Genomic DNA, 71,432 nt, shown 5'->3' on the forward strand with positions numbered 1-71,432 from the left:
AATGGTATTATCAGTATTTAAGGCGGTATCATCAGTAAATGGTATTATCAGTATTTAAGGCGGTATCATCAGTAAATGTTATTATCAGTATTTAAGGCGGTATCATCAGTAAATGGTATTATCAGTATTTAAGGCAGTATCATCTGTAAATGTTATTATAAGTATTTAAGGCGGTATCATCAGTAAATGGTATTATCAGTATTTAAGGCGGTATCATATGTAAATGGTATTATCAGTATTTAAGGTGGTATCATCAGTAAATAGTATTATCAGTACTTAAGGCGGTATCATCAGGAAATGGTATTATCAGTACTTAAGGTGGTATCATCTGTACCTAAGGCGGTATAATCAGGAAATGGTATTATCAGTATTTAAGGCAGTATTATCAGTAAATGGTAAACTGCTAAATTAGTGAATGTTCTTCAAAACTAACTCAAGTCACAAATGAGTTTCTGTGGTAGTTCAAACAGTGAATAAAAACTTACAGACGAGTTACGTTTCAGCCGCAATATTTTCCCACAATCGCAGACATTCCCAATAAGGTAGGTATTTATCAGTGAGCAGCATGACTCTGTTTCTTCAGGCTGACTGATTCAGTGCAGCTGCTAAACTCTCTGTAACAGGTTATTTGAAATTACAAACTAAATCTCTCTCTCTCTCTCTCTCTCTCTCTCTCGCTCTCCTTCATTCATATAGTATGTTTTAGGACTAGTCTTATATCTGAAAAAACACAGGAGACATGGAAATTTTACTGACATGGTGGTGGTGTGTTAGTGTGTGTTGTGCTGGTGTAGAGTGGATCAGACACAGCAGTGCTGCTGGAGTTTTTAAACCCCTCAGTGTCTGGACCGAGAACAGTCCACCGACCAAAAACATCCAGCCGACAGCGTCCTGTGTCACTGATGAAGGACTAGAGGACGAGCAACACACACTGTGCAGCGACAGATGAGCTACTGTCTCTGACTCTACATCTACAAGGTGGACCAACGAGGGAGGAGTGTCTCACAGAGTGGACAGAGAGTGGACACAGGGTTTAAAAACTCCAGCAGCACTGCTGTGTCTGATCCACTCAAACCAGTGTCCAGTGGTGTAAGGAATTTAGTGAGTGTGTGAAACTGTGTGTGTGTGTGAGACTGAGTGAGTGTATGACACCCTGTGATGGACTGCTGCTTTGCTGCTTTATAATTCTGGGTGGGCTCTGAATCCACTTTACCCTGATCATGATGAAGTGCTTAAAAAACATGAATGAATGAATAATAGACCTTAGAAACTTTAAGCTGTTGGTCACAGCAGCTACTGCTTACAGTACATTTCTAAGTAACTATGGTAATTTACCCAGTAACTACGGTAAACTCATGGGTAACTGTGTGTGTGATGATGCTTTGTCTTGTGGAGGAGCCAGAGGTGAGAGTCTCAGTTCTTGGCGCTGAAATATCAATCAGCAGCGAAGGTTCGAGGGTGAATCATTTTATGTTTATATTATAATCAAAGCCAGGAGCACTGCTTTGTTCTAGACCCTTTATTTTGAACATTTCTTAGTTACAACACACACACACACACACACACACACCTAAACTGCCTCCGAAAACCTTTGTTCTCCACAGCAAGAAACCCACATCTTTCATCAGTAAATCATCACAGAGGTTCTGTAAGATCCAAACGGGTTTCCAATTCGCCACAGTGACTCATAACTCCCGCAGCCCTCGCCGTGATTCTAATGCTTTACAGCCTCTTGTTTTCCTCCAGTGGCCTGTAGCTGTTTGGATACAACACAGGCCTCAGCAGTTCACCACTAAATAACAAACCCACTGTTAAAGGCAACATTTCAATAAAAAAGATTCTGTATAAAATTCAGAAGATGTTTCCTCTCCGTGTGCTGCTCTGCAGTCGGTTTGAGCTGGAAACCGCTCTAATGTGTTTACGAAGCCCCAGTGTAAATGGGTAAAAAAACAAAGTGTCTCAGTCTGGTATGCTAGTCTCTCTCTCTCTCTCTCTCTCTCTCTCTCTCTCTATCTCTCTCTCTCCCTCTCTCTCTCTCTCTCTCTCTCTCTCTCTGCTCATGGCAGAGAAACGCCATCTGGAGGTTTTTAGACATTTAAGTGAACTCCAAATGTTGAAAAGCACAAACTGAGATAAGGATATTGCTCTATTCCTGCTCCATAGGTGGGCAGTATTAACTTATTTTTCCTGTTTCCAAATACTTAAGGTGGAACTGACTCTAAATTCAGGAAAGCGCTAGTTGCATGAAAGTAAACACAGAGGGAAAGTGCTACAAAGCTAAACAACTTGGGGAAAAACGTACTGACGTTTTTTTCCCCAAACACATCGTTCCACCTTAAAAGTTGCAGAACTTCTGAACGTAAACAATCCAGAGAACAGAGCTTCCCACAATCATAGACACTCTCTTTATATCAGCTTTATTTAAAGGTAAATGATCAAATATGTAATGGTTAATGACTGTGTTTACATAATAACTGTGGAGAATCAGATTTGGTGACTATCCAAATCAACGTGTTTACATGTACTTGGGAAATCCGAATTAAAACTTACAGACATCATTCAGGCACTGAATCAAACCTCGGAAAGCTCCACACTGAGGTCCGGCATCTCAGCCCCACCCTCTTTTACTTTTAAAGTTACTTTTAAAGGAGCATTAGGTAAGATTTGGTATTTTTAATCTTGACCTCCCCCTGCAATTGCAGATTGTAATTCACCTTTACAGCATCACCCTGAAGTCAAGGGGGAGAGGGATGGAGAGGGTGGTTTCCTACCCTCCTCCAAAAGTTACACAGTGCAGTTTCTGCAATGCTGAGCTCGGAGTAGAAACGACAGAGGCTCTATTCTCCCTGTTAGAGCTCAGTGGACCATCACAATGATTTGGAAGCTGAAATTCAAAGGTAAATATATTACTTAGTGTTGCTTTAATCCTAGCTAAACCTGCTAACTGTAATTCGAAAGTGATCTCCCTGCTGTATAAGGCTGTAATCAGCCCCAGTGGCACAGTTAATGCATGCTGAATACCACCAGCTCCATATGGGCTTTACACACCATACCTTTTTAAAGCACAATACATATATAGAAAATTAATATAGACATAATTATAATAAACACATATTAATACTTTAAATCTTGGCTCAGATAAGCTCCGTGACAGGGCAGTCAGGGATTGTGTTCACTGTCTGAAGGGTCAGTACTCACAAAACCCAAACACAGGCGTGTGTTTGGATTTATTCAGGGTAAACGGAGAACATGAAAGACTACACACAGCAACAGCACACCAACACACTGGGCTTGTCCCTTTAAGGGCTCAAACACATTACTGCTGTTTGCTTCTGTTCTTCCAGCTTCCATTTCTCACACTAATGTTTCTGCTCTGTGTTTAAAGCAGCTCTTTAATCATTTCCCTCCACACAGCTGTGTATAACAACCAGAGACCCTCAGCTCTACCAGAATCCGAGATTAATAAGCTGAGTGTGTCCTGCAGACAGAGCTCTGAGCCAGAGGGGGGGAAGGTGTCTAGACGCTTTCTAAACACATATACACACACACTTTCAAACTGGTTTTGCTGTACTTGTGAGGACCTCTTTTGAAATAACGCTTTATTAACACCTTAACGTCAGTAAACAAAAGTAAAGCATTTCACTCTTAGTTTTTCACATTAAAGTATCAGTTTTTATGTCTTAACATTAAACATTAACATTAAAGTACCAGTCATGTTAGTCATTAGATGTTGTGAAGACCATCAAAATGTCGTCAAAATTCAATGCAATGTCTCAACATTCGACTTAGTGTCATATTTTTTGTGGAGACGTATCCTAACTTTAACCATAACTGCTACTAACCTATCCCCTAAACCAATCATTATCTGTAAGTGCTTATCCAATTCAAGGGGTGGGTCCAGAGCCTACCTGGAATCACTGGGCACAAGGCGGGAATACACCCTGGAGGGGGCGCCAGTCCTTCACAGTGCAACACATACACACACACACACACACTCACTCACACCTACAGACACTTTTAAGTCGCCAATCCACCTACCAACGTGTGTCTTTGGACTGTGGGAGGAAACTGTAGCACCCAGAGGAAACCCATGCAAACACAGGGAGAACACACCACACTCCTCACAGACAGTCACCCGAAGGAAACCCACACAGACACAGGGAGAACACACCACACTCCTCACAGACAGTCACCCGGAGCGGGAATCGAACCCACAACCCCTGGAGCTGTGTGACTGCGACACTACCTGCTGTGCCACCGTGCCGCCCTCCCCTAAACCAGAGGCGCTTAAACTGTGGCACAGGCACGACTGGTGGTACATGAAGGTTCCTCAGGTGGTTTGCCAAATAACATCTGAAAACTTACTACATTTACTGAAAAAAGGAATTACTGAATAACTGAAAGTACGTCTGATTAATGCCCTTCAGTTCAGGAGCAATGCAGGTCACATGGTGTATGTGTGTAGTGCTGTGAACCCTCCTGCCCTGCAGGTGTCGCTGCAGTGTTTCTAAATGACTCACAGGAGGACGGAGGGAGAGAGGGGGAGACGGTTTCTTTGACTTTACATCTGTTTATAATCAAGCCCCGCCCTCAGTGTGCTGTGATAGATAGATAGATAGATAGATAGATAGATAGATAGACAGACAGACAGACAGACAGACAGACAGACAGACAGATAGACATAGATAGACAGACAGACAGACAGACAGATAGATAGATAGATAGATAGATAGACAGACAGACAGACAGACAGATAGACATAGATAGACAGACAGACAGACAGACAGATAGATAGATAGATAGATAGATAGATAGATAGATAGATAGATAGATAGACAGACAGACAGACAAACAGATAGACATAGATAGACAGACAGACAGACAGACAGACAGATAGATAGATAGATAGATAGATAGATAGATAGATAGATAGACAGACAGACAGAGATAGACAGACAGACAGACAGACAGATAGATAGATAGATAGATAGATAGACAGACAGACAGACAGACAGACAGACAGACAGATAGATAGATAGATAGATAGATAGATAGATAGACAGACAGAGATAGACAGACAGATAGATAGACAGACAGACAGATAGATAGACAGACAAACAGACAGACAGATAGACAGACAGAGAGATAGACATAGATAGACAGACAGACAGATAGACATAGATAGACAGACAGACAGACAGATAGACATAGATAGACAGACAGACAGACAGACAGACAGATAGATAGATAGATAGACAGACAGACAGACAGACAGACAGACAGATAGATAGATAGACAGACAGACAGACAGACAGACAGACAGACAGACAGACAGACAGGCTTTCTGGTGACCATTCCATTTGTGTGATTGTGTTACTAAGGAGTCTTCAGAGGACAGTCCTACCTCGGCTGCAGCCTAGGCTTTGGACCGCAGCTTATGTGTCCTGCATTTCTCCCGAACTGAAGGGCATTAATCAGGAGTGTGTTCCTCTTCAGTAATGTCTGAAGACTTTGCACTAGATGTAGTGGATCGCTGCTGAGTGTCCAAAGGTTTGTAGACACCCGTTACAATGAGTGAATTCAGTTATTTAAGCTGCACCCGTCGTGCGCACGATGAGTATAATCGCTAGAGAAAAGCATGGAATGAAATGCTTCGGAGCAGCCGCACATGAGCCTGCGTTCATCATGCTCAATGCTAAGTGCAGGCTAGAGGGGTATAAAAACTCCTGCATTGGGCTGTGAAGCCGTTGAACTGTGTTCTCTGGAGTGATGGAGCTCCATCCAGTTCCATTGGGATGAGTTGGAGTTTGGGCTTTTTTCCACATTTCCCAGCACTTCCCACTGATGTCGAATTGAGATCTGAGAATTCTGAGGTCAGGTCTACACCTTGCTTCTTAGTCAATCTATTCCTGAGCAGTGTTTGTTCAGCGCTGAACCACAGCACACAGGGAAAACCCCACAGGACCTGAGATTTGGAGACGCATTATGACCATCACAGTGTGGCCCTTGTCAAACACTGTTCACACACTGCCTGATATATCCCACCCCACCACAGGGGACACTGCATCCGTTTATTCTTTTCAGCTGTCAGTGGTTTTAATCTTGTGGCTGACCCTTGTATCAGCTCAACACATTCGGAGGGTTAGCACGCAAAGCTAATCCTGCTACTTCAGCTCAGTGAACATCATAATTCTGTTCTCCTCTAAGCGTGTGGACCTCTAATGACGTCGTGTCAGCGACAGCTCAAAAAGAAGCGGCGTCTGGCTTCAAGCTCCAGTTAACCTTCATCCTCTCAACTCGCAAATTAAGCCAAGAGTGGGGATTATATTCATCTCTGACTCTTGTTCTGATCAGCACAGAAATAACAGCACACCACACAGGCTTTACACAAATGTATTTCAGCACACGAGCTACCTACAAAAATCATTCATTAGACAAGTTAACACAAGACACACTTTTGACTTGTGTGTGTGTGTGTTTCAGGTTCTGCAGGCTGTATGGGGGCTGCAGGTATGTATTGATGACTGTGTGTGTGTGTGTGTGTGTCAGTCGTGTTTTACGGGGCTGTAGGAGGCTGCATGAAGTATTGATAACTTGTGTGTGTGTGTGTGTGTGTGTATCATTCCTGTTCTGCGAGATGTGTGAGGGCCGCAAGTGAGTATCGACGGCGTATCTGCGGCAGCTGGTGTGTGTGTTGCTGTGTGTGTGCGTGTGTGTGTTCAGCTTCGCAGCTCTGCTCGATGAGGGACGAAGGAGGGAGGAGGACAGCCAATCGGGATCCGGCTCGAGGGGCGTCCAGGTGTGGGAAAAAATACCTGCACAAACAAATACAACAAGAGACACCGGTCATAAACATCACACAGAGCCCCCTACCTTCACAGAATCAGGTGAAACACAGAAACAGAACGGATCATTACCCCGGGATATGGAGGGTATTTAGGCCCAGTCCTGTTTCACCACTTAGCCCTACCCCTCCGTTTGGCCGGTGGGGGGTGGGGGTCCAGTTGTTGTTGGGATAGAAGGGTGGAGTGAAGTGTGAGGGTGACATGGCTCTTCAGACTGATTTTTCACAGTCACACTCCACACTGACGGTTATGAGTTTCTTGTGAATCGCCGGCGAGGCGCTGCACAGCGACTAAAGGAACCCACAGGTGTCAGTGTTTTCTCCTTTAAACTATGATCACCAGTGTATTATCTGAGTTTAATGGAGTTTCAGTGTATCATGATCATTAATAAACAGGAAACATCACTAGTAGTACATTGACGTCTCAGGAGTCGGCTGTAAATTTCCAGTTCCACCTTAAATGGTGAAGCAATTACATTCTAGCGCCTGAGGCTACTACAGCATTTAAGGTGGAACTGTGAGGTTGGAACTGAAAGCTGTGGAATGAGAATCTGAGCTGAGCTCCATGTCCCAGAAGAGTGAGGAGAGGGGGGTAATCTCTGATTGTGGAACTCTTCTGAAGGAGAATGAGGCCCTAAATGTAACTAAAGTCCAACAGCTCCTCTGATATCACTGCAGACTGGTGTAGAGCAGCTACAGAGCAGCGCTAGTCACTGGGGAATGAAGCGCTGCTCTGTTTTATTTGTGTTCTGATGAAGTACCAGGGTCTTGGATGGTCGTTCTGTCTCATAGAGGGAGATTTAACCACTGCGTTCTGTAACTCAGCTCCAAGGGGCAAGAGCACACTCAAAAAAACAAGGGGTGGAGGTAAAAATAAAAAGAGTCCTATTTTCTCTGTAGCTTTTAATCTACCGTTCCAGTCAAATGTTTGGACATTTTCCACATGTTGTGAATGCACAGCACCAGTCAAAAGTTTGGACACATCTTCTCATTCAATGTTTTTCTTTGTTTTTTAATATTTTCTACGTTGTAAATGAACGTGGACGACATTTAAACTGTGAAGGGACACATATGGAGTTATGTAGTAAACAGAGAAGTGTTAAACCAGAATGTTTTATATTTTTGATTCTCCACAGTAGCCCCCTGTTTGATGACAGCTTTGCTCTCACTGTTCTCTCAGTCAAACTTTTGACTGCCACCGTATATATTCAACTCACACATTTTTAAGGTATTTCCTCTGACTTCCACCTGTTATTCTTTCTCAGAAACACGAGGGCGGCTCCGCTTCCTTGGGATTCACAAATGTTTCACAGAATATTTGAGCAGCATTTGTAGAACTGAATGTTTCCACTTTGAGAATCCTGTATTTTGTCACTAAATGATCTTCTCATGATGGTGCTCCAAGTGGTGTCTCTGCCACTCAGCTGCAGGGTCTCAGGGTCCTGGGTGGGATCCTCTCGTCGGGTCACTGTCTGTGAGGAGTGTGTGGGGTTCCTCCCCTAGCCCAAGCCCGTTTGTGATTGACTGTTCACGTTTCTCCAGGTGAGTGTGAGAAACTCCACAGGTGTGTGAGAGTGTGTGAAACTGTCTCCACTGTGACTGACATGAATGGAGTGCTAACAGAAATTGAACGGATGAATGATCTTCACCTTTAGCTCCGTATGAAGCCATTCGTTTTAGACTGTCGTACAAGAGCGCCCTCTAGTGTCTGACAAACCCATCATCCATAGAGCGTCACTTCCATTCATGAGCAATGCTGCGGTCTTGTTGCGTTTGTAATGTTTTGGCTCATCAGTTACAGTAGCGGCTAACGGTCGAGGGAAACGGTTAGGGTTTAAATCATCCGCCCAACGGTCACTTTCACCTGAACACACGAAAAACAGCAGCGCGTGCTACAGGACTGAGGCAAACACACACACACACCATGCTGTGAAATAAGCTTTATTTTACACATACAAACACACAGAAATGCTGTAACCCAAATTACAAAACGTGTTGTTGTTGTTGTTAAACGGACAAATCCTGAGGCCTATTTCACGAAGCAGGACTTCTGTTACTCAGCCCAGTGTCGAGGACTGTCCTGTGGCTTCCAGAATATTCTCCAGATTCCACTGTCTTTATGTCTACACTAAGGTTAATAACAAACAAACTGTTCCCAAAACTACAGGAACTTCCTGGGTTTACACCCTCTGAAGTCATAAATATGGGATTCAGAGAATAGCTTGAGGGCAGCATGAGTCAGGCTCGACTTTGAGCTATCTGGCTAAACTAGGAACGTTACACTGGTAAACACCCTCCAGGTTAGGAGCTGTAAAGGGTGGTGATCAAAGTTAAGCCCACGGTGTAAGTGAGTTGAGAGCCATTCCAGTTGGACGCCTCACGATTTGGCCCCAAGTTATCCGGCTAACTCTGAACTCCTGCTTCGTGGAACAGCCATCAAACCGGCAGCCTTCAGCTGTGTGAGAGACCAAATAAAACGCTCAGCTCAGTGTGTCCCTCTGCTGGCAGTGCTCTAGAATAACAGCACACAGTCAGAGGACTCCAGTATAAACACCAGCACAATCCCCTCATTGATAAAATACACTATTTCTGTTTTTAAAGGTGCACTAGGTAGTGTGGGCCTGTTTTGTTGTAGTACACAAACCTAGCCATCAGAGGCCGCACGTCCTCTGTCCTGACCAATGCATTACTCAATGTGCCCTCCAGTGGCCAAGCATGTGAACCACAACAACAGAGACACCATCCAGTGCAGGAGGCAGTTCTCAAAGACAAATTAATATTTTTTTAATTATTCATTCATTTGTTCTTAAAGCAACACTAGGTAAGGTCCGGTACAAGTGTAAATCACTTTTACAGCACTGTCCTGAAATCAGTGAGGAGGGGTTGGATTCTTACCCCCCCGCACAAGTTACACAGTGCAGTTTCTGCAGGGGTTGAGCCTGGAGTAGTAACGGCAGACTCCATTGTCCCTGTTACGGCTCAGTGGAGCATCACAATGATTTTGAAGCTGTAAGGGCAAGCTACAAATACTACCTCGTGTTGCTTTAATACTTTACCAGGTAATTAAATCTTTTAATAGTTCTCTCTTGAACGTATAAATATGTGCCGTGTCTAACACACCGCTGCATCACTTCATTTTCCATGGCTTTTTACTACAAACGTCTTCAGACCCAATCTGAGAGTGTTTTATGAACGAGGCCCAAGGAGTGAGTTGAGTTCACGGCTTTAGTGGATGAATATCTAACGGTGTCATTAAAAGAACAGCTGGGTCAAACACGCGAGCGTGGCCAACCCCCAAAGAAACAGACTGGAGTCATTGGAATAACGGAAAGTGCTTCCAGCTGTTGGTTGACGTCTCTTTTAACTCGAGGAGCACCAGCCTTTTGACAGAGTCATGTCATTAACACGGAGACTAACTTATTAATATCTTCATGTACTGGAGAAGGATACACTCTCCTTCGTGCACAGATGAGGACCCGGGTGCTCTGAGCTCTGCGCACATGTGGAACGTCTCTTCTCGGGGTCAGAACCTGGTCAATAGTGTACCACCGTAGTTCAGAGAAACCCAGTGCAAAAAGTTCACTCACTCCCGAGCTTTGAAACAGACTGTAAACTCTGGAGAGACAAAGACAAACTGATCTATGAGCTATATTCAAGGTTAAAGGGGACATCCACTCCTTTGTCAAAACTTTCCAACAGTTCAATTGAACCCCGACATGAACACAGTGATGGAGAGTGGGGTTAGACTCAGAGGAGTGGACAGTGGTGGTGAACAGAACCAGACGTCCTTCTCCACAAGCTCCTGATCATACATCCGTTCTCCACCGCTGTCCACGACGTTCTCAGTCACCCACTTCACCTCTGCTTTTAGAAGTTTTAGAAAAATGAGTGTAATTCTCCTGTCGGTGTTGTTTGCATGTGTTTAATGTTTACCACATTCGACTCACCTCGGAGTACTGTCTGAAACTGTGTGCTTTCCAATACAACAAAAAAGAGCCAGCATAACACTAACAACACTCTTCCGTTCAGATTAAACAAGCGAAACCAGAGTAAGTGCCACACACACACCATTCCATGAGTATTCGAGTGTCTGAATATTTCTGTACTCCTTTCAGGCACGTGGCTGGCCGCTGGATTAGTATCCGCAGGAGTGTGAGGTTTGAGGCAGTAGGGGGAGTTCTCCTCAGTCCTTTGTGTGTGCGCGTGTGTGTGTGTGTGTGTGTGTGTGTGTGTGTGTGTTCATGCAGCAAGCAGCCACTCGTCGTTAGCCGGGCATCAGCTGAGTTTTTTTTCTGTTAAAAACAAGACAAGCACATTTCAGCTCATGGGGAAATAAATCAGTGAATCCACACAAACACACCCTGTTAAGTGAATTACACCCAAATGAACCGTCCTCTACTCAAAGCTTTAAAGTAGACGTCGTGAACCGGTGGACCTCGGTCCGGACCTGGACCACGTGACGGTTCAGTCCGGATCCACCACCAGTTTGTAACTAATAAACGCGAATAAATAACATTACTTCAGACAGTTGTGGCGAGAGAAAACAGACGCAGCTGATCCTGTGACAACAGCTAGACGAATAAACGGAGAGACGGACAGACGGAGGGCTGGATGAATCTAGTTAAAGTGAATCAGCCCAATGCCATCATTCTGTAAAGTTCACCCCAACTCAGTAGTAGCTGGGAAAGAACAAATCAGTGGGCGGAGCCTGGAGAGTGTCATTCTATAACAGAAAGAGTGGAGCGAGGCTAAATTTGGCTTCTCCTGGCCGTCCTCCAGGCCCTGTATCTGCTACAGAGACGGATATTTGATAACGGGGTGACAAACCAGGTCATTTTTGTCCGATTTAAAAAAAAACTTTGCCGGATATTTCGGGACCAGTGACGTAACCTCACGCTCGCTGCCAAGAACCTCATCTCCACGGCAACACGCTCCACTTCTTCAAAACCGATCGATGTTTATCTATTTTTATTTAATTTATTAAATATATTTTCTTCAGATTTTAGCTCTTAAAAAGCCAGAGTCGGTCTGATCTGTTAGTAAGGGGCATTAAAACTAGAATAAAAGTCTTTTTTTCCACAGAGAAAAGCAGAAGTTAGAAGACGTAATTGTAAAGTTAATAGTAAATAATATGAGCATAAACAATCAGTGTGACGTTACACTGAAATGTATTATTATATATTTATTTTAAATTAATTTTATGATGTGACCTGACTGAAGTATCTCTGCCTGTCAAGTTTCAAATACAAAATGGCTGCCTTCGGAGACACTGACTTGTGAGGCATCGAGGATGATACAAGCTGTGTCCAAATAACTATACAGTGCACTATTTTTAAGTAGGGTCCAAATTCAGATTGGACAATCCCACAATGCCCTGCACAAGGTAGTGTAGAACCCATGTACATTAGAGGATAGAGGATACCCATAATGCACTGTGGTATGTGGTAAAAACCTGCATGGATCCGTTTCCGAAATCCTTCGCTACCCTCTAGAATTCAGTTCCTCATTAGTGCACTATGTAGTGTGTGAAGTAGGGAATAGTGAATACAGAGCCATTATGGACACAGCACTTGTTGTGTTTCTCCACGTTCTGAAAATGCAGGGATACTGACACCTAGTGGCATCAGAAATTCTGTTTGAACCCTGATCTGAAACAACTTCCCTAATGTGGGGGACCCACTCTGTGGACCATAAACCGGTTCATTCAGGGATTACAAAGCAGTCTGATCCCTCTCCTAATGAAAGGTGCATTATAGGAAGAAAAGGATGTAAAATAAAAGCAAACAGTATGTTACTACTTGCTCTGGTGCAGACAAATCACTGATTGCTCCTTTAAGATGATTCTCTCTGACTGCAACTCCGTACCTGCCGGCAGAAGACGCTCCCACCACACTGTTCTGAGCCGGAGCCCCAGAGGCTCCCACAGCATTCAGAGCCGAACCCTGAGCCAAACCGTTCACAGGGCTCCCGTCTCCTCGCAGGATCCCTGTACACTTCCAGTTATCCATGTAGTTAGCTGCACAACAGAGTAAACAGAGAGGGAGAGTGGGTCATCTGCACCCAACACACACAGAAAACCAGAACTCACCAGCACTATACACGGTTACAATCGTCTCACCCTGCCATTGTGAGGTGGCTCTGTGACTGATAACATATTAGAGGGACTTAAAAAAAGCACTCATCACCAGTCAGCCATAACATTAAAGCCACATGACCTTGTAGCTGCTGTCCCCTTTCAGCTTATTCAGAGCAGGTGTGATGTGGTAGTGGATCATTCTCAGCGCTGCAGTAACACTGACGTGGTGGTGGTGTGTTAGTGTGTGTTGTGCTGGTGTAGAGTGGATCAGACACAGCAGTGCTGCTGGAGTTTTTAAACCCTGTGTCCACTCTGTGAGACACTCCTCCCTCGTTGGTCCACCTTGTAGATGTAGAGTCAGAGAAAGTAGCTCATCTGTCGCTGCACAGTGTGTATCGCTCGTCCTCTAGTCCTTCATCAGTGACACAGGACGCTGTCGGCTGGATGTTTTCGGTCGGTGGACTGTTCTCAGTCCAGACGCTGAGGGGTTTAAAAACTCCAGCAGCACTGCTGTGTCTGATCCACTCTACACCAGCACAACACACACTAACACACCACCACCACGTCAGTGTCACTGCAGCGCTGAGAATGATCCACCACCACATCACACCTGCTCTGTGGGGGTCCTGAGCGCTGAGGAACAGGGGGAGAGGGGGCTAGTAAAGTATGCGAAGCAACAGACTACAGCCTGCAGCTGCAGAGATACACAGTGCTCCTGTGTGGTCAGTGGAGCTGAGAGAGTGGACAGTGAATGTAATAACGCAGAGGGTAAAGGAGCTTAAATGTTATGGCTAATCCGTGAAGAGAGGTCACGTTACTCAGATAATAGTCTACATTTCTCTATTTTAATATTTCATACGCCTACGGTGCACATACTTTGTTTTATTGTACTTCTGTGTTGTTGATGACCTGTATTATTATTGATGGACTGTTTCAGAGCTCAGAAGTGACCTCAGTGAACGTTCATACCTTTCCAGAGGCGAACACAGCCGTCGTCCCCGGAGGACGCCAGCAGAGTGCTGGTGATGTTCCAGCTCACCCTCCACACCTGAGAGTTATGACTGTCAAACTGGGCCATCACCTGCACCTCGAACTTCGTGGGACCAGAGCTCGCAGCACTCTCTCTCCTGAGGGGAGACAAGTTCAAATGAAGGGTCATTTTTCATCGTTATAGGTGTAGAAAAAAAGGACGGAGTGTGGATGATCTCCACAGAAGCACCGTGAGCTCTGGAGCAGCTGGTGCTCTCTGAAGTTACAGAGCTCCGTTTAATAAAACCTACGAGACGAGTTGGAGAGGTGCCCGGGGTCCAGAACCAATCGGACAACACCGTTACCAGACTTCAGCTAAGGGACCTGCACGGACTCCGGGAGCAGGTTTTACAGTCTATGGATTTGTCTTTGGCAGATGACAAGAGCTTAATGACAGATATGTAAACATTAAAGCATCAGTAACTACAGCTACACTTCTGGGAAGAATTGAAACTAAAGGTTTAAACATCGCTGTGCCATCAGGAAAGACATCATCTGAGGGACAAAATGATCACTGGCAGAGCAAGGCAAGTTTATTCACAGAGCGCCTTCACACACAGTGGCAGTTTATAGTGCTTTACAGAGACAAAGAAAACATTCATTCATTATCTGTAACCCGTGTCCAGTTCAGGGTCGCGGTGGGTCCAGAGAGTACCTGGAATCATTGGGCGCAAGGTGGGAACACACCCAGGAGGGGGCGCCAGTCCTTCACAGGGCGACACACACTCACACATTCACTCACACAAAGGAAACAGCTAATAGACTAAGAGCAAGAATTGAAGAAAAAAAAAACAAAGAATTTAAAACAATTAAAATAGTACCGTAAAAGAAAACACATGATTAAAATGATATCAGAAAACACGAGTACATTCAGGTCATCAGTGCACTACACTTAACTGCCTCAACGTCGCAGACCAAAGCAACTGAAGCAGCCCCAGACCACAACTCTTCCACCAAAGGGTTACTGTGGGCAGTACACACTGGTGCAACAGTTTAAGTGTCAGCGCCATCTTATAACTGGGAGACAATTAGGAAAAACCATTTTTAAAACAGCGATAAATCAGGACTAAATTTCCACTGTGTGTCGAACCCTACTCTCAGCCGTACGTTTCAGAGTCTGAGTTTGTATCTAATCCCCTGGGGATCACATCAACACAGACTCCAGCGACTCACCGCAGCGGTATCAGTTTGAAGATGCGGACGTCTTTGGTTGCGATGGCGAGAACGTGGAAGGACCTCCCGAGGTTAGGAGCGAAGGCGATGTCGTGAACAGGATCCGTAACGGTCATCAGCGTCTCTGCTTTAGCGTACTTCCTGTAAGTGGAAAACAACACAATAGTTCAAATGTACGGCGCAACATCTGAACAAACCAGTGTCCCATGTTTCTGACGCATGCAGAGCACAGGAAACTGAGCGGATGGGTCTTGTTTCACAGTGTGCGTGTTGGTGGGCTCCCCACGTTAACGTGAATGTTTAAAGGTGCTGTGGGCCCACCTGGTGTTCTCGTTGTATTCATAGATCTGAACTTTCCCGCTGTAGGTGACGTTGTTGTCGTCACTGCCGACAGCGATCATAGGAGGATGGGCTCGAGAGCTGAAAAACACAAAAAATACATTATTAATAATTACCACACATTCTAGTCATGTGCAGTGAAAGCCCACTTTACAAGGCTGGACTCCATGTTCCCTCCTCTACCACAGACTCATCTCTAATCTACTGTGTATTCACAATTCCTTTTAGATCTGCTCCTACTGCTTCACTCCTCCGCCATCAACCCGAGGAGAATCTGCTCCCAATCCTGAGCCGATCCTTTCACAGAGTCTTGGTTCCTCTCCGGGGCTCTTCCTCTCGTCCTGGGGGAGTTTCCTTTGTTCACTCAGAGCCAAGACCTGGGTTTCTGTGAAGCTACCGGTTGTAGAAAGCCCTCTAGAAATGATAATGTAGTGAAGTGAAGGCAGACCTGGAGGGGTTCCAGGAGATGCAGGAGCAGGAGAGTTTGCAGGAGATCTCGTGCTGCAGACTCCACTGGCTGAGGTTCATCACGTCCGGAGCTTCGTAGATCCTCACCACGCCGTCCGCCGAGCAGGTGGCCAGCACCAGGCCCATGTGCTTCGGAGCAAACTTCACATCCGTCACAGACGTCCTGCTGTCCACCAGAGTCGTTCTCTTGATCTGCGCACACAGTCAGACCAGCAATTTAGAAGAATTTACAATTTGGAGATGAGCTAAGACAGTGCTGAAGTGTCTTATTTCTTTATTACAGAAGCTCTGTGAAGCCCACGAGTATCACTCTTTGTTTACACCTTCGTAAGTTAAGAAATAAATGACCTACTCAAACTACTCATGTTAGTTTGAGTAGGTATCTTTCTTTATACGTTTGCAAATAGCCCAGAATTCACACATTGGTGCCAGTGGTGGAGCCAGAGAGTCTTCACAGGGGAGGTCAGACTGATACAGGCATTGAGTACAGCGCCACCACCTGTTTCTTCGGAGAACTACTTGTTTGAGGTTTGCTGTTAAATTGCGTCCCTACAGAAACAGTTCCGCAAGAAAGTTGCCAGCAAAGCAGTGGTGGGGGCGATGGCCAGAGATTAATTGATGGTGGGCTTGGCCACGCCCTGGCTCCACCCCTGATTCTGTGCAAAAAGTTTCCGAAACGAATCAGTCTACATGAGTCACTCAGTATCAGATTTACATTTACAGCGTAGCATTAGCAGACGCTCTAACACACAGTTCAGATCACGTCTCAGAAGGAACACAACTGTAGTGTTAGGAGTACAGCCCAAGGACTCATACTGGTGTAGCGTGCTGTGTTTACACAGACGAGGAACCGAACCCTCACCGACTGGTTGAAGTGAGTGGTGTTCCCCACTACAGCATTTACAAATAAAGGGGTCGCACCTTTACTGTTAGTTAACAACACGTCAATGAGACGACGCCATCGCGCTCTCTACGTGGGCGTTTCAGTAATCAGAAAACTGAGGACGAAAATGGTTCAAAAAGGAGGTGTGTTTGTTTCACAGAGGCTCTAAAAACAGATCTGGAGCTTCGATGGTGAATATTGTCGTTCACTGATTCTGACCCAGTGGCTGAGTCCCCGCTGTTTGTCGTTGGATTCTCCCACGATTTCCTCCCACACTGCGGCGGTGCGGTCGAAGCTGCAGGACGCCAGAACCTGGCCGAACTCGGGGTGAGCCCAGGTCACCCTCCACACCGAGCCACTGTGGGTCTGAACACACACAAACACACACACACACACCATTAGAGCCGAATAGCTGGTGGGACAATGCAGTGTTTATTTAATATTATTATTATTCACTGATTTGACCAAAGGAGAAAGCAGTACCTTCCAGCTCGCCGTGCAGTGCCACTCTCCATTGTCACTTTTGTCCCAAACCTTTTCAAAAACAAAACACAAGCCAAGGTCATTCTCTTCAAAAGGATGTTTAGGAAGTTTTTGTGTGTGTGTGTGTTTGTATATATCTCTGTATATTCATTATTGTGTATGTGTTTTTGTATCTTAAAGCTCTGAAGCAGGCGTGTGAGTTAGTTTAAAGACTGTGTATGTATTTATTAGAGTGATTATTTGTGTATTTACTGGATTATTTGGTGTGTTTTGGTTGTACCTTGGAGCTCTGGTCGCTGGAGCAGGGGTGTAGCTATGTGAGTGTGATTATTTATGGGATTATTCTTGTGTTTATTACTACCTTGACGCTTTAGTCGCTGAAGCAGGTGAGTGAGTTAGTTTACCGACTGTTCGTGTGCTGATTAGTGTTATTTATTATTTTAGCATTTATGGGATTATTCTTGTTTATTTGTACCTTGACGCTCTGGTCGCTGGAGCAGGTCGCCATCCTCCTCCCGTGGAAATCATAAGAAACATCGTGAATCAGATCTTTATGATCCGCGGCGATGCTCCGCGCCACAAACATCTTCCTCCGTTGTTTACAGCTTTGTTTACAGAGTCAACAACCGCTCGGCGCTGGGTTTTAAAGAGTTTACAGAGGACGAAAGCCGCAGACCGCGCTGTTTCTGGCGGGTCTCTCAGTACAGCGCCATTACAGCGGTCGCGTCACTGACCGCGTCACCACACCTCTGTCGCCCCCTGCCGTCCGGGAGCCCCAGGGACTCTTATTATATATAAACGGTCCTGGAGGCGCAGAAACCCGCGCAAACACAATCCTCAAAAGTGACGAGAAAAGTTTTATAATAAAATATTTGCTATATATTTGCACTTGATTTATTTCATATACATTTCATTCGTATAATCTGTACAATTATTATAGGGGGAAATTTTAATAATTGATATTTAAAAGTTTCTATATTTTAAAAATATTTGAGCACTAACGACGATGTTCTTTTTTTATTTGAAGCATTTATTTATTTTTATAAGTTATTTGTCTCACAAATTAGTAGAACGCCGTCCTTTTAAGACGTCCTTTTCTCTTTCTTTCAGTGCCATGGTCATATGTCGTGTTTCGTTTTTCGTTTTTGCACATTTTTTTTTTTTTTTTTACTTTCATTCTTAACATACTTTTGGTTAAATTTTAGGGAACGTAAGTTTCAGTTTTAATACAGAGGTTTAGATTAAACTTTCAATTTTTGTTACTAAAACTCCATCCCTACACTTCATATAAAATTTAAATATCATTATCATTAATGAGTAGAACTTAATATTAATTTGACTTTGTTATCATTTAATAACATTATAATATGCCCCCTTTATTATATGTTATTTATTTTAAATGTAAGCTCTAAATGATTTATTTTTAATTGTAAACATTTGTAACTGTGTACAGCCCGTTGATGGGTCATTAATGTTCTGTTGTTGTTGTTATTTTATCTTTATTATTTTGTGTATATATATATTATGTATGTTATATTTAATCATGACTTGAATGTTACTTTTATTTTCTCTTTTCCTGGCCGTTCTGCGCAAATGGTGCGCCGCCTTTCTGCGCACTCCAGTGTTAGATGTCAAACCCGGAGCGGGTGTGTGTGTGTGTGAGTGTGTGTGTGTTTTATTTTTAAGTTTTTATTTTTGTTAATTTGGGTGGGGGGGCAGTGTCGGCGCCAGAGATGACTAAGCCCTGGGTATAGTCTTAACGTTTCTTTGTGTTTTTTGATTTTCGGATTGAAAGAAGAGGCTGGGAGATTAAAGGCAGAAATGGAGCACGAGTTTGAGGACATTGACTCTGAAGGCCGGTGGCAAAACCTTTATCTGGTAAATAACCCCAAACAGAAACGTGTAGAACTGACACGCTCTAAACCCCGTGGTGCTGCTGGATCACAGACTGCAGACCTGTTCAGAACGGACCTGCTGCTGTGGATCCGTGTGTGTTTCTCTCTCCACTGCAGCGCACTCGGCTGATTTAGACTTACTTCACAGGAAATGTGGATTATTATAAACAACAGCTCTTAAAGCTCTTGGAAATAACATTAAGAACTCCTTGTTTAACGCTAATTGGTTAAATGTAAATGAGATACACGTGTTTTTGAAGCTGGTTTCTGTAAACGCAGTGTAGTAGATGGTGTTAAACATTAAGCTGAGATTAGTTTGCACTGATATGAAATTATGTAACTGTGTTGTTCCAATCATTATCTTGTAAAACAGCATAGAAACGTGGTTAAGACCCGTGTGAAGGAAGAACCTTGAATATCTTGAATATAAAAATGGTTTTTAAAGACGTCTGTCCCACACAAGTCTAAATGGGACTTTTACCTGTTCAAAATAAGGTCATTAGTGTTCAAATAGGATGTATGTTTCCTAATAGAAATGACCTTAATTTTAACCACTTGCAGGCCACTTTAGTTCTAAAAGAAAACATTAAGATCTTATTATAAAATAAGTAAACACAGCTGGAAACTAAAGATTTTTTTGACATAAAACACTAAGCAGTTGTGTCAGAAACACTACAAACTCATATTGTTTATATATACAGCCTCCTTCAGTGTAAATGCTGAAGTAAACACTGAACCCCAGTCTTAAAAATGAGGCTGATTATTGATTAATATTTGTGTCAAGGTCTTAAATATATGAATATATCAATTTTGGTTAAAAATCCGAGGCTGAAGTGGTTCCCGTTTGTTTCCCTTTTGCTGTGAAATGAGAGAATATGACTGTGTTCCTATTTTCAGCCAGAAAGAGAGAAACAAACACAAGATACAGCAGTTTAAACGCCTACATTTACAGTCCACACAGCTTAGTGAGAACTGAGTTTTTAATTCCACGTCTTAAATACATTTTGGTGAATGGTGTAAAGTTAGACCCACGCCTAATTCTCTTTTAATAACTTCTGAGTTCATTAAATCAATCTACAACTGATTTAAAACAATTAAAGCCTGACTTTACTACAAAAAAATGTGTTTTACACGTTCAGATACATCTGAAATTGATTTTAAATACAGAGGCTAACGTTTTCCAAATTTTACATTTATTCTTGGTCATAATTTCACATTATACCTCAATTCTATATCCACAATTACCGAGGAAACGCCGGTTTTATCGTGATTTAATAAAACACGCAATATAAATAACCATTACAGCGCTTTGTTTTGTGAATTTGAGGCTTATCTTTCAAAACAACTCTGAGAAAATTAAGTTGTTGGAGTTGAGCTAACGTTAGCCGAGCTAGCGCTGCTAGCCTGAGTTAACACACGCATTTACACCAGTTTTATATATATATATTTCACCACAAATGGTAATTTAATCCAAATTCAGAGACGACTAGAAGTGTTTGTGATTTTAGAAGACAGAAACTATATTAAACATTGAACATGTCGTTATTTCTGCTATCTGGCTAGGCTAAGCTAAGCTAATGCCAGGTCTGAGTTTGCTGTAAATTAAAGGCGAAGAGCTGCAACTGAATTTGGGTTTGATTTGTGTTTCAGCTCAAAGACTCTAAAATAACCTTAAAGTGTCTTAATCCAATAAGAAAAAAGCTCAGATACTGCTAAACATGTTGGTTATTGTGCTGTAATAGTGTTTTTATGACCAAATCACATTTACAGCAAGTTTGTCTTCAGCTTAATTCAGATTAGTTATTATTTAAGTTGTAATTACAGCTTGATACATAATAAAGAGTAACAAAAATATTTTTAAAGCAAATCATTTCAGCTGAGTATTATATGTTAAGTGAGTAAATTAAACCTAACATCATATTAATGCTGGTTTTGTGCGTCACACTCGTACTACAAATATTTTTGCTTGAAATAGTGTGCATTAATTTTTAATATATTGGCTTTATTTAAAAAAAAATTAATCTACTGTCATACATTCAGAATATATGTGATTGCTTTCTTGGCAATAAATGATGAGTAGCTTTATTTTTTTTACAAAATAATTGAAGAATTTAAATTGCAATGTGGGTTAGAAAAATCAGTATTTCCCCCAAATCATTCAGCCCTACACAGTCTTTCTCACCTCTGTGTATTACGTATATACATTGATAAGGAATGTTCCTCAAGGCTCAGGGTGGTTTAACTTTTACTGGCATAACATTTCATCAATGTGCATATTCTTTTTCTTTAGGAAATCCGTAACCAGTCTCAGGAATGTCCATTCAGAGTGGCAAAGTATCCAGAGAACCGCAACCGCAATAGATACAGAGACGTCAGTCCCTGTGAGTAATGGCTTAGTTTTTGTGTCTCACCCTGTAGCCTCTTGACTCATGCTGTATTTGTTGAAATATTCACACATTTCATACCTTTCTAAATGCTTGCATTGGACTGAAGTTATTGTCTTCTGCATTTTATGTCTGGTCTTGTGCCATCTTCTCTGAGTTTGCCACGGTCCATCTGTTTGCTGTGTTTACTTTGCAAGTTCTGTTTATTTTACGATGTTTTGCTTGAAGTTGTCCTAAACTTATCCTTTACTATTCTACAAGTAAACACAGTTCTGAATGGAACGTATCTGGCCTGTTTTTGTTAAACCCCCACAAGGCCTAAAAGAGTGTTCTCTCCCTGTGTAAACAGCCCTGTTCAGAACGCCCGCTTTCAGCACCTGTTCCTTTAAATGATAATGAGCCACTCTCTGTTCACCCCGACCCCGAGCGCACAGCAGTGAGGAGCAGAGGCTCTGGTTTTTAGCCACTTTTGCTCTGTTCTCTATCTTCTCCGTTCTAGTTTTCCTCAGTTTTTACTCATATTTCTCTGCGCTTGTTGTATCTGTTTGCTGTGTGTAATCTTGTCTTTGCATTCTTACATAAACGTGGGTCCAGTGCTGTGATTGGTTAGATTCGTACGAGGGGGTGGGGCATTTCTAAAATCTCTAATAAAGACTTGTTTTGTCTCTTATTTTTAGTGAAAATGGGTGTTACGTCACAGATTTCAGTGTGTGTGGTTTCTATTTCAAATTGAAGGTACTTCACCCTATGGGATGATGCTCTGCAGACGACATAGTGTAAAATAACATAACTGCTCCAGACAGTTCCATGCCGTCGGGTTTGTCCTGTTGTCAGCCCCTGTGTCAAGTCCAAGCTTGTCGCTGGCCCTGTCCTCCCGCCTGTTGTTGTGTTGGTTATTGTCCCAGACCCAGGTGTTGGTGCTTGTATCACTTTTCACATCTCTGTCCTCTGATACCTTTCTTAAATTCGTTTTCATGCTGTAGGAGCTGTAAACTAGGGCAGAGTTCTGTTACATTGGTTTATTCAGCTTAATGCTGCACTGTATCGACTATCTGTGTCTTGGTGTCGGTTAGAAGTTTTGTGTAATAAAATAAAACCAGCGCCACTGGTTTATTATGGTTTAAGGATGACGCTGTTCCACATTCATTAGGAGGTCCACTACCAAACAGTCTCTCTGACCCTACCTGTCTGTCTGTGTCTTTATAGACGCCTTTTATCAGTCTCTATAGTGGTTTCCTGTTGGTCTGTTTGTGTCTGTATATAGGTCTGCCAGTTTATCTCCATCACTGCCTAAATATACATTTATACATATGTCTGTCTGCTTATATTTATCCATTTGTCTGTCTGTATATATCTGTTTCTCTATCTAAGCCTCTTCTCTGTTTGTTTTCTGAATGTATCAGTTGATCACAGTCGAGTGAAGCTGGGAAACACAGAGAACGACTACATCAACGCCAGCCTGGTGGAGATGGAAGAAGCCCAAAGAAGTTACATCTTAACTCAGGTCAGTTCTGACTGCCAGTGGTTCCAAGCAAGAAAACCAGCAATATATAAATATCACAGTTTATATACCTTTTATGTAACTTTTTATATCCTGTCTTATATGATAGTGACAAAATATGATAGAATACACCCATATTTATATTGATTAGTTTAGTGGTTCCCAAAGTTGTTAGCTATTGCAGGGGGTGTGTGGCAAGGCAAATGATCTGTGCACGTTTGAGCACTGCTAGCAAAAGATGGACAAGTGTGATGAGTCTTCTCAAGCCACAATTCCAAAGGAGAAAAAAAGAAAATATGATGAGGCATATCTCAAAACAAGCCCATACCAGTCATTGAAGAAATGTGTGGGGATTAAATGTTTAATTGTTGTTAAATGTTCAAGTTTTAAGTTTGGGTTTGATTTATGTGTTTCAGCTCAGAGAAGTGTTCTACGATATAATGTAACAGACTTAATCCAATGTATTTTAATGTTTTTTAACACAACTGATGCTTAACAAGTTTATTATTCTGCTGTAATATAAGATTTAGCAGTTTTTCTTAAGGCAAAAACACATATTTAGAGCAAGTGTAACTTGTTACATATTCCATAGTGTCAAGTTTTTGAAGTGTTTCAAATATTTGTGCATTAAATTATCTTTGAAGGAAACCCATCTAGGAGCCACATTTTTCATAATCAGCTATTCATTTGTTTTTCACATTAGGAATGTTATACTTGTCTCTTTCGATTCTAGAGAAAGTGGAGTATTAACATAGAAACACATTAAGACAGTGGCTTTAGATTGTCCATATTGTTTCTATGAAGACAGAAGAGGACATTTAATGTGATAGGGTTTATTCTAATTGTTTAACTTGTATTCAGTCCTGCATTGCCTCAGTTTTAAACAGCAATGAAATGTAAGACAAACACCTATTGTATGGGAGGTGTGGCTAGATGGAATTTGCAGTTAAAGCTTGGTACACTGCCCACTTTAATCTGTGGTTAGATATGAAACGTGCCTTTAAGGTCACAGTAGATAAAATTGCTTGAGTCAGACATGTGTAGGAGAGCACACAAAATACTTCATGTTTACTCAGGAAAAACACTTCACTTTTACTCACAAAAAACCCTCTACTTTTACTCACAAAAAACACTCTACTTTTACTCACAAAAACACTCTACTTTTACTCACAGAAACACTCTACTTTTACTCACAAAAACATTCTACTTTTACTCACAAAAACATTCTACTTTTACTCACAAAAACACTCTACTTTTACTCACAAAAACATTCTACTTTTACTCACAAAAACATTCTACTTTTACTCACAAAAACACTACTTTTACTCACAAAAACACTCTACTTTTACTCACAAAAACACTACTTTTACTCACAAAAACACTCTACTTTTACTCACAAAAACACTACTTTTACTCACAAAAACACTCTACTTTTACTCACAAAAACACTACTTTTACTCACAAAAACACTCTACTTTTACTCACAAAAACACTACTTTTACTCACAAAAACACTTCACTTTTACTCACAAAAAACCCTCTACTTTTACTCACAAAAAACACTCTACTTTTACTCACAAAAACACTCTACTTTTACTCACAAAAACATTCTACTTTTACTCACAAAAACATTCTACTTTTACTCACAAAAACATTCTACTTTTACTCACAAAAACACTCTACTTTTACTCACAAAAACACTCTACTTTTACTCACAAAAACACTCTACTTTTACTCACAAAAACATTCTACTTTTACTCACAAAAACATTCTACTTTTACTCACAAAAACACTACTTTTACTCACAAAAACACTCTACTTTTACTCACAAAAACACTCTACTTTTACTCACAAAAACACTCTACTTTTACTCACAAAAACACTCTACTTTTACTCACAAAAACACTCTACTTTTACTCACAAAAACACTCTACTTTTACTCACAAAAACACTCTACTTTTACTCACAAAAACACTACTTTTACTCACAAAAACACTCTACTTTTACTCACAAAAACACTCTACTTTTACTCACAAAAACACTACTTTTACTCACAAAAACACTACTTTTACTCACAAAAACACTACTTTTACTCACAAAAACACTCTACATTTAATCACAAAAACACTACTTTTCTCACAAAAATACCTGTACTCACTAAAACACTCTACTTTTACTCACAAAAACACTCTACTTTTACTCACAAAAACACTCTACTTTTACTCACAAAAACACTCTACTTTTACTCACAAAAACACTCTACTTTTACTCACAAAAACACTCTACTTTTACTCACAAAAACACTCTACTTTTACTCACAAAAACACTTTACTTTTACTCACAAAAACACTCTACTTTTACTCACAAAAACACTCTACTTTTACTCACAAAAACACTCTACTTTTACTCACAAAAACACTACTTTTACTCACAAAAACACTCTACTTTTACTCACAAAAACACTCTACTTTTACTCACAAAAACACTACTTTTACTCACAAAAACACTACTTTTACTCACAAAAACACTCTACATTTAATCACAAAAACACTACTTTTCTCACAAAAATACCTGTACTCACTAAAACACTCTACTTTTACTCACAAAAACACTCTACTTTTACTCACAAAAACACTACTTTTTCTCACAAAAATACCTGTACTCACTAAAACACTCTACTTTTACTCACTAAAACACTCTACTTTTACTCACTAAAACACTACTTTTACTCACAAAAACACTCTACATTTAATCACAAAAACACTACTTTTTCTCACAAAAATACCTGTACTCACTAAAACACTCTACTTTTACTCACAAAAAAACTATACATTTAATCACAAAAACACCACTTTTATTCACAAAAACACTCTACATTTAATCACAATAACACTACTTTTACTTACAAAAATACCTGTACTCACTAAAACACTCTACTTTTACTCACAAAAACACTCTACTTTTACTCATGAAAACACCCTTACTCACAAAAACACTACTTTTACTCACAAAACACTCTACTTTTACTCAAAAAAGCACTCTACTTTTACAAAAAAAAACACTACTTTTACTATGAAAACACTTGTACTCACAAAAACACTCTACTAAAGAAAAAAAAATCTACTTTTACTAAAAAAAAAACACTCTACTTTTACTCACAAAAACACTTGTACTCACAAAAACACTCTACTTTTACTAAAAAAAACACTACTTTTACTAAAAAAAACACACTTTACTTTTACTCACAAAAACACTACTTTTACTAAAAAAACACTCTACTTTTACTCACAAAAACACTCTAATTTTACTAAAAAAAAACCACTACTTTTACTAAAAAACACTATACTTTTACTCACAAAAACCCTTGTACTCACAAAAACACTCTACTTTTACTAAAAAACACTACTTTTACTAAAAAACACTCTACTTTTACTACAAAAACCACTACTTTTACTAAAAAAAACACTCTTTTATTCACAAAACCACTCCACTGTTATTCACTAAAACACTCCAACTTTACACACAAAGACTTTTATTCAAAAACCCACTCCACTTTTACTCAGAAACACTACTTTTACTCATGAAAATACCCCATCTTTACTCTCTGAGAAATATAATTTGTGTGTGTGTGTGTGTGTGTGTGTGTGTGTATTTGTTCTCAGGGCCCACTGAGGAGTACCTGTGGTCATTTCTGGCTGATGATCTGGGAGCAGAGAACCAAAGCCGTTATCATGCTGAACAGAGTGATAGAGAAAGGCTCAGTAAGTATCATTAAAATACACACACACACTCAAACACACACGCATACACATACATACTAAAACCATAATAGTTGTTTTACTAAGAAGTTCTCTGCCCAGACAAGAACCCTAGGATTTCCCCACACTACATTCACTTGCCTCATTTATTTATTTTCTTTGTGTGAGAACGTTTGTCTGAAATCTGAAACGTGACTTTTGTCCTAATAATGCACAGTTTCGAGCATCAGAGCTCAGCAGCTGGGTTCACACAAAAATCCCACATGTCAGGTGCAATAAAGTAATAAATATGGGATTAATGTAAGATTTTACACAACCCAAATTATCAGTAATACTTCTTTTGAGAGCATTGGTAAATGAGTGTTTACCTTCATAGAGTTACCCTTTGCTTAAAATGGTCAAAACCCCACAGCAGTGTTCTCCCCCTGTGTAAACAGCCCCTGTTCAGAACGCCCGCTTTCAGCACCTGTTCCTTTAAATGATAATGAGCCGCTCTCTGTTCACCCCGACCCCGAGCGCACAGCAGTGAGGAGCGAGGAGCAGAAGCTCTGGTTTTTAGCTGTTTTCACTCTGTTCTCTTTTTCTCCATTTTCGTTTTCTCCGTTTTTACTCAGTGCTCTTATTTCTCCGCGCTCGTTGTGTCTGTTTTGCTGCGTTTAACTTCGTCTTTATGCTCTCACATAAACGCCGGTCCAGCGCTGTGATTGGACAGACTCAGACGAGGGGGCGGGGCCATATTCTAAAGTCTTCACTTGATGTCAGAAGCGGAGCAGAATCAGAACGACTCGTATTATCCCATGTTTTCTGACTTCGGCAGCACACAGGAAACAGACTGGGTGGGTCTAGTTTCACAGTGTGTGGGTTGGTGGGCTTCAAATTCACACATTAATGATCACATGCATTAAACAAGTGACACAGGCCTACAGTGGAAAATAGGTGTGGGAGCATCTTTTACCGTCATGATATGGACACGGACACTTTAACTGTAAACGACTGTAATTTGAGGGCATTGTTTTGTTTAATGGCTGAAGCTCTGTTACCTTTTCTGTTTAACTGATCATTTTTCAAATTCGGACAGAAGAGATAGAATTCACTTTGCAGTTTCAATAACATATGAATGCATCTAAAATATACCCATGTTCAGGTTTGGTGCTGTATTAGACTCTGTGGTCACAATCTGATTAGATGTCACATCAAAAATTTAAAAATATTCATAGGTCTTGACCACAGTTCTCACAGATAACATCTAGCCTGAAAAAGTGAGGATAACCACAATGCATTTATTGACTTTTTGTAGGAGCTGGGGCTCAGATAAGGCTGTGTTTATCTGTCTCTGATTCAGTTTGGTTACTCTGGAGATTGTTAATATTGCTGAATGTGATGGTCCGTATGGTTTCAGTGTGTGGGTGGCGTTCTGCAGCAGTGTTTGTGCACTTTGAAGCACACTGAAGGAATTTCTCACCACTGGGAGATCAGCTAGTGCTGTAGTTGAGTATCAGAGCAGTAGGACATCAGTGAGAGAGAAAGAGAAGAGAAAAACACCACATTAATCCCTTTCTGGGAAATATTCACATTCTGCAGAGTGTTTTTTGTTGTTGTTTAAAGAAAAAGCTCTTAGAACGTGTAAGGACAAAGCCTGACGTGATCTGATCATTTTTCTTCCTGGAAGAAAACAAAAAGCATGAAACTATTTGGTCTAGACCTGCAGCTAACAGTTATTTCTGTAGTGCATTAATCTATTCATTGCTCTTTATTTAACCTTTGTATCTGCCCCTCACTTTCTGCCATAATGCCTTATTGGATGAGATTAGTTTTCTGTGGGGAGCTGGGGTAATGTCATTTTACCACAGGACAGCAGTAATGTTTATGGTGGATTCACACTGGAAATGAATCTCGGTGTAAATAACAGAGCAAACTACGCATTGCCATCAAACCAAAGAACACACAGTTAATAGACATCTTCCACAGCTTCCACGAAGAATGTGCGTGTTTTTCACAGTGTGGATCAGACACAGCAGTGCTACTGGAGATCTGGATAGACCATTTCAGTCATTGTTCCAGAGTGTGCGTGTAAAAGATTCCTAAGCCTTTTCCCTACTGTAAAACAAGCAGTAAAAAGGTTATATTAGTCCCATTCAAACAGACCACGATAAAGGAGTTTTTGGCAGGTTTTCTTAAGAACAAAGGCGCTAGAGGATGTGTTTAGTGATGAAATACAAGGGTCAAGTATGAGGATAACCTCAAGTGTTGAATGAAACAACAACACTAACAATGACCTAAAGCATCACTTCTGGGAATGTTGTGCACTGTAGCAGCCGTTGCCGGTTTTAATTGAAAAATGAGAGGTGGATATTTTTGGTGGGAGGGCTGTACTCAGAACAGTGGTGACAGTGTAAATACTCCAGTAGCTCTGCTGTGTGTGTGATCCATGCTGTGCGATGGCAGTGTGCGAATCAACAAGCCGCACCCATCTCTGTTATTTTCACCATGATTTCTTAGAAGTGGGAATCCATCATAAATATTACTGACATCATGTGGTATCCCAGCTCCTCACTAATCATGTCCAAAACGGGCTTCAGACTGTCAGACAACTGTATCCAGCCCTCAGTGACTTTATCGTTACGTTTTTAATAATGGATAATGGGACAGATGATGGCAAAAAACTTCACTCGCTGTAAATCCTTTTCCCCAGAGCTGGCAGGTCATGATTGAAGTGCCTTTAAGGCAAGGCATCTAACCCCTAACTGCTCCCCGTGCGCCCACCGCTCCAGGCGTTTGTGCTTACTGCCCCCTAGTGTTCACTAGTGTGTGTGAATGTGTGTTTCACTACATGAATTGGGTTAAATGCAGAGAACTAATTCCTCTGTGGCCAACAAAGTGATTCTAATTCTAACTTCTGTTATAAACTATTCAATGATAGTAACTTAATGAGTAGGATACACAGTCATAACAGGGCTATGGGCTGCTGCTGTACGAAAGGATCTCCACAGCTTCTAGAAGTCTCCCTCCTCTGAGTAATGCTTTGGGTCACACTGTGGATTTGAAAGTGGTGCATCGTTTTACACCTGGCAACATTTTTGACCTAAATACCAGTTGATATAACCCTAATCCTAATTAATACATTTATATTTATATTTATAAAGTAGCAGACACTCCAGTCCAGAGCGGCTTACAGAAGTGCTTCCCTGTTTACTCAGAATCATCGGCTAGAATCCAAAAGATATCTCACGTTCATGTGCTGCCAAGTATAAAATCAGTGTGGAGAGCTAGACACACACGACGCTCACATACTCCAATCTGTCTGTATGACAAACCCAGCAGGACAGGAGTCCGACAGTAAGCCTTTAATAAGTGCTCTAGAAGGAGAGGGGAATTCAGCCTGTGACTCTTCTGTTTTAGACCTCCAGGGAAACTTTGTTCTGGTGCCGAATGCTTGTTAAACATTGACCATGACTGACTTCCTTCATGACCGATGGTTTCACGCTCACACACAGTAAACCTAAAGCCTAAAGAGCCCTGACTCTGTCGGACGTAACAGAGCGCACTCTGCTCCCCCGCAGATCTGTGACCTGATAAACTGAATTAATGTGATTGTGTTCCTGAGACCCTGAGATTTTCCAGGAGGCAGGGACTAATAAATATTCATTTTTAGATGTAGGTCAGACAGTAATATCAGCTTTAAAGAAGTATTAATTCCTTCCTGGGATTTCTGGATCAGTTTAGGTTGGGGTTTATTTATTTATTTTTAATATTATTATTATATTTAATCAGGCTGGCCTCCGTATCAGTAATGAGTTTCATCTGTACAGGTTCGGATCGAGACGTCTGAGGGAAAATATTAATAGCAGAAATGATAAACAGTGTTTAAAACGTAAAGAATATAAAAGTGTGCTTTGGTATTTGAGTAGTTTGGGTTTATTAGTTGTAGCTGGTTTTTATGTACAATCCGCCCCTTGAGGTAACGTTAGTAGTGTATTAGTTTCTGATTAATAAACCAGAATTGTCGGGTAGAAAGAGAGGGGGGTGGGCCCTGTGTGAAGCTCTAAGGGATTGGCGTAGGATATTTTACATCTTGTGTATGATTATAATTATTGTCGGGAAGATGGCAGTGAAATGAATTCCGTGTCATTTCAGATACGTTTTCATGTCTGCGTTTTTTCACGGATTGTCACTGGATGCTCTGAATCACAGGATCAGTACCTAAGACATTAACAGTGCCTTATCGAATTTGGAACTGTTGTCCTCCTGCTGCAAGTTGTGTTCATTTCTGTCACAGAGAAATCCACTCAACTCAAGTCAAAGTCATTTGTAAAGCACTGTTTACAAACTAATGGCGCCACAAAGCTGCTTCACAAACTTTGAGAATTAAAACAAAATGGAAATGAATTTCGGGTGGCACGGTGGTGCAGCAGGTTAGTGTCACATTCACACAGCTCCAGGGACCTGGAGGTTGTGGGTTCGATTCCCGGTGACAGTCCGGGTGACTGTCTGTGAGGAGTGTGGTGTGTTCTCCCCGTGTCTGCGTGGGTTTCCTCCGGGTGACTGTCTGTGAGGAGTGTGGTGTGTTCTCACTGTGTTTGCGTGGGTTTCCTCCGGGTGACTGTCTGTGAGGAGTGTGGTGTGTTCTCACTGTGTTTGCGTGGGTTTCCTCCGGGTGACTGTCTGTGAGGAGTGTGGTGTGTTCTCACTGTGTTTGCGTGGGTTTCCTCCGGGTGACTGTCTGTGAGGAGTGTGGTGTGTTCTCCCTGTGTCTGCGTGGGTTTCCTCTGGGTGCTCCGGTTTCCTCCCACAGTCCAAAAACACACGTTGGTAGGTGGATTGGCGACTCAAAAGCGTCCGTAGGTGTGAGTGAATGTGTGTGTGTGTGTTGACCTGTGAAGGACTGGCGCCCCCTCCAGGGTGAATTCCCGCCTTGCGCCCAATGATTCCAGGTAGGCTCTGGACCCACCGCGACCCTGAACTGGATAAGGGTTACAGACAATGAATGAATGAATGGAAATGAATTTCCCCAGGTGAGCAGCCAAAGGTGAAAGTAGCAGGGAGGAATATCCTCGGATCTTGGGAAGTACCAGGACTCACAGGGAACCCAGCCTCCTCTGATCAAACACATTATAAACTTAGACCTGAAATCATCTGCAGTAGAGGTCTGACTACAGACCAGCCGGGTTTTTACAGTCATGGACCGGTATGACACAATACCATAAAATACCAGCCTGGAACCTGGAGCCAAGGTCTGGATTTGTAAACCCCCCATCTACAGAATACATTTCAGTCATTTGAAGCAAATCACAGAACAGCACTTCTTGTTGAACACTCCTAAATATGAGGGAGGGAGGGAGGCAAGGAAAAAGTGAGGGAAGATGGGAGTTCCATGATGTCGTTTGCATCTAAAAATGTCTTTAACCATGTTCTAAAACACACACAGCAGCAGAAATCACATCCAATTTAAAAACAAAAACCGAAGCGAGTAAAAGAAGATTTTTACGATGAAGAACTGTAGCTGACGATTATGGCATGAATGCAGCTGTTAAAGTTCAAGTCTAAAGTGCCTACACTGCCACTCATTATCATCTCTCTCTCTCTCTCTCTCTCTCTCTCTCTCTCTCTCTCTCTCTCTCTCTCTCTCTCAGGAGAAGTGTGCTCAGTACTGGCCGACGCAGGAAGAACACGAGATGTCATTTCGAGACACACGTTTCATCGTGAGGCTACTATCAGAAGACGTTAAATCTTACTACACCACGCGGCTGCTGGAGCTACAGAACGCAAACGTGGGTCCCTCTAATGTTCAAATCTCCGTCAGAACCAGAACTGGGTTTGATTGGCTAAGAAAGAACTCTTTTACAAGTAGTTTGTATTGGCAGAATTTCACGTGGACAAATTAGTTTGTGTGTGTTCTCAGAACACAGGTCAATCAAACTGAACGTGTAAAACTTGAGTTATCATGGCCTTCATGTGTTATTAAATGCCTTTGTTCATGTTGCATTTAAAGAGGCAATAACTCATTTTTACCTTCAGAAAATGAATATGAACGTGATCACATTTTTCTTTTAAGTAGAATTCACATGAAATAAAGAAGTCATAAGAGCAGGTCCCCAACTTGGGTGCATCCATGTTTTTTAAATACATTTAGTACAGAATCTCTGACACATCCAGATCACGAGGTGTCAGTATAACCGCTATTTTATAACATGAGGCTGTGGGTTCGATTCCCGCTCTGGGTGACTGTCTGTGAGGAGTGTGGTGTGTTCTCCCTGTATCTGCGTGGGTTTCCTCTGGGTGACTGTCTGTGAGGAGTGTGGAGTGTTCTCCCTGTGTCTGTGTGGGTTTCCTCCGGGTGACTGTCTGTGCGGAGTGTGGTGTGTTCTCCCTGTGTCTGTGTGGGTTTCCTCCGGGTGACTGTCTGTGAGGAGTGTGGTGTGTTCTCCCTGTATCTGCGTGGGTTTCCTCCGGGTGACTGTCTGTGAGGAGTGTGGTGTGTTCTTCCTGTGTCTGTGTGGGTTTCCTCCGGGTGACTGTCTGTGAGGAGTGTGGTGTGTTCTCCCTGTATCTGCGTGGGTTTCCTCCGGGTGACTGTCTGTGCGGAGTGTGGTGTGTTCTTCCTGTGTCTGTGTGGGTTTCCTCCGGGTGACTGTCTGTGGGGAGTGTGGTGTGTTCTCCCTGTGTCTGTGTGGGTTTCCTCCGGGTGCTCCGGTTTCCTCTTACAGTCCAAAAACACACGTTGGTAGGTGGATTGACGACTCAAAAGTGTCCGTAGGTGTGAGTGTGTGAGTGAATGTGTGTGTCTTTGTTGCCCTGTGAAGGACTGGCGCCCCCTCCAGGGTGTGTTCCCGCCTTGTGCCCAATGATTCCAGGTAGGCTCTGGACCCACCGTGACCCTGAACTGAATAAGATATTACAGGAAAACAGTTACAATTTTACGTAATTACCAAAAATAACACACTCTAGGGTAAAGCTAAGGCACCTTGTATCACTGCTGCCACTGGTGGAAAGAAGCCTTTATGGATGTTTGTCAGTTGTCATGAAAGACTCATGTTGACATAATTTAGCTTCATGAACAATGACCTACAGTCACCGTGCTCTAAAATCCTGTGTAATAACATATAAATGAGTGTTTATTTTTGTTCAACTTGAATATTTCTCTTCTCTCTGCTCAGACGGGGGAGACGAGACAGCTCTATCACTTTCATTACACAACGTGGCCAGACTTTGGCGTCCCAGAATCCCCGGCATCCTTCCTGAACTTTCTGTTTAAGGTGCGAGAGTCAGGATGTTTGGGGACAGACCACGGTCCGGCGGTGGTCCACTGCAGCGCGGGGATCGGACGATCTGGAACCTTCTCTCTGGTGGATACCTGCCTCGTACTGGTGAGGATCAAAAACACGAATGGAGCTGTGAGAATGACCGGTTGTGTTTCCTACAGACACTTCCTCCACAGAGAACACACTCCTGCACATTTAATACACAGTCAATGATTTTTATTCTTCTTGGGGAAATTGTCTCTCTGCATTTAACCCACCTGTGGGAGTGAACACACAAACATAAACACACACAGTGAGCAATTTCTTAGCCACAAAAAGGGGCAGTGAGCACACACACAGAACTGGAGCAGGGGGCTGCCAGCCTGGATTACTGGGAGCCAGTTAGGTGCCTTGTTCCGGGGCACATTAGCCACAGATACATTTTCCCTGCCAGTCCTTGAAACGGAACCTTTGACTCTCCAGTAGGGTTGGGCGATATTACAATATTACTGTATACCGCGGTATTTAGAAATATGAACGATATCTCAAAATGAGGCTGTTTTTATTTATGACACGTGAAGATCCTTCACTCACAGGTATGAGGCTTTATCTCTAAACGTGTGTATTTTGAGCATCGGTTTGCTGGAATAACACCTGCTGTGGTGTGCTAAACCACAAGTGCATGTTAGTGCCAGCTGTGCTTCTAAACAGTGTAGAACCGTCTTATTTCACTTATTTTATCACTTATCTGCTCCTCCAGCACCAATCTCTCAGAGACTAAGCTGAACTGCACAGAGACGAAAACCCTTCACTCGACCCACGCACTCAGATATGAGGCTAACACCCTCATCCCAGGATAAAACTGGGTTTTGCAAAGGCTGTGGCAGATTCTTATATTTTAAGACACTTAGTCTTAGTACTTAGTTAGTCTCAACCACAGATGCTCCACCCACTAGTTGATATAGAGTCTGATATTTTCAGTGCACTGACCTGGCCTCACTGTCAGGATTCTGCCAGCTGCATTCTGATTGGCTCTCTGTACATCCGCGTATACGCACTTCTGTGTATTGTTTTGTACTGGCTTTGGTATTGGTCCGACATGAAAGACTGCCTCCTTCTACACGTCAGGCCAAAACAGCAGACTGGTGATGTGAGTTCAGTTTCTTTTCCTGCAGTAAAAGGCGGTTCTTGACCACATTAAGAGGCAAATGGTACCAGACTCTCCCTGGAGAGACTAGCAATGCAAAACTATAATAAATAAAATGGCAGGGAAAATGCCAAACTTAAATTTTATATCTGTAGAGGACTAAATTTCACCTGGAAAATTCATATTAACAGGTATTTAATTAACAACTAAATGTTATTGTATTTACTTCAATGTGAAAGCCTCTCTTCTCTTCTTGTCCTCAAAGATGGAGAAGCGGAAAGACCCATCAGTGAACATCAAGAGAGTGCTGCTGGACATGAGGAAGTACAGGATGGGTCTGATTCAGACTCCCGACCAGCTGCGCTTCTCCTACATGGCCGTGCTGGAGGGTGCCAAATACATCATGGGGGATTCCTCAGTGCAGGTGACACATGGACACCTCATGTATTCATTATGTTGCAATTTCGCTGCTTACTTTTCAGACACTTCATCTTTTATTAACACTTTACACCCCAGCAAATTTCTAGAGCACACGTGTGCGTTCTTGAAAGAGGAGCACAGTTCCGGTTCTTAATAAAAACGTCTGTGACCTGCTTTGGTCCAAACCCCACAGCAGTGTTCTCCCCCTGTGTAAACAGCCCCTGTTCAGAACGCCCGCTTTCAGCACCTGTTCCTTTAAATGATAATGAGCCGCTCTCTGTTCACCCCGACCCCGAGCGCACAGCAGTGAGGAGCGAGGAGCAGAAGCTCTGGTTTTTAGTCGTTTTAGCTGTTTCCTGTTTTACTCAGTGCTCTTATATCTCCATGCTTGTTGTTTGTTTTGCTGAGTTTGCTCAGAGGAGCTGCTCTATTCTTAGCTCAGGAGAGATAGAAACAGAGCAGCACTTTTCCTCTTAACGTCCCAAATACACACACCTCAGGACAGAGCTCCTGCACTCAGTAAAGACTCTCATCCCGTCACTGGACGATAAAAACACAAACGATGAAGATCTGCAGTGTGTGTATTTGAGAGAGATTCCAGAGTGTGTTCTCATTCATTCATTATCTGTAACCCTTATCCAGTTCAGGGTCGCGGTGGGTCCAGAGCCTACCTGGAATCATTGGGCGCAAGGCGGGAATACACCCTGGAGGGGGCGCCAGTCCTTCACAGGGCAACACACACACATTCACTCACGAGTGTGTTCTCTTTATCGGTTAAATATGTTCACAGCTGTCACACCCTGAGAGAAGAGAGTCCCACACTGCATTAAGCCATTGACACACACTCAGTATCCTCCTATATGTTCTATATGTAAATGTAGGTCATTTGTTTATGTTATTATTTATATATTTTCCTTCTTTTATCTCTTTTTTTAATGTTATTCGCTTTGGCAGCAATTGTTAATCATTTCATGCCAATAAATCTGTTTGTGTTTGTGTACAGAAACAGTGGCAGGAGCTTTCTAAAGAGGACCAGGAGCGTGTGTGTGAGTCTCCACCCCCTCAGCCCCCAAAGTCCTCGTCAGAACGCTACAACGGCAGCAGGCTAACGCGGCCGAGCGAGTCGGGAGACACGGAAACAGCCCGAAAAACTGCCTCAAAGACGGAAACGGACTCAAAGGAAGCAGACGCAGACGGCTGCACTGCAAAGTAAGAGCTGGAGGACGGGATTCAGGTCCTGTGTAGTTAGGGAATATGTCACATTTCACCACCACATTGTGATCGAACTACTACCACTTAGTACTAATAATAATGGCATTTATTACACACATGGAACCCTTCAAAGTCAAGTTAGTTTACAAAATCCAGCTTTAAAAGCAGAAATTACAAACAAAATAGAAGTGAACACAATAAAGGGCAGATAACAAAGTAGATTTTTATTTCCCAGTTCTGAATGAGTCTAAAAAAGCTATTTACACAATGAGATACGTAACAGGAAACAGTAGCCCCTTTTAAAAACATCCAGGGAATATCAGAGTTTCTGCCAGAATCAGGCTCAGACTTTTCAAACACTTCGCTCAAAAACACAGGCAGCTGATCTGAAACTACCACCACACACACATCCCCTGCCCTCTGAGTCAAAGTGTGTCTGTGTGTTTGGTGCTTTGGTATGCTAGGTATTAATTAGTCACCTACCACATGCAGATGGAGAAAAGGTTAATGTGGTGTTGAAATATTTAAACCTGTGTTGGAAGTGAGGAGCCATGTCAGACCACGTGTTACAATGATTTAATCAGAGACGAGGGCGCTATCACGAAGCAGTAGTGCGCTGTTTGGGCGTAGCAGCTTCACAGATGCCTATCGTGCTGTGTGCAGGGTGTAGATGGTGATTAGAAATGCAGTGTAGGTTAAAGTTACCACAGCTCTGACAGATCTGACTACAGCATGAACAGTTCTAGACATTTAAGGGATGTTTCCTTTAGCAGATGTTATGATTAACAACAGAAAGACTTGTTTAGCTCGGGAACAGTTTTAACAGCACACCGATCGTCGCTTCTCCAACCACGAGTGGCTTCAAACTAAATGTTACTGCTGTGGATAGTGGAGACTGCTTTGAGCAGTGCACGGGTTTAATCAGATCACTCCGTTTTAACTGCACTGCCATAAGGTGGGGGGAGATACGGCAGCGGAGTGGTTTTCTAAATGGTTAGATCTGTGCGGCTCTGTCAGACTGCTCTCTTTAAATCTGTCGCTCTGTATTTAGCATTTGTGTTTTCACCATCAATGCCCTGGCGTTATATTTTCAATTGTATACAGGTTTGTTTCTGGGTTTTTTTAATCTCCAAAGACCTGCTTTGACTTCTGGCATTAGTAAAGGCCACACTCGACTCTGCTCTGTAATAAGCAGAGCCAGCCATCAGGAAATGGGCAGAGTGAAAGTGCTCTGTGGTTAGAAGTCTCTATATAAGTCTCTATATTAGTCTCTTTCATTACGAACAAACCCTACACTCACACCCACGTGTGCTCTTATACAACACTGAAAACAAAATGACCCAGGCTTTTCACCTGGATGATGGCCGAAATCATTCTGACTTGGACACCCTTTCTTTTAAAAATGCATTAAAATGTAAAAATATTTATTTATTAATGTATTATTTATTCTCTTGGACCTGTATTTAACTGATATCTGTACAAAGAACATGTTTCCAGTGTTTCAATCACCTACTTGATTGTGTTCTGTAATTACAAACATATTTAGAATCTATTCCCTGAAACACACTCCTCCTAAAAAAGTTGGGGCAGAGGCCGAATAAAAGTGCAAATTTTATAGAAAATTCATGTCACACTGTTTTATAACATTTACAGTATGAACAGGAGAATATCAAACAGGAAATATCACCTCTGCCAAGGTTCATTCATTCATGCAGCAAAAAAGAAAATAGTTTTCTGCCCAAATTAATGACAGAGTTCAGACGGAATATTTTGTCAATATAAGATTGCAAAGAGTTAAAACCTTTCACCATCTAAAGTCCCATGAAAGTTCAGGTCAGGGGCCAGCTGCCATCTAGTGGATGTGCTGTTTAACATCTATGGCACTGTAAAGGATGCATAGGAGTTTGAGGCAGTGAGGCGGTGCCATATCTAATCATTTACAATAAAATTGTCACAGTTTTTAAAAATGTACAACATAAATCAGTATGGCGCCCCCTCCAGGGTGTATTCCTGCCTTGCGCCCAATGATTCCAGGTAGGCTCTGGACCCACCGCGACCCTGAACTGGATAAGAGTTACAAATAATGAATGAATGAATGAATGAATGAATGAATGAATATCGTGGTAACAGTGACTTGTTTACGTAATGACGTCATGCAGTTACGTTCTTTACGTGTGTCATTTAGACACAGGAAAATGGGTCTGAGGTGCAGGAATTTGCTTCAAAAAAGTAAATATAAATATAAAGTATATATTAAATATGTTTAATTAAATAATAATATAAATATAGGCGCAGCAGGTAGTGTCGCAGTCACACAGCTCCAGGGGCCTGGAGGTTGTGGGTTCGATTCCCGCTCCGGGTGACTGTCTGTGAGGAGTGTGGTGTGTTCTCCCTGCGTCTGCGTGGGTTTCCTCCGGGTGCTCCGGTTTCCTCCCACAGTCCAAAAACACACGTTGGTAGGTGGATTGGCGACTCGAAAGTGTCCGTAGGTGTGAGTGAATGTGTGTGTGTCTGTGTTGCCCTGTGAAGGACTGGCGCCCCCTCCAGGGTGTATTCCCGCCTTGCGCCCGATGATTCCAGGTAGGCTCTGGACCCCCCGCGACCCTAAATTGGAAAAGCGGTTACAGATAATGGATGGATGGATATAAATATAATCTTATTATAACATTCATTTGTCTGTTCCTTGAAATTAATAAAGTATTTTTCAGTGTTATGTTCGTATCAACAAGAATATCGTCGCTAAAACACTCCGAAATATCGTGATATTATTTTAGGGCCCTATCGCCCACCCCTGGGGGCACTGAGGGTTAGGACATTTGAAGTGGTCGTATTCTTTTACGTACTTAAAGACTCCAGTGTGTTAGGGATCTCTGAACTGACCGGGTGAGTGAAGGTACCTCAGCTTTAATGAGTAGGTTGAGTGCTAGAGGCCGAATGGTTCGTCGTATGTTAAAGTGCTCATGGTGTGTGTTCACAATCACAGTCAGCTGACACATATAAAGCCAGCTGTTTTTTTGCAGACTTCGGATCTTGTTTACTTGTCTGTAAATGTATTTTAAGGTGCTGTAGTACGTAAAAGTAACAAGGAACCTTTAAACTAAGGGCACTTTAGAACTATTTTACACTGCTCTCAGCTCAAAAGTGAACAGAATCTAGACGATGTGGAAATCACTGGTGTAACGTTGAGTTGTTTATTTTTTTGTTTTTTTTCTTCCTAGTGCTCGGAAAAGACAGAGAGAGGAGAAGATTTCCATCTCCACTCAGAAGACTCCCCAAAAACAGTCAAAACCCAGGATAAACGACTCTGAAAAGAAGAGGAAAAGGTGAACATGACTCGATGAATCATTTTACTCGTGTGCTTTATCTCCATTGATCCATTCAGAAGGTAGAGTGTATTGGTGTCACCTGTAAGAAATATGATACATCACTATTGATATCTTTGTATCTTCTGATCTCTACATTGGGGCGTGCACTGACCACGACTAAACAATAGAACCTGACTGAATCTGATGTGCAGAGATGGGAGAAGCAGTGTCCCATTTCCTGTCCAAATGGTCAGACACACAAACGCCTTTCTGTGAGGTCAGATTCACTGGATGAGTTACTCTCTCTGGCTCATTTACAGACCTCACCATCTCACACAGCTGTCTGTGTGCTGTACTACAGCAGCAACACACACAAACGAGCTAAACATCATTCACGACGGCGCTAAGTGCCGTCCAAACAAAGCGTACCTCTATAAACACTCTATGACCAAAGGTTTGTGGTCGTTGCTCATTTACATTTCTCCTGAAGTCAGGGGCAGTGTTTTTGTGTAAGACATGACAGGGGTCAGCAGAGCTCTACACTCTCTGAGCAGGTCTGACACACAGGGGACACACTGAGCTTGACCACAGACAGAGACGCCCGTGTGGGGGTGTGTTTCGTGCACAGATTAAACACCCAGGTCTCGTCATGCCCTTCAGACTGGTGACTTTAGTGCAGTGCGAGCGGATGATTCAGGAGTGTTGGCTGTACACCGCGGACCATTCAGACCCGCAGTGTGAGTCATACGCGCATAAGAGCTCTGAAATCGCACAGTGTTTGCTCGGCTTTACACGGTGGAGGAATGAATGAAACCCAGCCGCTGGCTTCATTTAAACACGAGCTTGAGGAATGTGTTGAGGAAAGTCTTTTGATAGAAGGCACTATGGAGACATTGCATCAGCAGTAAATATCTGAAGGACAACAATAGTAGCTTTATACCTTTTAAATCTGTCAGTAGATTCATTTCCAAAACTACATTTAAGCTCCATCCTCTTTATTTAGAGGCTAAATACTGAACCTACTTATCAGTATACATTGATCAGCCATACAGTCGCCCTTGTAAAGCAGGCCGTGAGTGAACCATCAGTGAAGTTGATGTTGGAAGCAGGAGAAATGGGTCACTCTGACCAGGGCCAAATTATGATGGACATAATGCTTTGGTCAGATCATCCCCGAAAAGGCAGGCTTTTTGTATGGTGTTCCTTTATAAACAGTGGTTAGTGCCAATGAAAAATTGGAGAACCTCTGAAGTGGCAACAGGATCCTGGGCAGAAGCATAGATGTGAAAATACTGCTAAAGACCATGATTACGGACAATCTGACCCAGTGGTATAATGTATATAAAGAAGAGGAGAGGCCCAAGAACAGATCCCTGGGGTACACCCTGATCAACAGTGGCCATAGATGATTTATGAGATCCTAATGCAAAGTAATATTGTCTGAAAATTTGGAGAACCTGTATAGTGTCAACAGGATCCTCCCAAGGCTCATTTAAACACAAGAGGAGAGAAGGCGATGACGTCTAGTCCACTCCCGCAGGACAGAGCTACTGTAGCACAATGCTGTCTGCAAGCCCATGCTGACCATGGCCTACAATTGGGCACGTATTCATCCAAGCTCTACCATGGAGCAAAGCCAGGTGTGTGCATCGCTGACCTAAAAGCAGTGGCCTCTTTCAGCAGGACAATGCTCCCAGCCACACTGCAAACACCGTTCAGGAAGGGTTTGTGGAACAGGACAAAGTGTTCAAGGTGTGGACTTGGTCGTCATAATCCCAGCGACTGTAGCGTGTGCTGGAAAAACAAGTCCGATCCGTGAAGGTCCCACATCAGAGCTTACAGGACTCATGGGATCTGCTATCTCCTTGGTGTTAGATACCACAGAACAACTACAGAAGACCCGTGGACTCGGAACTGAGCTGTTTTGTGAGCGCAAGATAGTATTAAGAAGGTGGTTTTAATGTTTGGTCTGATCAGTGTTTATATATGTCATTGTTAACATCATGCCTTAACACCTCATTTCACTGAATGTCTTCAGCTAAAAAAAGATGGCGCATCACATCTCTCGCCGCCCCTGGTAAACGAATATCAGTGTAAATGGCATAACCATAGAAATGGGTGCAGCCTATCTACGTCCTGGTTTAACAACGGAGATGGCTGCACTTTAAGCATGTTAATATAGCATTCTAGTTATTACCATGGGAGTGTAGCCTAACCATATGAAGATAGTGTCTTTGTAAAGGACTGTGAGGGTACATATACACTTGCTGTTAGCTATGCGTACACCTCATAAGCTGCTGTAATCAATATAACTTGTGCTGAACAGCAGCCTTCACTTATAGTCAAATATTGTCACATTAAGGCTAGATATATCATATATAACACACACTGAGATTAACGATGGTGATGATGTCATGTTATATAGTGTGTGTTTTCTTGACATAAACTAAACCTAATCCAGAAACACAGTTCAACCAAAATAAATATAAAAAAACAATAGCATGTCATCTAGAATCAACCCAATGTTTGAAACAGTGCTACATTAGAGGATTTAGTGGATTTAAAACCTATGCCAGCGGTTATCTTTATTTAATTGTTTCATCATTATTTGACTTATTACTGCTGACTTTTACAAAACACCATCGCACCATTTCACCAGTGAAAGTAGTGAAAAGTAAATGCACCAGCTACATTACATCCTTAGCCACAGAAGTACCTCCAAAATAGCCATTTTTAAGTCATCTGTCAAAGACCAATTTCCTATTGTTTTTCAGCAAACTTGATGGGACTTCGGTGATTTTAATCCCGTCTGGATACACACTTCTGTTATTTCCAGGCAGATATTTGAGCCGTACTTCTCAACATATTTAATCTCTTTGCACAAAAATGGATTACCCCATGATCTGTCTATAATTGTGAATGATACAGAAAACAGAAAGTTGAAGTCCCCCAATGTCCTGACCTTCTGCCCTTTGTTGCCTCTTTCAGTCTGGGCTGCATCTGCTGTACGTGACAGAGAGAGCGCTGTCCTGTTGGGGTGTCCCCAATGAGACAGCAGTGAGGAGGAGTTTAGTAGACAGGCTTTTCCAGGCCCCAGAGCTCATCCTGCAGGCTGTATGTGTGTGTGTGAGAGACAGAATGGCCTCAGGCTAATGCTGCTGCTAGCCATGGCTTTAGCATTTTAAAGGAATTGGTGGAATAAATTCACAAAAGCACAATCACCCTCCACTCTTTACCAAAATGTCTTAGATCTGCCAAGACCTGTTTAGTGTACGATAAATCTAACGAGGTTCAAAGATAAAAGGTTATAGCAATAACACAGCTGCTAATTATCATGCACTAGCATCATGCTAACCGCATGCTAAGTCTCTTGCCTCAAGCCTTATGGAGATTGAGAATATAAACATGGGCTAAAATACACTCTGGCCGGAAGTTTGTAGACATCTCCTCCCCCATAATATTTTCAGTAATAACAAATTACTGCACACTTGTGCACAAATGTGCACACTTTGCAGCATTAACAGTTTTTACTGTTGCGGGGAGGCTTGGAACATTGCTGTCAGCTACATAAATATTAGTAGGGTCAACAGGGTGATTAGCTCTGGATCACAAACGTCACTCCAACTTGTATTGCAAGGAGGTCTTCACTGCTTTCCAGGTCAGTGCTAGCCCCCTGGTGACCGCAGGCTCATGTGCAGCTGCTCCAGAGTGCCCTATTTTATGTGTGCACAGTTTAATGATCATCTCAGCAATAGGTGCAGTTTAAAGTAATTGAATTAATTAAATGAGTTGTCTTCACATCTCCAAGCTTCAAGGAGGCTGCTAACGCTAACATACTTTTACCAGTTTTCACAGACTCTAGACATGTCTTGGATGATCGACTACATTTAGTTTAAGGATAAGAATACTGTAAAAATAACACGTGTTAAATGTGTCCTATTCCTTTAAAGTGTCAGGAGTGCTCTGCAGCATGGTGTGGTTTGGTGTGTCGCCTGCTGGTTGTTTGCTGCCAAAGCGTTTTAGTCACTGAGACAGAAACGGGCCATTCAGTAGTGATTTTCTAGTTGTTGAGGAAGTGAAATCCAGTTTTTAAGGTGTGTGTGTGTGTGCATACTGTAGTAGTTTGGCTGCCTATTAAAATAATGGTATGCACTCATTACTTTGGTGCTTGCTGATGTTTCCATAGTTCTCATGAGCACTGTTAAATTTAATAATAATAATATTAATATTAAAAATAATAATATTAATTATAATAATACACAATGTAGTTCACTGCAACTGGGATTCACTCTGAAATACCAAGCTAGTATTAATGGTGTGGAAATGTTAGCGCTGTTAATTATTAGCGCAGCAGATAGGGTCACAGTTACACAGCTCCAGGGTCCTGGAGATTGTGGGTTTGCGTCCCACTCCGGGTGACTGTCTGTGAGGAGTGTGGTGTGTTCTCCCTGTGTCTGCGTGGGTTTCCTCCGGGTGACTGTCTGTGAGGAGTGTGGTGTGTTCTCCCTGTGTCTGCGTGGGTTTCCTCCGGGTGACTGTCTGTGAGGAGTGTGGTGTGTTCTCTCTGTGTCTGCGTGGGTTTACTCCGGGTGACTGTCTGTGAGGAGTGTGGTGTGTGGCTCCAATAACACATGTTGGTAGGTGGATTGGTTACTCAAAATTTATATCACAATGTGTTTCTTAACTTTGGTCAATATGATGTAATTCTGATATCGTTATGTGCAGTATAAAAGCCACAAAAAAACTGCCAAGAACAGTGCAGTAACTGATGGCAGAGCCCTGTAACGAATTGTTATTGAAACATTTTATATTGTGATATACACTCCCTGGCCAAAAAGAGGTCACCACCTGGATTTAACTGATGCAGTGAGTAGCTTCTCATTTGTTAAACAACCTTCAAAAAACACATCCTGTGTTCGTGGAAAAGAAGTTTATCTGATTCAAATTATTGGCATTCATCAAGCAGAGAAAACATCTGGGGAGATTGGCTGCTACTAAAGTCGGGTTAGGAACGGTCCAGTGGATCATTAAACAGTGGAGGCACAGTGGGGAGACTTCATCTTCGAGTGTGGAGGAGTGTGGTCAGAAAAACATCTTGAATGATGGTCATCAGCAACCACTTAAACATTTGGTGAAATCAAATCGTAGAAAAAGAACAGCAGAACTCAGGGATGTGTTTAATAGTGAGAGTAAGAGCACTTCCACACACACAGTGCGAAGGGAAGTCGAGGGATTGGGACTAAACAGCTGTGTAGCCTTAAGAAAACCACTCATCAGCGAGGCTAACTGGCAAAAACAGACTCAATTCACTAGGGATTTACCCTTTTCCAGAGTGTGGGCGCATCAGGGTTAGAAGAGGAGCGGATGAAGTGACGCACCCGTCGTGCCTAGGGCCTATTGTACAAACCTGTGGGGGGCAGTGCTATGACTGGGCTCACATTGTGGAAGAGTGATTCAGGGAGCATGAGACATCATTTTCACACATGGATCGGTCACCACAGCGTCCACACCTGAAACCCATCCTCCAGTGAGGGTCTTTGGGCTGTGCTGGAGTGGTCAGAGCCTCCCATCCTCGGTACAAGATCTCTGGGAAAATGACTGTGGAAACGATGCGTGCTGTAGTCAAAGCTAAAGGCGGCCCAATGGTATATCAGAGTGTGTGACCAGGGTTAGGGTTTATGGCCGAGCAGCGTATATAGATATTGACTTACAGTCAGTGAGGAACCTGACTGTGTCGTGAGAAAAACAGTAATAAACCTTGTATACATTTCTTGCTCAAACTCGTTACATCTGTTAAACAGGTTATGGTTTGAATGCCGCGCAGGTTCTCTTATGTTGTCCTCTTTTGAGGTAATGAACGAGGCCAAACAGTGACTAGCTGAAGCTGAACTGAAGTGAGTGGGAGGATGGGAGACTATTTTGGCCTGTTTTTAGCTGTAGATGCTCTTTTTTTAACAGCAGACTCGTTTCTGTGACTCATTTGAATGTTTTTATTTGTTTATGCAGTGTGTGTGTGTGGGATTGTTGGCTTTTTAACTGTGAAGTGTGAGAGTCTGTGAGGAGACTGGGGTTGAGGTAATGTGTGTGTGTGTGTGTGTGACTGTGTGAAGCTGCAGTTGCTGGCGTTTGCTGTTTTTCACCACTTTCTCCACAGGACAAATGCATGAGTGTGTGTTTTTGTGCATCCCCTGCCTGTTTTCCATCCCAGCCTCAGACTGCCCCCACACTGCCCCCAGTAGCTTTCACACAGTCACCGTTAGAAGTGGGTCAATAAAACTGGCCTCATTTTATCATCACATTAACCACAGAAAAATCAAATATACGCAGTTTTCCATGTTCCCACACGTCTGAATCAGCTGAGGCGTGTTTGGTGTCCTCCTCTTTAGTTTATCACTGGAGATACGAACGCTGCTAACACACTTCTCTCCACACATTTACACCACGTCCAGGTCTCTATTAAAGGAGCAGGCGTTCACTCTTCACTCACTGGTTTATTCATTGTTTTTACAGGTACATTTCAGCTCACGTGAAATGGGGTTTGTCCCTGAACTGAGTCAGTTTATGCTTCATACAGAGGGTCTGCCTAATGGGAGTGGCCATGTTTAAAATAGGTTCAGTACTGAATCACCTGATGAACCCAGGCCTGTAGGTGTCCATGTAACAGCTATTTCACAACATGAAAAAGAATCATCACAACCACTCTGTGGCACAGACTCAATGTTAATGGTAATGAATGGTATGTAAACAAAATGACTTCCTGTAGGCTAATATTAGCAATGCTAACTTGTTTCAGTTCAGGTTTATAGAAGCAAACACTCTGTCACCTCGTGTCTCGAGCCACATTATGTAATGGCACGACACCATAGAGCAGCACAGAGCTGCTACTGCTGCTGCTGCAAGAGTGAGCCGCCAAGTGAAACTAGGACCAGACGTGCGACGCGGTCTTTGCTGTGGTTAGTGATGTGTAATGGGTGGCTTGTTGCACACACAGGTGGGGCCCATCTCTGCTACTTTTTTAAAAAACAAATTATTGTCCAAAAATGGGAGGTACACACACAGAGTCCTTTACTTCACGTGAAGTATTTTAAGAACATTAATTTAGTTTAGTGTTTTACTTGAACAGAGAAACACAAATAGTGTCTTCCTGTATTTTAGTTTAAAATAATAAATAAATAAATAAACAACTGACAGAACATTCAGAGGCTCGGACCGTCTCCCGTCCCTGACGTCATCTGATCGTAATGAAAATGCTTTGGACAGACACTGTTCCCTCCTCAATGCTGTACTGTTTTTCTTTCCCAGGGGAAGTGATGAGGAGTGTCCCGATGGATTGTGTCAAAAGTGGCGTGAATTCCGATCTGAGCCATGTTTCCGTGAATGGAATATGGGTCTCAGATTGGACGTCAGATCCAGTTCATTTTTGGTGTTTACTCGTTTACACAGTGCTCTGTGCTGCACACGAAGAAAAGGACTGAGGCCACGGTTCCTTGGTGCGGACAGAGCTAACAACGTTATCCTCACAGCTTCGGTTTAGAACTGAAAGAGACACCAACCACGTCTTGGCTGATATTTATATATATAAATATGTAAATTGGCAGTATATTTAGAGTAAAGGCCTGTTTATTACGGCTTTAACAGGCAGCAGCTGGAGTGTGTCTGAGTGAAAGTGTGTGTATCTTGTCACCGTTTGGTCTGTTCCCTGCTTTAATGCACCTCATTTCAGTGTCATCCTCTTTATGGGACACAGCTCTAAATATTTCAGTGAAACATGCAGTGTTCCCAGTGTCCTCCTCTCAACACTAAATGCAGGTCTTCAGAGTCTGACAGTCCCTTCTTTAGTTTCACACTGGAGCAGCTGGAGCGTGGGGTGGATACTGATCCCATTTACTCAACACATGTTCTTCATATGTGACAAATAATCTACTTTTTATTCCAGTATCATTCCTAGTCTTTGTTCCCTGTGTGTGTGTGTGTGTGTGTGTGTGTATGTGTGTGTGACGGTGTACAATTAGCTCTGACTTTGGTTGTTCAATGCACGGTGGTGGTGTCACACTCATCACTTTTCCACCGAACGAACTCCTGAGCTCGTGAACAGTGTGCCTCGTGTCGCACTAAACATAGCCCCAGAAACACACACAAACGGAGCACTTTCCTGTTTTATTTTTAAAACAAGTCCAGCTCCTCCGTGTGATATTTGAGTATTTGAGGCTCTGAGCTCTTTCTGGAGCTTCTTCATCTTCACGGTTTCTTCTGAAGAACCGACTTTTCTTGGGTTCACGAACTGTACTGCTTCGTTAAACCCATTTTTGTTGGTGGAACCACACAGAACAGTTCCACATCAGGGTCACAAACAGGAACCACTCGGGTCAGGAGTGTGGTGTGTGGATTTCCTTGGGGTGGAACGCTATCCACTGGGTGAATGTGTGAGCGTATGAGTGTGTACCACAGGTGTGTGTGAGTGATTGGGTGAATGTGTTATGTTCTGTGATGGACAGGTGACCCTGATCAGGATGAGGTGCTTAGACAAGATGAATGAATGAATGAATGAATCTCTGGAGTCTGAACAGACCTACACCGCGTCCGCTTTGTGAAGCTCACAGCTCCAGTGTAGAACTAAAGCACACTTCAGATTCTGAACTTGATGTATTTATTAATTTTGGATTTTCACCGATCTATTATTTTGTTGCAGGTGCGTTAGAGCAAGGAAACTCACAAGTGTGAGCTGCATGTAGGAAACGGCCACACATCACACTGTGAAATTAATCTAACGTGGTGTTTTTTGTTTTTTTTCACAGAGCGAGAACAACCAGCGACACTTAACTCCATGGCATCGGGAGCAGGGATCTCCAGCCCATAATACTCCACCTCAGCCCTGCAATCCTTAACACTGTTTACAGCATGGACTCTGAGAGGAGCAAATGCACACACACACACACACACACACACACACGCAGGATTAAATTACCACCTTTTTGTCTACAGTCACTCTCCACTGACCTCACAGGAGCATTGTGTACTTCTACTCTTACAGACTGTAGTCCACCTGTTGCTCTGCATACTTTGTTAGCCCTCTTTCACACTGTTCAGTGTGTGATGTGGCGGTGGATCATTCTCACTGACGTGGAGTTGGTGTGTTAGTGTGTGTTACGCTGGTACGAGAGGATCAGACACAGCAGGGGGAAAGGGGGTAACAAAGTATGCAGAGCAACAGGTGGACTACAGTCTGTAACCGTGGAACTACAAAGTGCTCCTGTGTGGTCAGTGGATAGTGAGTGTGGGAAAAAGGAGCTGTAATATTATCACAGATTGCTACACACACACACACACACACACACACACACACACATCAGGACAGTAGCAGTGGACTCCTCGTTGCTATGGTTCTGATTGGTCTTGTTTATTTTTACTGTTATTTCCTTTTAATAATATAATAATTCTGCTTGTGTTTCTGAAGAAGAGGAGAGGGGCAGTGTTTTCAGACACGGTGCCTCTTTAGAAACGTTGCTCCCCGTGTTGTATTTTTACACACACTTTTTTCAGAGGCGAAATGAAAGGCTCTATTTTTTATAAAAGATAAACTACTTGAAGTTTTTTTTTTGTTGTTGATCCTATGGTGTCCGCGGAGGCAGAGGAGGCGGAGCAGTGTTTCTAAAGCTCTTTATTGAAGCAGAAGGGTATTTTTGATTGTGTATAAATGTGATCACAGACATTGTATTTGCTTAAAGAAAAAAACAAAACAAAACTAAAAAAAAAAAAACCCAAGTCTTACATTTCCTTTTCCGAATAAAACTGGCATTGTTTAGTTTCTGAAACAGGCCTCAACTGCCTTCTGCTTTTCATATCCTTCCATTTTCTCTCAAGTAGCACTTCCTGAGAGAAACAGGAATCCATTCCACTTTGTGAAGAGATTTCCAGTCAGCGAGGTGATTGTGGGGTGGGGGTGTGGTGAGAATATGGTGATTTTGGTCAGAAGTGAAAAAAGAGCTATGACACTATTACGCTACGCACTATTCATTCTGTTCCCCTCATCATCAGAAAAGAAGAACTGCAACAGGGAGTGTCTCTGTCAAACAAAGCTGCAGGGGCTCTGGGTCCTGGGTGGGATCCTCTCCTCGGATCACTCCGGGTGACTGTCTGTGAGGAGTGTGGTGTGTTCTCCCTGTGTCTGCGTGGGTTTCCTCCGGGTGACTGTCTGTGAGGAGTGTGGTGTGTTCTCTCTGTGTCTGCGTGGGTTTCCTCCGGGTGACTGTCTGTGAGGAGTGTGGTGTGTTCTCCCTGTGTCTGTGTGGGTTTCCTCCGGGTGACTGTCTGTGAGGAGTGTGGTGTATTCTCCGTGTCTGCGTGGGTTTCCTCCTGGTGACTGTCTGTGAGGAGTGTGGTGTGTTCTCCCTGTGTCTGCGTGGGTTTCCTCCGGGTGACTGTCTGTGAGGAGTGTGGTGTGTTCTCCCTGTGTCTGTGTGGGTTTCCTCCGGGTGACTGTCTGTGAGGAGTGTGGTGTGTTCTCCCTGTGTCTGTATGGGTTTCCTGCAGGTGCTCAAATTTTCTCCCACAGTCCAAACAGTGGATTGATTATTCAAGAGATTAAGTGTGTGTAATTGTTCAGTGGTGTGTGAGAGAAATTTTGGAGGGAGGCTCTAGACCCAGCAAAAACCTGCAGAGGATGCAGCCATTGCAGAAAAATGAATGGATGAATAAGGAACATTTTTCTTTGCAGAGTTGTGAGATGCACCATTTTTTTTATGTCAAATTTAGAGGAGTCATATTCCTCCTCTCCCCCACAGTGGAACACAGTTCTGGTTCTTAATGAAACGTCTGTGACCTGCTCTGGTCCAAACCCCACAGCAGTGTTCTCCCCCTGTGTACACAGCCCCTGTTCAGAACGCCCGCTTTCAGCACCTGTTCCTTTAAATGATAATGAGCCGCTCTCTGTTCACCCCGACCCCGAGCGCACAGCAGTGAGGAGCGAGGAGCAGAAGCTCTGGTTTTTAGCCGTTTTTACTCAGTGCTCTTTCTTCTCCGTTTTTACTCAGTGCTCTTATTTCTCCACTTGTTGTGTCTGTTTTGCTGAGTTTAACCTCGTCTTTGCACTCTCACATAAACACCGGTCGAGCGCTGTGATTGGACAGACTCGGACGAGGGGGGGCATTCTAAAGTCTCTGCACTTGACGTCAGAATCTGAGCACAATAAGAATGGCTCATTTTATCCCGTGTTTTCTGACTGGGGCAGAGCACTAAATTGAATGATTGTCATAATCTAAATTTAAAGAAATATCTGCTGCTTACCTCAGCATCATCCTGAATAATGAGGAAATACCATAATCACTTTATTAAAGAGTAGGTTTTAAGTGTGTTCTCTGAACAGGAAGTGTTCTCTATTTTTAAGAAGAAGAAAAAGAAATAAACGAGGCCTACGTGAGCCCTGTCTTGTCTTCACAGAAAGAAGAGAGCAAGGTTGTTGTAACCACTGTGTCACAGCAGGTCACACTCAACTCTGCCGGGAAACCGAGGGGCTTCCAGCCAAACCAGAGCAGAACAGAGGTGTGGGGCTGAGACGGAGAGCGAGAGAGAGTCAGGGAGGGAAAGGGAGGAAGTGTGAAAGAGGACAAGGGTTAAGAGAAGTGTGTGAGTGGTGCACAGGAAGAGAGTGAACGGGAGAATAAACAAAAAGCGAGGGAGAGTGAAAGAGTGAGGGGTGCATAGGAAGAGCGTGAAAGATGTGCAGAGAGCTTCAACACCTCAAACACCTTCTTCCTGTTGTTTCTTCACCTCCGTTACTCCAGCGGTGTCTGCACATCAGGTGAGGAGTTCACGAAGAAGGGACCAATAGGAAGGCTCCAAAATTACAATGTCATTTTATTAACCTAACACATTGTGTAACTGAAATTGACACATTCTTCAGCGGATTGAAGTTTTCTGACGACAGCGACAAGTGAGATACGACAGACAAATCTCATTCATTCATCTCTCAATAGAGGAGCCCACTTCTGTCTCGAGGAAAGATATACAGGCCTTTAGAAAGTCATAATAATGACATGCTCTGACTATGAGGAATTAAGATCTCAACAATGAGAAAGGATTGAGATGAGAAACTAGGATTTTATATATATTTATTTATTTTTTTTAATGGCAGGTGCAGCAAAGGTTTTTCTGTAAGCACCACCTCAAACAGGGAAGTCATTTGTATTCAATGTTTGACTAAATCCAGTTTAAACAGAGGAGTGTGAGCTGTCAACATAGACCGTATTTTACGTCATAATGTGCGCGCTCCCGACACGTAGGGTCCGTCCCAAAAGCTAGTGAGCTGTCTAACTAGAGCGCACTAGAGAGCAAGGAGACAACGGACCACTGTTGATAAAGCTGGAGGTCCACTAGTGTTTTACACAGCGTTTTCTGGGCGGACCACTGCTGATTAAACAGAATTTTAGACAAAATGCCTCATTTTAGCACTTTTCCATTCACAGTCCAATTTAATAATTTTTCTCCTTTTTGTTATTCTTTATTAATAAGATTAGTAAATAATTTTAATCAGCACAGCGTCCATAATCATTTTATATCAGGCTTATACTTAGTATTATATCTCTCAGAGTTGTTGGTAATATTTGTATTAGTGTGTTTTCCAAAATAAAAGTCTCTGAGTGTAACATCTGTGTGAGGAGATTATAAATGGGTTATATTCTGTACAGGACAGTAATCTGAGGGGTCCGACGGACGCCGGTGGACCGATATACGCTCGCTGTCTGTGTTGCGTCACAATGTGCGCGCTCCCGACACCTCGGCTTTCCCAAAGCTCAAGACGAATGCCTACTGAAATACCTTTATCTGGCTGAATTTTAAGGCAGCGTCGAACCCTTTCTCAGTCGTGAGGGCAATGCCGACCATTTCACTCGTCTCCCAGAGCAGAAAAAAAAAACATTAAATCGTGAAAAAAAAAGAGTCGGGGAAAATAGCGCTTGACGCAGCGGTGACGCTAGCAGCGTGCAGAGAACGGGAAAACCATGACGCAATCGCTCTCTAACTGCAGCGTCTCAATAATTTGTGTCAGACGACCGTTAGAGCACTGTCGACTTAAACAGCCGTCTACGTAGTCAGTGCTTACGTAAACCTGCGCCGGATCCAGTTAAACTGAGCTAAACATGCGCCAGATCCAGTTAAACTGAGCTAAACCTGCGCTGGGTCTGGTTAAACTGAGCTAAACCTGCGCTGGAGCCAGTTAAACTGAGCTAAACATGCGCCAGATCCAGTTAAACTGAGCTAAACCTGCGCCGGGTCTGGTTAAACTGAGCTAAACCCGCGCCGGAGCCGGTTAAACTGAGCTAAACCTGCGCCGGAGCCGGTTAAACTGAGCTAAACCTGCGCCGGAGCCGGTTAAACTGAGCTAAACCTGCGCCGGAGCCGGTTAAACTGAGCTAAACCTGCGCCGGAGCCGGTTAAACTGAGCTAAACCTGCGCCGGAGCCGGTTAAACTGAGCTAAACCTGCGCCGGAGCCAGTTAAACTGAGCTAAACCTGCGCCGGAGCCAGTTAAACTGAGCTAAACCTGCGCCGGAGCCAGTTAAACTGAGCTAAACCTGCGCCGGAGCCGGTTAAACTGAGCTAAACCTGCGCCGGAGCCAGTTAAACTGAGCTAAACCTGCGCCGGATCCGGTTCAACTGAGCTAAACCTGCGCCGGATCCGGTTCAACTGAGCTAAACCTGCGCCGGATCCGGTTCAACTGAGCTAAACCTGCGCCGGAGCCAGTTAAACTGAGCTAAACCTGCGCCGGAGCCGGTTAAACTGAGCTAAACCTGCGCCGGAGCCAGTTAAACTGAGCTAAACCTGCGCCGGATCCAGTTAAACTGAGCTAAACCTGCGCCGGATCCAGTTAAACTGAGCTAAACCTGCGCTGGATCCAGTTAAACTGAGCTAAACCTGCGCCGGAGCCGGTTAAACTGAGCTAAACCTGCGCCGGATCCAGTTAAACTGAGCTAAACCTGCGCCGGAGCCAGTTAAACTGAGCTAAACCTGCGCCGGAGCCAGTTAAACTGAGCTAAACCTGCGCCGGAGCCGGTTAAACTGAGCTAAACCTGCGCCGGAGCCAGTTAAACTGAGCTAAACCTGCGCCGGATCCGGTTCAACTGAGCTAAACCTGCGCCGGATCCGGTTCAACTGAGCTAAACCTGCGCCGGATCCGGTTCAACTGAGCTAAACCTGCGCCGGATCCGGTTCAACTGAGCTAAACCTGCGCCGGATCCAGTTAAACTGAGCTAAACCTGCGCTGGATCCAGTTAAACTGAGCTAAACCTGTGCCGGATCCAGTTAAACTGAGCTAAACCTGCGCTGGATCCAGTTAAACTGAGCTAAACCTGTGCCGGATCCAGTTAAACTGAGCTAAACCTGCGCTGGATCCAGTTAAACTGAGCTAAACCTGTGCCGGATCCAGTTAAACTGAGCTAAACCTGCGCCGGAGCCAGTTAAACTGAGCTAAACCTGCGCCGGAGCCAGTTAAACTGAGCTGATTCTGCCCTCTGTGATAAAGGAGTGAAGCTGGTGCGGAAGATGTCCACGGTTTACTAAGAAAAGCACTGTTTATTGATGATGATAATGTTTGGTCTGTACAGTTTTCCTCGTGAGGAGCTTTGACTCCAGAGTGGGTTATATTTGTATTTCTAGGCGTACGGTCAGGAGAGAGAGAGAATGTTGGGTTCTGCGTTCCCACGTTATCGTCAGCAGATCTGTGGCAGTCCTCAGTGATTCCTCGGTGATCAGAAGAGCAGAGGAGGGATCCCACTCCCGAACAGCAGCCTCCAGGACGAGGGAACTCTCCACACACTCGAACCCTGAGACTGAGACAGAGACAGAGACAGTCATTTATCTAAGGCTTATACATTTCCAGTGGAGGTATGAGGAAGGTGTTTCTAATAAAGTGGCCAGTAACTGAAAACTGTATTGACAGTCTCTGCACAACAGACCTCCCACATCCTCCACACTTTCAGAACTCAGTATCTACTCTATCATTTATTAACTACCACAAATTATACAGAGAGTGAGGGGTTAATGTGGTGTTCCCTCATACAGACCCATAGAGTACAGCAGGTGAAGCTCAGTTCAGTATCTACCTCCAACATGATTCAGTGTTGTATCCAGTGCCCATTATAATGTATTCAGTATCTACTCTCAATGACTCACTATTTACTCCCAGTGACTCACTCTTTACTCTCAGTGACTCACTCTCTGAATGATTCAGCATCTGCTATGAATTATATACAGTCTACTTTTAAATGACTCACTCACCCACTACTGAATGAATCTGTATCTACTGATCAGTATCTATTAGAAATGACTCCATTAGACGGTTCAGTGGCTGCTGTTCGTGTCTCTTCTCTGAAACCCTGTAAATGTTCACTCACAGGTTTGTCCAGCAGGTGGAGCCAGTCGTTGAGGCGGTCTATGAGAGTGAAAGCATCAGGGACGTTGTCCCCCTCTGAGCAGAAGAGCAGCAGCACGGCCAGAGGGACGCTCTCTGTACAACTGAGGGGACACCAAGTAAATAAAGGAGTGTGAGAGGGAGCCAGTGAACAGAACAGAATACAGTCTAAATGTGGAATAAAGAAGTTACGCAGGAAACTCAGCCCAGACTCAAATGAAATAAAGAGTTCTGAGGGAGTTTAAATCTGAGAAAGCTTTAAATGTCCCCTTTTCCCCTCATTTTCTTTCCCAGGACCTTCACCCTTAAACACATTTAAATATGTGTCTTTTCTGCAAACTGCAGCACACTTAATTAATGTGGTTTTACACACTAAAAAAGTCGTAAAATAAAGTGTAAAAGGTGACACATCGGGTCCTGCTTCAGAGCGTAACGCCTCCTCCACGGAGAGAACACCTGACTTTCACAGGGCAGCTGTGTGCAGTGAGAGGGAGGGGCCTGGTACCAGTCTGAGTAGAGGCCTTTGGTGACTCCTCCTCCCGGGATCCAGAGGCGCTTCTCAGAGTCGCTGATACCCGGGAAAGCGCTGACCCGCTCCAGCTCGGTCCAGCCCAGCTCCCTCAGGGTCTCCTCCACCTCCTGAAGAGCCGGAGTCAGCAGATACCTCAGCGTTGTTCTGACCACACACACACACACACACACACAGAGAAAAAAAGAGAGAGAGAGAGAAAGAAAAAGAGAGACAGAGAGACAAAGAAAGAGAGAGACACACACAGAGAGAGAGACAGTTTGGATATAAAAATAAAAAACAAAACAAAAAAGCAAGTGTTTAAAGCAAAGTATTCTGTAAAAACCCTGTGATCACATTAAAATATGAATCTGGAGCCCACCAACCCGCACACTGTGAAACAACACCCATCCAGTCAGTTTTCTGTGCTCTGCCTAAAGGCCTTCACACCAAGTCTGATATAGTTTCTGTCTCAGCTCTAAAATCACAGGAAGACGCTGGAGGAGCGATAATGAATTTATCACTTCACTTTAAACCCTGCAGCTAAACACCACACACTGAGTCTCCAGAACGACGCGGGGGTTCAGCAGTGTTTCTGAGGGTCACTGGGGGAGTGGGATGCTCTGCTTCTGCCACAGTTTTATAGTCAGTGTGTTCACTGTTTTTAAAGCCTTTGGTACGAAAAGCTGCTACGAATAAGACGCGCTGTTCAGCTGCTGTCTTCCTGCTCATGTTTGGTCTGTAACCGTGACAACGGTGCTCTGATTGGTCGGATTGGAGAGGAAGAGAACCGAGCTGAAAGTGAAAACTAAACCTTGTGAGATGCTGAGGGGTGGAGAGAGCTGTTTTCCACTGTGGAGAAGAGGGGGGGGTGTCTCTTTAAGGCGTTTTTGTGTGATGTTGTTGCTGAGCGTTATATTGAGACTCCAGAGTTAAACTGTTAAACCCAGATGAGGAAGACTAGCAGAGCTACTCACCCGTGGAGCTGCTGGTCATCTCTGTGGTAGGCGTGACTGCTGGACAGGAGGACAGTTCTGGAGAAGCCACTGCTCTTAATCCAGGACACCAACAGCTTACGGAAGGCTCTGACTTTAGTCTAACACAGAAACACACACAGCACTGAACACCACACGCTTCATCACAGAGGTGCTTTATTATGTCTGACCTGTTTATGGCCAACAGCCTCAGACTACACCATGCGTACCGTACTATAACGGACCTGTAAGACTGGAGTCCTGATCTGGAGCACAGCCAGCTTCAGGTCACTGTGGGAATAAACTGCACACAAACATCAACACCATCATCAGCACACATCTGACACAACTTTAAAGCCACCTCCTTGTTCCACACTCACTGTCGGTTCTCTCAGCTCCACTGACCCCTCACTACCACTGTGTGGTTCTACAGTTAACATCAGCGCTCAGGACCCCCACAGAGCAGGTGTGATGTGGTGGTGGATCATTCTCAGCGCTGCAGTGACACTGCCGTGGTGGTGGTGTGTTAGTGTGTGTTGTGCTGGTGTAGAGTGGATCAGACACAGCAGTGCTGCTGGAGTTTATAAACCCTGTGTCCACTCTCTGTCCACTCTGTGAGACACTCCTCCCTCGTTGGTCCACCTTGTAGATGTAGAGTCAGAGACAGTAGCTCATCTGTCGCTGCACAGTGTGTGTTGGCCGTCCTCTGGTCCTGAGCACTGAAGAACAGAGGACTGACGGTAACCCTCTGTAACTGTAGAACTACACCGTGCTCCTGTGTGATCAGTGGAGCTGAGAGAGCGGAGAAATAAGTGTGTCTGAGTATTAGAGTATTAGGTTTGCAGTGGTGTTCTCAGACCTTCCGCGCTGGTGCTGATCTGATCTGTCTCTCCAGCGGCGCAGCTGTACGGGTTGTTCCCTGCGATGGGGACCAGACACTCGGTGTGGAGGTGTCCCACTCTCACCATCTTGAGGGTGGAGATGATCAGATCTGCAGAGAGCTGCCCCACATTGCCCACAGCAACAGCCGGCTGCGAAAGACAGAGTTACAGCATCTACAGGTTATTATAATACATCATGGAGATTCACACAGAGCGGAAGTGACGTCAGAACCGTGTGGCGGGTGTTTATTTTTTACTTTTGCATACCTGCCTTATATTCCATACGACACTGTGGGAAAGGCACGTGTTGCACTGTAATTTACATATTTCCACATTTAGGTTTGACATATTTTCCACGCCACGCCGCTGTGTGCGACCCAGAAAATTATGGTCATGGGTTAAAATTTGCCTCATATATGTAAGCTTTCCAGGGTCAGTGATGGGAACACAATGGGGTTAAACAGTGAGTGGAAGGGCAGCCCACTGTGGACACATCCTGACCCCACACAGAGAGAGAGAGTGTTACTGAGCCGCTAACACTTATCTAACACAGGCAGTCCACCGGGGTCCCACTAATAGCCCATAGACCAGTAAATAAAGAGCCTACTGCCCGCCCCGACCCCGGCTCTGCCCGCTGAACTGCTGCCGGTGGAAAAAGCAAGTCATGTGCAGATTGATGTGAGAAAAATACCAAAATAATCAAAAACAAAGCACAAAACCCCCTTTTTAAACTCACCAAAATTAAAGTGTAGCCTTTAAAACAAGGCGTCGAGTCTTCGCTGGACACGAACATGTCTCAACAAACTCAAATTGTATAAAGAAATCCTCCTCAAGTTTGTGTAAATATGGAGCGGGTAGTTTCACATTGAAGAGCGCAGATTTGCTGATCTCCACACGACCCACCCACAGGGATTCACTCAGGCTATGACTTGTAGATCTGTGAATGCGCTAGCGTGGCGTATTCCTGATCAAATTTAAACAGGAATACACCACATCACTGATTTACATGGACTTATGAGTATTGTATTAAGTAAAATGTTATTTTGAATAAAAATTATTAATGTAATGCGTTTAAATTCACCTTTTAACAAACATGAGATATAGTTTAGTGAGAATTATGAACAGGCGCTTGGCATTGACACACGAAGTTAATTTACCACAATAAAAGTCTCTCTTAGTGCTGGCAAACTCTTATAAGCATGGAGGCCCAGAACGGCCATTGTTAGTATATGTTTCCTTATTCCGTTTTCACGTGAGATCGAGTTAATTTTATCTCGGGTTATTTATCATTATCACGGGAGAACACATTTTATATATATTTTTAGAGAAAACGGAATCACTTTATTAAGATAAAAAAGTTGTATTGTTTCTATAAATATGTTCTGTTATCTAAAAAAAATAAACCTTTAATCAGCGGATTTTTCATGAAGTAAATAATTTGATTTTTTCATTTAAAAATGAATAATAAAATCTCCTTAACACAGATATGCCATGGACATGCATTAAATATGATTTTCGAAATGGCTTTCAATACCTTAAATAAATAAATAAATAAACAGTGATAGTGTTTATAGATATTTTAATATTTGCCCAATGTCAAGTGCAGGTTAGAGACTGTTACAGCAGTAAAGAGGAACTAATTACTGAAAAACACCCTTCAGTACAAAAGACATGTTCAAGAAGTGTCCACAAACTTCACAAAAAAAAGCTGAAATAATAATGACCGGCTAAACCACTTCTGGGTTAAAGTGTTTTAACCCAGAATCCCTTTCTAACAGAAATACAATCAATAACAGAGGTCTCCTAATTTAAGAAAGAACTTCAGCACTTAACAGCATTACTGTGAAAGAGGCTTTCTTTCCTGGAAACGTGAAACGAGTTCTGTGGTGAGGTTCTTAAGTAATAGAAAAAAGATGTAAAGGAAATAAACATGACACCGGCGCTGCAGCCTTCAACCAGCAGCTAATAATAGCAGACCTCAGAGTGTCATGTGCCTCATTACCAAAAACGAAATTAACACAATATAATCTTATTCAAATGTATATTTAAAGCACCTATATCATGGAAAACAGAATTCATTGTCCCTTTGGGCTGATATTATTCAAGTTTAAAGGGCAAATACTATGGAAATGTTCACTTTTTAAAAAATAACTAGTGTTGATGTGGTATAAAGGTAATTCACTCCTCGGTCCATGAGTGAAAACATCTTGCTTTCAGAATCACAGAAGGGATCTAAGCGCACTACACTCACATTATGTTATTAGAATAATTCCAGATAAACAGTAATACTGGACTTCTAATGGGTTTAATGACACACAGTGCTTTAAAAACTGCTGATAACTGTTTACTGAGTAAATAAATATTTTAAAAATCACTTAATCTGTATTTCCACTTTAGCTCTGACAATTCTTTCTGAAGCAACCAGAACCAAGCTCACGTTCCGTGGCTTTAAGGCTGATATATGTTAATGAGACATGTTCTGATTGGATGTTTTGTTTTGTGCTAAACTTGCTTCCTTTTAAACATCTTCATAAAAGGCACATCAGGGTTCATTTTAAAGCTTCCAGTTTTGCATTTCCTCCACAAACAAAATTGCTTTCCAAAGCCAGTTATAATCAGACGAGTTGACTGTAATTACGCTAACGGAACGTTCTACACAACATTTACAAAGACAAAGCAGTACAACAGTGTTTTCTGGCCTTAATTTGGTCTGTTCTCTTCTTCTGAGTTTGAGACCGTAGAACACACACTTTTGTAACAGCCTGAGACGGGCTGATTTGGGCAGAACCTATTAAAATACACCAGCTGCTTTAGCCTCTGCAAATGACTTTTCATGAACAATAAGGCATATGTAGTCGTAACATAAATATACAAATAATCACATTAACAGACCCACAGACACTCTATAACTCACACACACTGGCTCCAGAGTGGAAAAGTACACAATTACCATAATGACTCTAATACACACCACAGCGGCCAGTGTAATTATGAGACAATAGACAGAGAGAGGGAGCTGCAGGGAGGAGAGTTGCTGTTCACCACCGTTGAGTTTAACTCTGTGTTTAATGCTGTTCTGGAGGCACAAAAAGGAAGCATTTCAGGGCCATGAGTCATTTATTCTTATCTTCATTTCTGGCTGCAAATACACACACACAACACACAGACCCATGCACAGACACACACTATATATACAAATACACATGAGCCTACCCCTACACACACACACACACACACACACACACACAGAAGCAGAAGCAGAAATGGAAAGTTATATTTCTGCTAACTCCTCTGTTTGTTGGAGTGTCTCTGATTAGCACGCTAGCACCTGACACTATTTTTAATCCCAGCTTCTTTTCAAAATGTTGCTAAGATGATTCCCAGTGTTTATTTTTTTTTAATAAATGTGTTTACAGCTCTCCTCACGCTCTTAAAAATAGTGACACACACATTCCGATATCTACCGCAGAGTTAGCAGCTAACACCGAGCCAAAGGAGCGGATAACTACCCCGTGTTATAAAGTCTGTGAAATAACTACATGTTTGATCCTCAGTGATGCCACAGCCCTCCGTAAACAGGGGTCAGGTCGTGTTTATCCAGTGGTCAGTGTGGAATGGTAGGGTACGTATGGGCGGAGCTAGATGCAGTGCTGAACACTGATTGGTTAAAAGCCATAAAATCACCACGGCTATTTTACCACCCCCAGAGAGCATTAACCGATTAACATTTGTGTTAAACTAAGGAGATGACACTGTGTGTTTTATTGGAAAGATTCACCTAGAGAACCAGAAAAAAAGGTGAGAAGCTTTGAAAAAGTATGGAAACCTTTATTAAAGTTTCTTTATTAAAGTTTGTAAACTGTTGAGTGCGATATTTTTTATTATTAATGTATTAATTAATTTATTTATTTATTAGTGAAATATGGTGAAGGTGAACTCATGAAGGACTGCAGAGCTGCTCGAGTGAGAGGTGTGAATACCAAAATAAATTATTTAAATGACTCTGTGGTAAGTGTTCACTAGTTTAGTAACACTGGTGTATGTTATTTTTATAATAAGGAGCACAGAGACCAGGGCTCACACTGAGCTCACACTGTTCTGAGCAGAAAAGAGGAGACGCCATGTGCTGCTCTTATTTTATTTTGTTCAATTTAACTCTATTTTATTTAGATGTTTAATAGTAGACATTAGTCTGTGAATGTAATTACTACTGCGCTACAGTGAGGCACCACATTCAGTTCATGCCCTAGGATGATCACTATACATTACAGTTGCATCATGGGAGATTTAGTGCCCCAAAAATCACACTCAAATTACACTTCGGTTCACAGACAAATGGCAGATGTATTTAAAAGTGCCCTAAGGTGTAAATACTGAGCAATTTCATGTACAGACATTAAATACAGAGGAAATACAAAATAAAAGTCCTGTCCTGGGTTAATTCCTAAAAAATAAAATAAAATAAATAAATAAAAAATGGAGGCCTCTTGTTCCTCACACCTTTAAGTTCGTACCATGTGAGGTGTGCAGGCTGATGCACTGTTAAGAGTCCTGCCCCGAGCTGTGTATTGAACCCCAGTCTTCTGTGCAGGAGGCAGCAGTGTCACCCTCAACACTACCTCAGCCCCTGGTCTTTCTCATCGACAATCACCTCTGAGAAGAAAGAGCTATTAGAAATAATAATAATAATAACAATAATAAAAGACCAAACCGTGTGATATAACGTGACCCAAAGGGGATGTGATTAGTGCCTGTGCAGATCTGACCGCTTCAGCACGCTGCTGATAAACTAACGGATAGAGAGACAGTCAAGAAAGTAAACGTGCTGAGTCATGATTAAAGGCTCAGTCAGATTGGACAGAGATAAGCAGAGAGAGAGAGAGAGGTGGAGGTCATACAGTCAGGTGCAGTGATGATGCAACAGAGCAGAGGGAAGGAGAGAGAAACACACAGAGAGAGAGAGAGAGAGAGAGAGAGAACGTCTCCCTCAAAGCTAATCCCCCAATCTGCTGCTGTACCTGTAATCTACTGTAATGAATGTACTCAGCATCAGAGTTGGGTCGTACCCAGAGATGTGCTTTTACCTGCAGAACAGAGGCAAACAAACACAGCACTAATTCACCCTCAAGAAAATCTCTCTCAGTCCAGGAGCCTTCCATAATTCCACTGTCTGTGATTTGTCTTTTTATTTTCCTTTGTTCAATGAGACGTTGCAGTTTACAGTGTTTTAAATACATTCCAGTGGAGGCTGGAGACAGGGTGATAGAAAGAAAAGCACTGTCTCCTCCCTCAACATCCACTGCTGAGGTGCCCTTGAACAAGGCAACTTAACCCAACTACTCCCCCTGGGCGCATGTGTGCTCACTGCCCCCTAGTGTTCACTAGTGTGTGAATGTGTGTTTCACTGCACAGACTGGGTTAAATGCAGAGAACAACCTCCTCTGTGTAGCTCAGTGCTCAGTGGCCAATAAAGTGACTCTAATTGTAATTTCTAATGTTGAGCCCAGACAACGTAGGCTCTATTGTCTCTATTACAGCTCAGTGGAGCATCAGGATGATTCTGGAGCTGTGATTTTCAGCAGCGTGGTGTTCAGGAGGGTTACGCTGCAGTCACGTTATCGGCCCAGTGTCGGGTTACCTTTCATTTCCTGAGAGAGTGGATGAACTGTGGCTGTGATTTAGAGAAAGACTCCAGCTCATTCTGAGCTCCCTCTGTTCTAGTAAAATAATAATTACATGAAGTGTAATCAGAGGTTCCTGACCACCGGGCCGCTGACCACAACCGGGCCATGAGTCATTAGGTCCCGGGACAAAGGGACAGGTCACTACTGCATGGGGAAGTAGCTGCACAACCACAGAACATTTTACAAATGAATACCATTAGTCATTATCAGTGTCCTGAGGTTGTGGGTTCAATACCCGCCTCGGGTCACTGTCAGTGAGGAGTGTGGTGTGTTCTCTCTGTGTGTGCGTGGGTTTCCTCCGGGTGACTGTCTGTGAGGAGTGTGGTGTGTTCTCCCTGTGTCTGTGTGGGTTTCCTCCGGGTCACTGTCAGTGAGGAGTGTGGTGTGTTCTCTCTGTGTCTGCGTGGGTTTCCTCCGGGTGACTGTCTGTGAGGAGTGTGGTGTGTTCTCCCTGTGTCTGTGTGGGTTTCCTCCGGGTCACTGTCAGTGAGGAGTGTGGTGTGTTCTCTCTGTGTCTGCGTGGGTTTCCTCCGGGTGACTGTCTGTGAGGAGTGTGGTGTGTTCTCCCTGTGTCTGCGTGGGTTTCCTCCAGGTGACTGTCAGTGAGGAGTGTGGTGTGTTCTCCCTGTGTCTGCGTGGGTTTCCTCCGGGTGACTGTCAGTGAGGAGTGTGGTGTGTTCTCCCTGTGTCTGCGTGGGTTTCCTCCAGGTGACTGTCAGTGAGGAGTGTGGTGTGTTCTCCCTGTGTCTGCGTGGGTTTCCTCCGGGTGACTGTCAGTGAGGAGTGTGGTGTGTTCTCCCTGTGTCTGTGTGGGTTTCCTCCGGGTGACTGTCTGTGAGGAGTGTGGTGTGTTCTCCCTGTGTCTGCGTGGGTTTCCTCCGGGTGACTGTCTGTGAGGAGTGTGGTGTGTTCTCTCTGTGTCTGTGTGGGTTTCCTTCGGGTGACTGTCTGTGAGGAGTGTGGTGTGTTCTCCCTGTGTCTGTGTGGGTTTCCTCCGGGTGACTGTCTGTGAGGAGTGTGGTGTGTTCTCCCTGTGTCTGCGTGGGTTTCCTCCGGGTCACTGTCAGTGAGGAGTGTGGTGTGTTCTCCCTGTGTCTGCGTGGGTTTCCTCCGGGTGACTGTCTGTGAGGAGTGTGGTGTGTTCTCCCTGTGTCTGCGTGGGTTTCCTCCAGGTGACTGTCAGTGAGGAGTGTGGTGTGTTCTCCCTGTGTCTGCGTGGGTTTCCTCCGGGTGACTGTCAGTGAGGAGTGTGGTGTGTTCTCCCTGTGTCTGTGTGGGTTTCCTCCGGGTGACTGTCTGTGAGGAGTGTGGTGTGTTCTCCCTGTGTCTGCGTGGGTTTCCTCCGGGTGACTGTCTGTGAGGAGTGTGGTGTGTTCTCTCTGTGTCTGTGTGGGTTTCCTCCGGGTGACTGTCTGTGAGGAGTGTGGTGTGTTCTCCCTGTGTCTGCGTGGGTTTCCTTCGGGTGACTGTCTGTGAGGAGTGTGGTGTGTTCTCCCTGTGTCTGTGTGGGTTTCCTCCCACAGTCCAAACACACGGTGGTACATGGAATGGTTAAATTGTCCATAGGTGAGTGTGTGTGTGTGTGAGGGATTTACAGCTTGAGCATGCAGTTTTAAATGGTTAAGAGCCGCTAACTCTGCCAGTTCTTGTTCTGAATAGCTCCACCTGTCCACACACACACACACATGGATCACATTGTCTAATCCAGTAAAGCTTTGGTGTTCTGAGTGACGTAGTCTCCTCAGGTCAGCTTGCAGCATCCAGCAAACACACACACACACACACACACACACACACACAGCTTAATAGACTAGGAGTCTAAGACTCGTGTGATTTGTTTTAAAGAGAGAATATTTAAAAACATATTGTGGCAGCAGAGTAAACCCCCACTGTGCTCTGGGCTGAACGCTGTGTGTGTGTTGCCTCTGTGAGAGTCTGAGTGTGTGAGTGTCATAGTGGAACCACTGGTCTTCATGTGCTACCACAGATCCAGCCCCCTGAGGAACAGGGAGGCCTTACCCTTAAGCGAGGGGATGCCTCACAATCACTGGATCCTGAATGCAAATCCCAAAAAAGTTGGGACAAGGCCATTTTTTACCACTGTGTGGCATCCTCCTTCTTCTTACAACACTCAACAGACGTCTGGGGACAGAGGAGACCAGTTTCTCAAGTTTAGAAATAGGAATGCTCTCCCATTCATGTCTAATACAGGCCTCTAACTGTTCAATCATCTTGGGCCTTCTCTGTCGCACCTTCCTCTTTATGATGCGCCAAATGTTCTCGATATATGAAAGATCTGGACTGCAGGCTGGTCATTTCAGTACCCGGATCCTTCTCCTACGTAGCCATGGTGTTGTGATTGCTGCAGAATGTGGTCTGGCATTATCTTGTTGAAAAATGTAGGGTCTTCCCTGAAAGAGATGACGTCTAGATGGGAGCATATGTTGTTCTAGAACCTGGACACAGTTCTCTGCATTAATGGTGTCTTTCCAGACATGCAAGCTGCCCATGCCACAAGCACTCATGCAACCCCATACCATCAGTGATGCAGGCTTCTGAACGGAGCGTTGATAACAACTTGGGTTATCCTTGTCCTCTCTGCTCCGGATGACATGGCGTCCCAGTGTTCCATAAAGAACTTCAAATAGTGACTCATCTGACCACAGAACAGTCTTCCATTTTGCCACACTCCATTTTAAATGACCCCTGGCCCAGTGCAAACGTCTGAGCTTGTGGAGCTTACTTAGAAATGGTTTCCTCTTTGCACTGTAGAGTTTCAGGTGGAAACGGCGGATGGCACGGTGGATTGTGTTCACTGACAATGCTTTCTGGAAGTATTCCTGAGCCCATTCTGTTATTTCCTTGACAGTGGCAATCCTGTTTGAGGTGCAGTGACGTTTAAGGGCCCGGAGATCACGAGCATCCAGTAGAGTTTTACGGCCTTGACCCTTACACACAGCAATTGTTCCAGATTCTCTGGGTAACACCATTCTGGTATCGCTGCACTATCTTTCTGCGCAACAATGGTAGAATTGGTGATCCTCTTACCATCTTGGCTTCAGAGAGACACTGACACTCTGAGAAGCTCTTTTTATACTCAATCATGTTGTCAATTGACCTAATTAGTGTTAATTGGTCTTCCAGCTGTTCGTTATATGCTCAGTTTCCCTTTTCCAGCCACTTATTGCTACTTGTCCCAACTTTTTTGGGGATTTGTTGACACTGTGACATTTGGACTCAACATATTTTTCCTTTAAAATGTTACATTTACTCAGATTAAACTTTTGATCTGTCGTCTATGTTCTATTACGAATAAAATATTGACATTTGCCACCTCCACATCATTGCATTCCTTTTTTATTCACAATTTGCTTAGTGTCCCAACTTTTTGGGAGTCCAGTTTGTATTTATTTGGTGCTGAAGTTACCATGGAGCTGTTTTGTGTTTGGGACAATAATGTTCTGAAAGACTAAACATCTAAAGGAGGCATGTTACACTGTATTTACAGAGAAAATACACTCTAAATATATTACAAAGTGTCATTTTGGAGAGTTTCTATTGGTCGATTCGTCATGAAATCATCACACAGTGTGAGGACAGCTGCTGTGTTCAAATTATGCAGTAAACTAAACATCCACAAACACGGAGACACTGGTTTGTCTTTGGATGGTGATGTTATGCTCCACACTGTGGTCGAGTCCTGGTTCAGAGACAGAAGGAGGAGTGAGGCAGGGACTTGTTTTAGAAACAGAGCAGAGCCCAGCAGCTGAAACCCACCTTAGAAACAAACCCAAAGGTGAGACCCACAGTGGAGTCCACAGCTGAGATTACTATGACCCAAAGAGGAAGACTATGTTTAAGGCCTATGGTAAAGCCCAGCGAGTGGAGACCCAGCGAGTGGGGGGTGGCCATGTCTGGGGTGTCCAGAGATAAGTAGATGATAACCTCTTCTTCAGGGCAAACAGCAATGGCTGGAGAAACACACACACACACACACACACACACAGAGCACTGAGAGTCTGTGAGAAGCCTTGTTCTCACCTCTGTCGGAAATAGCTATCCCTTATGCCTGGCCATTAGGTAACGTATAATCAGAGAGAGAGAGAGAGAGAGAGAGAGAGAGAGAGAGAGCGCTAATGATCCAGGCTAAAGCTGGTCTTATCTAATGATAGGAGCCCGTGGCGCTGCATGGAGTCGCTGATATAGCGTCCAGCTCAAAGCTTATTGGATGTCCGTCTGTCCGCTGGAACATGGGAGAGGTTGCCTCAGTGCTCTGTGAAAGAGGGATGAGGTGAAAGAAGGATGGAGGGAGGAGGGAGGAGGATGGCATGGTTCTCCTCCCGTGACGAGCTCAGGTTCCTCGGGTTCCTCTGCTCAGACCGGGCCTCATCAAAGTTGAGTTTGTGGACTCCACATTTCTCCCGGGTTTTAATCTGTTGGTACATTGCTGTGAGGATTTGATGGCAGCCACAGAGCGTGAGTGAGGTCAGCTGCTGATGTTGGGTGATTAGTTATGAATCACAAATCAACCCACTTTTAGTGGATGGAGCACCATCACTTCAGGGAGCCCCACAGTCCAACGCTGGGGGCTTTACACTTTCTAATGAGCCATTTCCATTGCTTTAAGCTGCACCAATGTAGACCAGATGTTCTGGAGCAGCTGCACATGAGCCTGAGGTCACCAAAGTCACCAAGGCCAAGGATATGCGAGAGGTGGATACAATATGCCAGCATTAGACAGCAATAGCCTTGGAGTCTCGCAGTGGACCTGTGTTCACTATGGAGCCATGATCCAGAACATCAGTGGCTGACCTGACTGCCATCAAATATTCACAGCAGTGTCCCACAGCAAAGAATAGAAGCTGTTCCTGCAAAGTGTGTCCACATGTCTGATTAATGCCCTTCAGGTCAGAAGAAATAATGGAAGAGCAAATGTTGGGACGTACACTTGGAATTTACTTAAAGGTGTTGTTCACAATTTTAATAAAAAAAAACACTTTTAATAAAAATTATCAGTTATTTTGTATAAATAATAAAACAAATTATAAATTGTAATTCAGATGACGCTTCCTCTGCAGTCGGTTTGAGCTGGAAACCACTCTAATGTGTTTACGAAGCCCCAGTGTCTGTAAATGGGTAAAAAAACAAAGTGTCTCAGTCTGGTATGCTAGTCTCTCTCTCTCTCTCTCTCTCTCTCTCTCTGCTCACAGCTGAGAAAGGCATCTGGAGGGTTTTTAGACAGTGGAGAGACTCCAAACATATAAAAGCACAAACTGAGATGAGGATGTTGCTCTATTCCTGCTCCAGAGGGGGGTAACACTGACTGATTTTTGCTGCATGAAAGTAAACGCAGAGGGAAAGTGTTACAAAACTAAACAACTCGAGTTACACATGAGTTTCTGAGGGAGTTCAGACGAGTTACACTTCAGCCGCCAACAAATAACAGTCGTTTTCTTCCTCAAACTCACTGCTCCACCTTAAAAGACACTTAAAAGACATTGCCGTTAATATTTTCATGTCGAAGTGTTGCATGAAGTGAAATCATCTCCTGAGTGACACACTCCTCACATGATCTCTCTGGATGTAGGTGATTTAATTTCATGCAGCCCTTTGAGGTTCAAACTAATGAAGTAAATTCAAACGTCACTTGTTCAGACGTAGGAGTGTGCAGGGAGCGACGCTGCAGATTGATTTCATACACACGCTCATGTCTTTTCAGACATGCAAAAAAATGATGCAAATGAGGATCATATTTGCGCAGCGTGCACCGTGGGCCGAGCCGCCTGAGTCAGCATCCAGCGCTGGGCCCTAAGAAGCCATTAAGAGAAGAATCCTTGTGATTTAAGGCTAATGAGAAGAGGCTTTGATGAACTTAATCTCCTTAAGTAAAGCATGTCTTCCAATGTGAGGGACATCTGCTCTGAGCCGCCGTCTGTTTAGATCAGTGCAGGGTTCACGCCGAGACGAGGCCTGGGAGAGAACCTCAGCGCAGGCTTTTCCTTCAGCACCATGTTCAACAAACACCATCACAGTGCAAACACAGTGCCTCCATGTCCCTGTGCACAGGTGTGTGTGTGTGTGTGTGTGTGTGTGTGTGTGTGTGTGTGTGTGAGACAGAGCTGTGTGAAACTGTCTGCAGGTGTGAGTGTGTGAGTGACAGGGTGAGTGTGAGAGTGACTGTGTGAGTGTGTGAGTCCAGAGGTGTGTGAGAGTGAGTGACTGGGTGAGTGTGTGAGTGACAGGGTGAGTGTGTGAGTGACAGGGTGAGTGTGTGTGTGACTGGGTGAGTGTGTGAAACCGTCCACATGTGTGTGTGTGTGAGTGACTGGGTGGAGTGTGTGAAACTGTCCACATGTGTGTGTGTGTGTGTGTGACTTGGTGAGTGTGTGAGTATCTTGGTGAGTGTGAGAGTGACTGTGTGAGTGTGTGAGTGACTGGGTGAGTGTGTGAATCTGTCCACTGGTGTGAGTGTGTGAATCTGTCCACTGGTGTGAGTGTGTGAGTGACAGAGTGAGTGTGTGAATCTGTCCATAGGTGTGAGTGTGTGAGTGACAGGGTGAGTGTGTGACACTGTCCACAGGTGTGAGTGTGTGAGTGACTGGGTGAGTGTCAGAATCTGTCCACTGGTGTGAGTGACAGGGTGAGTGTGTGAATCTGTCCACTGGTGTGAGTGTGTGAGTGACAGGGTGAGTGTGTGAATCTGTCCACTGGTGTGAGTGTGTGAGTGACTGGGTGAGTGTGTAAATCTGTCCAGAGGTGTGTGAGAGTGAGTGACTGGGTGAGTGTGTGACACTGTCCACAGGTGTGAGTGTGTGAGTGACTGGGTGAGTGTGTGACACTGTCCACAGGTGTGAGTGTGTGAGTGACTGGGTGAGTGTGTGAATCTGTCCAGAGGTGTGTGAGAGTGAGTGACTGGGTGAGTGTGTGACACTGTCCACAGGTGTGAGTGTGTGAGTGACAGGGTGAGTGTGTGACACTGTCCACAGGTGTGAGTGTGTGAGTGACTGGGTGAGTGTGTGAATCTGTCCACTGGTGTGAGTGTGTGAGTGACTGGGTGAGTGTGTAAATCTGTCCAGAGGTGTGTGAGAGTGAGTGACTGGGTGAGTGTGTGACACTGTCCACAGGTGTGAGTGTGTGAGTGACAGGGTGAGTGTGTGACACTGTCCACAGGTGTGAGTGTGTGAGTGACTGGGTGAGTGTGTGACACTGTCCACATGTGTGTGTGTGTGAGTGACTGGGTGGAGTGTGTGAAACTGTCCACATGTGTGTGTGTGTGTGTGTGACTTGGTGAGTGTGTGAGTATCTTGGTGAGTGTGAGAGTGACTGTGTGAGTGTGTGAGTGACTGGGTGAGTGTCAGAATCTGTCCACTGGTGTGAGTGTGTGAGTGACTGGGTGAGTGTGTAAATCTGTCCAGAGGTGTGTGAGAGTGAGTGACTGGGTGAGTGTGTGACACTGTCCACAGGTGTGAGTGTGTGAGTGACTGGGTGAGTGTGTGACACTGTCCACAGGTGTGAGTGTGTGAGTGACTGGGTGAGTGTGTGAATCTGTCCAGAGGTGTGTGAGAGTGAGTGACTGGGTGAGTGTGTGACACTGTCCACAGGTGTGAGTGTGTGAGTGACAGGGTGAGTGTGTGACACTGTCCACAGGTGTGAGTGTGTGAGTGACTGGGTGAGTGTGTGAATCTGTCCACTGGTGTGAGTGTGTGAGTGACTGGGTGAGTGTGTAAATCTGTCCAGAGGTGTGTGAGAGTGAGTGACTGGGTGAGTGTGTGACACTGTCCACAGGTGTGAGTGTGTGAGTGACTGGGTGAGTGTGTGACACTGTCCA

General features: G+C 43.6%; 3 protein-coding genes across 4 annotated transcripts; 1 reads left to right on the plus strand and 2 right to left on the minus strand.

Annotated features, from left to right (window-relative positions):
• Positions 1-6,604: 6,604 nt before the first annotated feature.
• On the minus strand, positions 6,605-18,051 carry seh1l (SEH1-like (S. cerevisiae)). 2 transcript variants are annotated; one of them, XM_066675243.1, is made up of 9 exons: positions 17,771-18,051; positions 17,296-17,346; positions 17,032-17,178; positions 15,910-16,121; positions 15,444-15,542; positions 15,123-15,263; positions 13,890-14,047; positions 12,710-12,860; positions 6,605-6,815 (listed from the first exon to the last, which is right to left on the minus strand). In XM_066675243.1, exons 1-9 carry the CDS (start codon positions 17,879-17,881, stop codon positions 6,620-6,622), a joined length of 1,266 nt encoding a protein of 421 aa, XP_066531340.1. In that variant the 5' UTR covers positions 17,882-18,051; the 3' UTR covers positions 6,605-6,619. The 2 variants fall into 2 exon arrangements, with proteins under 2 accessions (XP_066531340.1, XP_066531341.1); XM_066675244.1 differs by lacking the exon at positions 6,605-6,815 and adding an exon at positions 8,777-11,136.
• Positions 18,052-18,959: 908 nt separating this feature from the next.
• On the plus strand, positions 18,960-49,943 carry ptpn2b (protein tyrosine phosphatase non-receptor type 2b). Its single transcript, XM_066674400.1, has 10 exons — positions 18,960-19,173; positions 21,481-21,571; positions 22,978-23,078; positions 26,737-26,835; positions 32,463-32,600; positions 33,987-34,196; positions 35,483-35,641; positions 36,641-36,846; positions 40,068-40,172; positions 48,950-49,943. The coding sequence occupies exons 1-10, from the start codon at positions 19,117-19,119 to the stop codon at positions 48,972-48,974; spliced, it is 1,191 nt and encodes a 396-aa protein (XP_066530497.1). The 5' UTR covers positions 18,960-19,116; the 3' UTR covers positions 48,975-49,943.
• A 2,065-nt stretch (positions 49,944-52,008) lies between these two features.
• psmg2 (proteasome (prosome, macropain) assembly chaperone 2) lies at positions 52,009-58,862 on the minus strand. The gene is made up of 7 exons (XM_066674673.1): positions 58,657-58,862; positions 57,899-58,070; positions 57,285-57,343; positions 57,043-57,161; positions 56,063-56,233; positions 55,541-55,661; positions 52,009-54,976 (listed from the first exon to the last, which is right to left on the minus strand). The coding sequence occupies exons 1-7, from the start codon at positions 58,711-58,713 to the stop codon at positions 54,896-54,898; spliced, it is 780 nt and encodes a 259-aa protein (XP_066530770.1). The 5' UTR covers positions 58,714-58,862; the 3' UTR covers positions 52,009-54,895.
• Positions 58,863-71,432: the final 12,570 nt, after the last annotated feature.

This window comes from Hoplias malabaricus, chromosome 6, assembly GCF_029633855.1.
Source record: "Hoplias malabaricus isolate fHopMal1 chromosome 6, fHopMal1.hap1, whole genome shotgun sequence".
NCBI lineage: Eukaryota > Metazoa > Chordata > Actinopteri > Characiformes > Erythrinidae > Hoplias > Hoplias malabaricus.

Bases quoted from the DNA above. Each gene is read 5' to 3' on its own strand.
- ptpn2b (XM_066674400.1), top strand. From the start codon at position 19,117: ATGGAGCACGAGTTTGAGGACATTGACTCTGAAGGCCGGTGGCAAAAC. The intron at 21,572-22,977 runs GTGAGTAATGGC...TGAATGTATCAG, and splicing joins ATACAGAGACGTCAGTCCCT to TTGATCACAGTCGAGTGAAG. The intron at 35,642-36,640 runs GTGACACATGGA...GTTTGTGTACAG, and splicing joins TGGGGGATTCCTCAGTGCAG to AAACAGTGGCAGGAGCTTTC.
- seh1l (XM_066675243.1), bottom strand. From the start codon at position 17,881: ATGTTTGTGGCGCGGAGCATCGCCGCGGATCATAAAGATCTGATTCAC. The intron at 17,347-17,770 runs GTACAAATAAAC...GTTTTTGAAAAG, and splicing joins CCAGCGACCAGAGCGTCAAG to GTTTGGGACAAAAGTGACAA. The intron at 17,179-17,295 runs GTACTGCTTTCT...GTGTGTGTTCAG, and splicing joins ACTGCACGGCGAGCTGGAAG to ACCCACAGTGGCTCGGTGTG.
- psmg2 (XM_066674673.1), bottom strand. From the start codon at position 58,713: ATGTTCGTGTCCAGCGAAGACTCGACGCCTTGTTTTAAAGGCTACACT. The intron at 56,234-57,042 runs GTGAGTAGCTCT...GTGTGTGGTCAG, and splicing joins GATGACCAGCAGCTCCACGG to AACAACGCTGAGGTATCTGC. The intron at 54,977-55,540 runs GTGAGTGAACAT...TCTCTGTCTCAG, and splicing joins TCCACCTGCTGGACAAACCT to TCTCAGGGTTCGAGTGTGTG.